This window comes from Drosophila montana, unplaced genomic scaffold, assembly GCF_035044405.1.
Source record: "Drosophila montana isolate Dmon_TW-CO22-7 unplaced genomic scaffold, ASM3504440v1 contig_1505_1, whole genome shotgun sequence".
NCBI classification, from domain to species: domain Eukaryota; kingdom Metazoa; phylum Arthropoda; class Insecta; order Diptera; family Drosophilidae; genus Drosophila; species Drosophila montana.
Genome location: NW_026996452.1, coordinates 2,823,880 through 2,895,034, shown reverse-complemented (window position 1 = coordinate 2,895,034; position 71,155 = coordinate 2,823,880). Strand labels below are relative to the sequence as shown.

The 71,155-nt window shown below is 39.2% G+C and overlaps 6 protein-coding genes across 7 annotated transcripts in view; 2 read left to right on the top strand and 4 right to left on the bottom strand.

The window, feature by feature from the left end:
- neur (E3 ubiquitin-protein ligase neur) overlaps nt 1-20,389 on the bottom strand; it is a 21,459-nt gene extending 1,070 nt beyond the window's left edge. The window contains exons 1-2 of one of the 2 annotated variants that reach the window (XM_064696776.1): nt 20,101-20,389; nt 734-2,466 (exon numbers count right to left, since the gene is read on the bottom strand). In XM_064696776.1, coding sequence (XP_064552846.1) covers nt 734-2,466; nt 20,101-20,125 — 1,758 coding nt within the window. In that variant the 5' untranslated portion in view covers nt 20,126-20,389. Of the gene's footprint in view, nt 1-733; nt 2,467-12,123; nt 12,610-20,100 lie in introns of those variants that run through there. The other variant, XM_064696768.1, reaches the window with a different exon arrangement.
- Nucleotides 20,390-20,412: 23 nt separating this feature from the next.
- Nucleotides 20,413-23,212, top strand: hyx (cell division cycle 73 hyrax). The gene is made up of 6 exons (XM_064696795.1): nt 20,413-20,553; nt 20,654-20,843; nt 20,915-22,064; nt 22,126-22,288; nt 22,671-22,812; nt 22,883-23,212. Exons 2-6 carry the CDS (start codon nt 20,713-20,715, stop codon nt 22,917-22,919), a joined length of 1,623 nt encoding a protein of 540 aa, XP_064552865.1. The 5' UTR covers nt 20,413-20,553; nt 20,654-20,712; the 3' UTR covers nt 22,920-23,212.
- Nucleotides 23,213-24,212: 1,000 nt separating this feature from the next.
- LOC135438428 (protein FAM114A2) lies at nt 24,213-25,999 on the bottom strand. The gene is made up of 3 exons (XM_064696755.1): nt 25,093-25,999; nt 24,873-25,021; nt 24,213-24,762 (listed from the first exon to the last, which is right to left on the bottom strand). The coding sequence occupies exons 1-3, from the start codon at nt 25,951-25,953 to the stop codon at nt 24,357-24,359; spliced, it is 1,416 nt and encodes a 471-aa protein (XP_064552825.1). The 5' UTR covers nt 25,954-25,999; the 3' UTR covers nt 24,213-24,356.
- Nucleotides 26,000-37,267: 11,268 nt separating this feature from the next.
- On the bottom strand, nt 37,268-38,771 carry LOC135435518 (trans-Golgi network integral membrane protein 2). The gene has a single exon (XM_064692612.1). It carries the CDS (start codon nt 38,660-38,662, stop codon nt 37,397-37,399), a length of 1,266 nt encoding a protein of 421 aa, XP_064548682.1. The 5' UTR covers nt 38,663-38,771; the 3' UTR covers nt 37,268-37,396.
- A 4,607-nt stretch (nt 38,772-43,378) lies between these two features.
- On the bottom strand, nt 43,379-45,546 carry Ttc26 (tetratricopeptide repeat domain 26). Its single transcript, XM_064689110.1, has 4 exons — nt 45,367-45,546; nt 44,429-45,304; nt 43,671-44,131; nt 43,379-43,612 (listed from the first exon to the last, which is right to left on the bottom strand). The coding sequence occupies exons 1-4, from the start codon at nt 45,544-45,546 to the stop codon at nt 43,414-43,416; spliced, it is 1,716 nt and encodes a 571-aa protein (XP_064545180.1). The 3' UTR covers nt 43,379-43,413.
- Nucleotides 45,547-55,313: 9,767 nt separating this feature from the next.
- On the top strand, nt 55,314-56,604 carry LOC135434774 (uncharacterized). The gene is made up of 2 exons (XM_064691466.1): nt 55,314-55,497; nt 55,563-56,604. Exons 1-2 carry the CDS (start codon nt 55,420-55,422, stop codon nt 56,301-56,303), a joined length of 819 nt encoding a protein of 272 aa, XP_064547536.1. The 5' UTR covers nt 55,314-55,419; the 3' UTR covers nt 56,304-56,604.
- Nucleotides 56,605-71,155: the final 14,551 nt, after the last annotated feature.

Sequence of the window (71,155 nt, the reverse complement as noted above, 5' to 3'; positions counted from 1 at the left end):
TAAATAAGGAAATAATCTTAAAATCTCACAAGCACAGGCAATATGTTAGTGACAATTAGAAAATCTCTAAAAGCTGGCTCTCAAAATTTAACATTTATTTTTTTATATATTCTATTTCAATTAACCTCTTGAGTGTTTGACTAATTAGAGCTCAATTTGCTTTTGGAAAAGTAACACACTAATGGAATCCATTTTTGTGATTAACATTCTACGAATGTAACTAGATGTAGAGTTGGCGCAGCCAACTTAACAAGAGGACACATATATGTAGTCCTGCCAAATAGTTGGAGTTTGAAGTATTTCCATTCAAAATTAAAATGAGAAAATTGGAGATTTAGATTCTTTCCTTATTAAATAAGGAAATAATCTTAAAATCGCACAAGTACAATGAAATTTTATAGGCCATGTCTGCACATTTTATGGACGAATAGAAAAAAAGGCCGTCAAACAATTTTTTAATCGCATCATATTTTGGATAGACTCTTGTTTGATTGACTAGAAATCAAGTTGTTTTCGAAAAACACTAATTGAATAAATTTTGTATTAATATTCTACGAATGTTGTTAAATGTAGAGCTGGCGCAGCCAACTTAACAATAAGGTTGCAATTTTTAGTGCTGCCAGATTGTTAAAAAGTAACAAGCAGGAGCTCTTTGGGGCTCGCCTAAGAAATGTCAGCTATATTGATGGACATTGAATCTCTTTGCTTTTATTTCTTTATTCATTCAACTCACCTCAATATATTGCTGACTGCTGGTGGTGCTGATCAATGTGCCGCTGGAGCAGGCGCCGGCCAAGATGCCGCTGCTGGTCACGGTGGCCGCAGCGCTTGCCGCCTGCCGTCCGGCCAGCTGTCCGTTGAGATCATGCGAGCTGCTGGCAGGCGGCAGATTAACGACGAGCACTGTGCCGCCGCCATTTGGCTGTATCTGCAGGATGTCCCCGTTGGAGGGCATGCTGATCATGCGGCTGCCATTGCCGGCATTGGAGGCCAATGTGCCGCTCGACTGGGTAACGTTCAGTTGCATTTTGGATGCGGCCAGCATCTGGCCGGCATTCAGGCTGTTCAGCGACTCGGCCATCGGCAGTATCCGTGAGCTGGCGGCAGTTGTGGCAGCAGCTGCAGCAGCAGCAGCGGCGCTTATCTGCGGCTGGGATGGGTAGGCGACCATATTGGGCAGCTGCTGGCGGAACATGCGCAGCGATTGCGTCGAGCCGTAGACATCGAGGAATGCCCACAGCTGCAGCGATTGATCCACATGCATGACGACGACGGCCGGGCCATTGTTCTTGCTGATGCTCACCTCGCCGTTGGGCGCCACAAAGAAGGCGATCTCATCGCCGCGCTGCGGCGCCGCAGCGATATCCTTGCTAACGACCCAATATTCGGGACGATCGAGCAAGAAATCCGAATCGTTGGGCAAATCATTTGGCTGCAGCAAGGCCGGATTGCACGAGGTCAGCCCCAGGGCCAAGGCGCCCACATACATCTGCTCCGTCTTGAGCACCTGGACAATCAGCTTCTCGCCAATGCGTATCGGCCGTGCCGTGAACACATAGCCCTGGCAGAAGTCCGACTCGGTGCGTGAGGCGACAAACCGATCGTGCGACAGCCGCACATTCCGTCCCTTGGTGATGTGAAAGGGCACCGGTATCAGCCGTCCGTTGGCATTGTAGCGCAACGGCGGCAGGCCATTCGCCAGATCGTGCTCAATAATGCCGGCCGCAGCCGTGCCGGCCAAATGCAGCGACTGTAGCGACGGCATCACATGACGCTCCAGCTCGTGATCTACAACGACTCCGGTGCCGCCGGGCAGCGAGCGACGCGATTGCTGGAGAGGATGATGCGCGGCGAGCTGTTGCTGGGGCAACTGTTGCTGCTGTTGCTGCTGCTGGGGCAACTGTTGCTGCTGCAGCTGCAACTGTTGCTGCTGCTGCTGTTGGTACATGTAAATGCGCGCGTCGAGAAACTCAATGCCCGTGCAATTGCCGTAGATGTCGATCACAGTCCAGAGCAGGCCGCGCGTATCGATGCCGGATAATATGACGCCCTTCTCCTCGTTGTTGATGCCATAGATGACATCGCCGGCATTGTTCACATAATAGTACAAAATGTTGTCCTTCTCGCAGTATTGCTCGTGCAGCGCCTTCGCCCAGAAACCGGGCCGATTGGTCAGATCGGGGCAGGCATATTTGGGCAGGGCGCCCTCCAGTGTGGCCGGGTCGTTGCTGGTGAAACCGAAGCGTATGCCGCCGTTCCAGTTGTTCGAGATTTCGGCAAACTTGACGCAAATCCGTTCATTGATGCGCACCGGACGTGCCGAGAATGTGATCGCACGGCAGAAGCTCTCGAAGCGACGCGCCAGCGTTCCATCCCTGGAGATGCGTATATTGTCGCCGTGCACCGTATGGAATTGCAGGGGCGGCAAATTGTTGGGGCCCGGACAGGAGGAGGGAGAACGGCGAACTGCAAGTGCAAAAGAAAGAGAAAGAATGAGTAAAAGTGAGTCAGCGACTTGACAAAGAGCGCAGCAAATTGCAAAGCTTAAAGCTTTTTAAAGCACATTAAACAGAAGCTTTCAGCTTTAAAGCTTTTGATTGCGTTTTTAAGCTTACAACTTGTTTTAATTGTTTGCGATACAATTCTTGTAGCTCAAGCCAAAAGAGCCAGATGAGAATACAGTAAATTAGTTAAGCTTTAAGCTAAGGTAAGCTTCAATTGTATTCAGTCTCTAGTTGAGATTTAAGCTGTGTTTTGCCAATTTCAGTGTGAGTAAACGATTTAAAATGCTTTAAATGATGTCTTAGAGTTAAATATAACACTATCATAGCTTTCCTTCTCTTTCTCGGCCAGGAAACGCTTGACAACACTGCAACACTGAGCATTTCGTCACATACATATACTCCACATACCTTTCTATGGAACTCCATGCACATAACACTTGAACTCTTCCGAGAAGCTCGTATGGCAACAGCTGCCACACATTGTCGCAGGCATATCGAACGTTGATCGAAATGAAATTTTAAAAGAATTGTCAATTTGAAAAAAGAAAAGAGTTCAATAATCTGCCGAGCACATCAAAGTCACGTGCTGAGCCATCTAACTTTTAGGGGTACTTGCCGAAGGGGTTAATGCCTTATGCCAGGGGCTACTGTTAAGAGTTTGTAATATGAGAACTAGCACATGGCTTAGGAATCCGTACGGTTCGTTGGATTTCTCCAGAGTGTGTGTGTGTGTGTGGAGTCTACCTGCGTGAAAAACTATTTCCTTTGACTGAATGTAACTCGAGACGATGCTGCTATTTGCTATAAAATGTAGCTGGTAATTGTAACTGATGGTAAGGAGGTTGGGCAACAAGAGTTGCCAGATCGCATTTAAATGCCTGCTCAAATAACTGAAAGACTAAGAATACGAATTTAACTTTACGTAATTCAAAACTAAGACGTAGCTGGAAAATTGTAAGCAATAATCTTAGAACCAAAAGACTTATTACATGGTTGGGTAAGAAGATGCCAGATCGTAGAAATGTTCATGTTAAATAGTTTGGCTTGAAGATAAATCTTTCATATCTTAAGTCGAAACGATATCTTGCAGATAGCCGCTGCTCACCAGATCCTAATTAAATATTTATTCGAATAGCTTTTCGACAGATTATTGCAATTATTGCACCTTGCGAGCCCTTGAGAGTAACAGCAGCTGCCTGACAATTACCAGACGCATGGCAAAGAGCAAGCTCCAGTTAGCTGCGATATTAATAATGATCGAGGTATCGGGGCATTGGCGACAGGTTTCTGGCATTGGGGCATGGCATATGGAATGCGGCGGCATGCCAGCAACAGTTGCAAAAGAGGCCCAAAGAAAATGGGACGAGAGATCAAACAGACGGCGGCGGGCTGATTACCATGTTGATATGCGGCGCGTGGCAGCGTCTCAGGAATGGGTCACACACACACACACACACACACGCACACAGTCACAGCAGGCGTCTTGAAGGATCCTTTTGTGGATTATTTGATCAGGCGGCATGTGGCAGCTGGCCGTACGCCAAGGCGTTGCCTTGCCATGCCTTGCGGCAGCTGCAGCGAGACAGGTAAAACAACCCTCTGTATGCAACTAAGGGTAGCAAGGCGATCAACAGGGGTTGCTGGCGAAACAAATACAAAAGCGAGAGACTGAGAAAAATAATACAAAAAAAAAACAAAAAAACGACAGATGTTCAAATTACGAAAAAGCGCTTAAAAGAACAAAATTTCGAAACTAAGCTAGAGACAAGGCAAAGTATCTGCATCGAGGGTTGAAATTCAATGCGTTCGTTGCCCCGACCATCATATAGGGGTGCAGAGTGAAAGAGAGAGAGCGAGAAAGAGAGGGGGGAGCTGCATTTGAGCTGAAAAATCTGTGTGGCTGGAGTTCAAGTAGAACGCAGCAGAAGCAGAACTCATGCTCATATGCTAAGCGCGCTTCCGGCACAGCCCGGAAGTCTGGGCCAAAGGAAGCAGCAGCAGTGGCAGCAGCTCGACTTCCGCTTGGCCGAGAGCACAGCCCAAACCAGTTAAAATAATAGCAAAGATCTGCAGCACAGCTACATTGGCGCAGAATGCATTGCATCAATATTTATGATATAAATGGCCGCAACGAGGAAGTCGGAAATCACGTTTTGGCCGGCTCCACTTTTGCTGCTGCTTCTTCTTTGTTGTCGTCTACGTGTATTGGGGCTTATTAGCTGCAGGATGTCGCCTGGCGGCAACGGCGACGCCTACTTTTTGCCACAGACACAGACAGAGACAGAGAACACAGACGCAGACCTCAATAGTCCAGACGTTGTCGACATGAATGAATGAAATACTCGTAATATCATGTTTTCTTCATTTTATTCTTTGATCGAACCAACGCTTAAATCAAACGGTTAACGCGCTACGCGACGATCATATCAATTAGCTGGTCACAACTTGGTCAATTAATTAGCTGGGCCCGCAGCTAGCTGCGCTCAATTGGACAATGGGATTGCGATCATGATGAGCACAGCCGGATGGATAATGATTACTGAAGATCTCATTAATGATCGTGGGGACAAGGATAAAATGAGTTTAGAGATCGATAGTAGAGGGAGCGAGAGGAATAAAGAAAGAGAGAGAGAGAGAGAGAGAGAGAGAGAGAGAGAGAGTAAATGATCTACAGAAATGATCACATAATTGCAAATTCGTAAAAACTGAGTCGGATCTTTCATAGTTATACATAATTACCTATAGATCAGTTCTACATAGATTCGATTTTAAGAAAATTTCCTTCTTTCATTAGATCAACATGTGTTAATGATCAGCTGAAACGATCATAGTATAGATATCGACAAATATGGGGAAGATAGAACTTGTAGAACTCAGCAGTCAACAATTGCGATCATATACAATATATGTAGATCCCTAAAGCCACACGATCGCGGCTAGACATATATAAATTATCTATTGATCAGTTGAAGTGAAGTAGAAGTAGAAATATCTAATGACCTTTGCAAGCGGTGATCAATTAAATATAGATCTGTGGAGTAGAGACTCACGATGTGATCCACATGATAAAATGGAATCCTTTTTGAATATATCATGGAAGAATTGATTGTTGATCAAATGAAGTGATCATATTGTGTTTGCGTATCTCTAATAGTCGCGATAATATATTTATCGATCGTTAATGAACCATTAAAGAGACAACTTGATCTCTGTAGAGAGCAGCAGCAGAATGGATTTGATCTCAGCGAAACGATCTGTGATGTGGATATCTGTAGATCTGATAGACATCAATGCAATTTGAATATTTCTTTTCGGTGCAATTAGGTTGTTACTCTAAGGATCAGCTTATACACAAATTGGCCAATCTGTGGCACACATTACGATCATTCAGGGACTGCACAAGTTCAGCTGCCGAGTTCAGAGCTTTTTGGAGTTTTGCCGACAACCGACAACCGACATTCGACATCATCGAAATTGGCAAACGTGTCCGAGCCGAGCTGAGCCGAGCTGAAAACGATGCGAACGATCTGCCAAACGATCGCAGGCAAATTTTCGTACTTCTTTTTTTTTGGTTAAAGGAAAAACCTGATTTACCGTTGAGTGCAGACGCGTCTCAAACATTTCCCACGCTGGCCGTGAGCAAAAAATAAAAAAATTCCCACGACTCCAAATTTGTATATATAGGAGCATAGATAGATATATATATATATATATTGTGGATGCTTGACTATTTTCGGCTGAAAAACCTGTAACAAGCTACAATAATTGCAACTGCAGCGATGAGTAAACTCTTAAAAGGGGCAGCCGCAGCTGCCTTTGCAGCTAGCGGGTGGAAAACTGAAAAGCGAAAAGCGAAAAAAAATAGAATAACAAAAATGTGAAAATCATGCAGGTGTCATAAAAATGGCTGAGGTAGCACTCAAATTGCCCAGTCGGGCCATTGTTAGCCGCTTCATCTAACAGATCAATGATGAAGATCACAAAGCACAAAACAGCGACTGGCTGTAAATTGATCGTTAGAAATCATTTGGGGCCGACTAATCATTAGGTTGAAATTTGAAGAAACTCGAAGAGCACTGCAAGATATTTACAAGCTTTAAGTCTAGAGATTTTTGAGGATTGTTTATCTTTAAATTGAGCTTGGGCCAAGGCAAATATTAAATGAAGTCATGTGATTTTTAAGCGTGCCTAAAAAGTGTTGTGTTAAGAAACAATAGCTTTAAGATTAACCATGGTAACGGCAAAGCTTTAAGTTCAAAGTCTTTGCAGAGTAAGAAGGAAATGAGCTTTAAAAGAGCTTTAAGCGTTGATGCTGCAATATGGAAGGGATCAAATAATTAAGAAAAACCATTCTTCAAGGCATTTAATCAGTCGATAATTCTAAAACTTTGCTTTAAGAGGAGCACAGATTGGAGACGGTTTCCAACTAATTTTTCGATAGTTATTAATTAAAGCACCGAGCTCAGTTTATTAAGAAAAGCTTATTAGTTAGCGTAGCTTTATATAGAGCTCAGATATACTATAGAACGAATTGAAGGATTTGTAAAGTAATTTAAATAAAGCTTTTCATATCAACAGCATGAATCAAGCCTTGAAGCAAATAACTATTCGAGTGGTTTCTTTATCAACAATTTCTTTTTTTTTTTTCTAACTAATTTTCCCTGTGATCGTGTGTATGTATTGGTATGTGTGGGCTGGGGCGTCTTAAATGAGAGTTAATATGTGGGCTTTTAGTTGGACAAGCCTACAAGTTGAAGCTTAAGCGAAAGCACACGCCATCGAAGAGAGCGCCCACTCAAAGTCGTGCTCATTTGTCAACTGACCAAACGCAAACGCAGTGGCAACGTGGGCCGCATCAATTGATACACTTTGTAATCGATCTACACCGCCACCGCCACCGCCGCCTGCACGCCTTTACTTTAATTGTCAAGCATTTCCGGCAATAATTAAAGAGGCCTTCGCGTTAATTGTTGCCACACGTTCCAAATTGCCTACGCACGTGGGCAACAATGACAATGTTGGGCGACACGTGACCTATAACCTATGACAGAACAACAAAAAACCGGTGCGTAGGCCAGAAGCGCTGACGTCAATTTCAAATACAAATTTGTGCTTTCTAAGAGAGTGTGTGAGCGAGATAGAACGCACTTGACACGGCTGCCCGCTCTGCAACTTGTTGCTGTTTTCTTCTGGTGCATGCAAAACCGCTTCCGCTCTGCCGCAGCGGAAACCGCAAAAGCATCAGGCCAATTACACATACTCACACTCCGCCTCGCACTGTCTGCCGCCCGCTCTAACACAATGCAACTTTAGAAGCCGTAAAAGCACAAATGAGCAAATTGTCCATAGAGCGTGCAAAAAAAAAAAAAAAACAAAACATACACACATATAATAAAAGAACAAGAAATAATTGCACAATAAACGGCCGACGATAGCCGAGGGCCGGCAAGAGGTCAAAACTATGGAGTGATGTTTTTGTTGTTGTTGCTGCTGCTGCTGCTGCTGCAGTCGTACAATGCACTTTTTATGCGATTAAGCGAAATCTGATGACACTGCCATGGGATGCATGACAATTTGATGTGCGTGTGTTTGTGTGTGTGTTTGTTAAAGAGTAAAAGTAATGGCAACAATTGTGATATTGTTTAAATGTGAGAGCAACAACTGTTAAATTTCCCTGCAGCTGAATTTCCCATGTCATAGTGAGTCACAATTCATTGACAGTGGGCACTACAGTTTGAGTTGCACTCGCTGCAAGTTCCTGTAGCGCTTTAGCTGAAAATATATTGATCACACCTCAAGGGTTCAATGACTGCCAGCGTCACAATATTGTCTCAATCTATCAAACACACACACACACGCACACAAACAAATTTTTGTACATGTGTATAATTAGCTGCCGCGAGGGTGGCCAAATCAAATTTTACATGGTTTATTTTTACAAGTTGCGCTGTTTATGAGTCTTGTCTGTCTATATGGGTGTCTGAAGAGGGTGGGGCGGGACTTTTGGTTGTTTTCCATATGCGCACCGAAGCATGCGACCCCTGGCAAGAAGCTAGCGCAGCGCTCAAAATAGGAATTGGAGCCCGTTTCAGTTGAAGAAATGTACATACATACATACATACATACATATGTAGATATTCATAAAGTATGAAAATAACATAAGCTATGTATACTTTATAAAGATAAGATGGCGGACTTGACGCTCTTCCGTTTCGTTGTGTTGTTGTTTATCGAAGCGTTGCAATTGTTTCTACGTTTGATGAGAAAGGGCTTGTGAAGAGTTACATACATACATATGCACACATACATCTACACAGTGCATTTCCTCACACATATGTGAGAGGCCGGCGCACTTGACTGCACAGCAGCGTCGCAGCCCCTCTGCTCTGCTCTTAGACCACTTCAGCTTCTGCCTCTTCGTAATTAAATCACTCAGGCATAGCGAGGGAGAGAGAGCGAGTGAGCGAGACACAAGCACGCGCTTAATAGACCTAGACAGCTGAAGAGCTTACACATCATTATAACATTATAACAATGCATTTGAGTAGATAATAATGCAAGTGGATTTTTATTGTTTTATCACGTATTTATTACTTGGAAAAGCGTAATAACTGTACGTGCCAGCGGTTACTCTCTTATATGCGCTTTTTTAGCGCTGCTTAAGTCTGGCTCAAGCCCGTCCAAATTTGCATGACTTTGTGCTCTTAATTGTCATTTTCCTTTCAGATGTTCCATCGAGCTAAAATTAGCTCAGCTAATAGGCGCATCATGTAAATTTTGATATTCTCTTCATAATTATGCATAACAGCTGCGCACAGCTGCGAAAAAGTAGCGTAACTTATGCGCAACATAGGCGAAAAATCTAGTTGCCGACACATTAACGAACAGCCAACCTTTAATATAATGCAAACGCAGCGCCACAAAAAAATATATAAATAAAAAAAATAAAACACGACAGCGAAACAAGAACACAAGCCCGAAATAAAAAGCCAATCGATGAACAGCTGGATTTTTTTGGACTTGGCTGATACGGCCCGTAGGTATATCTCTATGTATCTAGCGTTTGATTTATCTGGCCAGTCGACTGTCGACCAGGGCGTGCATAATTGGTGCGAGTTGCCTCTTGGGCCACCTTTTGAGTGAGTTAATTGCCGAGAGCCTAGTGGAAGGCAGCTGTTTGTCCAGACCCGCATCTTGGCCTTACCTGTTGCTACCTGCCCGTTGTTGCGACACCCAAGACGGTTTTATCGTGTATCTATAGGGTGTACGACAACTATTATCTATTCGCCTGGCAAACTGTTAACAATATTTCTCAGTAGATAGATATGTATGCCCGAGCATTGCATGTGCTCAGCTGGCAGGCTGGTTCATTAACTGATAAACACAGGAGAAGAAAAATGAAAACTATGTGGGTCACTGTGATAAAAATGTTTTATTTGAGTGCAAAAGCGCAGCTATTTTGTTCTAAGAACTGTAAAATGTACTTTATAATATATAAAGAACAGTTTCCTTATAGCTCTAAAGCCTTAAAGCTCTTGAGCTGCACGAAAATAACCCAATACATGCAATTTTAAATGAGCGCCTAAGAGGCGTTAGGGGTTAGGCAGACTCTCTTCAAATGATAATTAGTTGCGCTCTTCCTGGAAAGTGTGTATGTATACTCTACACAAATTGCGATCGCCAATACGCACGCTGTTATCTAAATAAATATCAGCTTGACCAAAATTAGAAATAAGTTTCAAATATTTTGTGTGTGTGTGTGTGTGTGTGTGTGTATTTGCAGTGTTCAAAGAATGACGCATCAGAAGCGGCACTCATGAGCTCATAGGCAAAGCAAACCAAAATTAAGAGAGAAGCAATTGAAAGTTGTGCGATTTTGTTTTATCGCTTATACATAAATATTTACATATGTATGTGTGTGTGCTTCGGGGGAGTGTGAGATGCGCTGCTGAGCAAATATTTGTCGGCGCGTAACAAATGAAGCCCGCAGAATGCATTTGAAATTTGAGTGAAGTTGGCAGCGCCAGCAACAACAGCAGCAAAAGTAAACCGTGAGAAGCTCAAGTAAAAGCAGATAAACCAAAGCCAAAGTCAAAAGCGACGGCTGTGTCTATGGCATGCCAACGGGCAAGAAGCAGAAGACATGACAACAACAATAGCTGCTAACAAAGTGTAATAGAGAAAAAACAAAGACAACAAATACAGCAACAAGCAGCTGATTCCAGGCAGCAACAACAAAAACAAAGTAATTTCATTGATTACCGATACGCAGCGCAAATGCCGCACGTTCAAAACGAACTGGAATGAAATTGGAAGGGGCAACGGGTAAGCCTAAAAACGCAGCTACAACTCGCCTTAAGCCGCCGCCGCCGCCCCCCTCTCCAACCGCACTTTAAAGCTTGTCTTCTGCCTGCTTTTTTGTTGCTTTGCTTTGGCTGCTGCTTTGCCCAGTTGCCGACGGCGGCAACGGCGCTTCGCGTACAAATCCAACTACTACAACAACGAGCGACTGCTGAATGGGGCATTTGGCCAGACTTGGAGGGCCTGTCCACGGGGAAAAGGGGGTGTGGTGGCAAGTCGTAATGTATGCGTCATTGGCTTGGGGCTTGGTAAGACTTTTTTTATTCTCCCGTAGTTTACCTTCTGCTGCTCCGCCTGCAGAACAAGAGCGAAGAGCGAGAGCGTGCCAAGAGAGGCTTTTCCAGCTGCATTAAATCAAAACAAAATGTCAAAAACTGAGCGCAGTAATCGCTATGATAAACATAATCGCCCCTGTTGTGGTATGTGTGCTATATATGTTTATGTATGTTTCGATTTTTTGGTTCATTTAACGTATGGAGACTTTGCAAATTGTTTCTGTTTTCTTTTCGTTGATGAGAGATCGAGAGGAGTTCAAGAGGCACTTCCGGTGAATGTGTTAGTGTTGGAAATTGTTCAGAAATTCTTGGAAATATTAACTTTTAAAATGTTTTAGCTGCTTTTATGCTCTTAAATTAGGTCTAAACTAAAACACAAAGAATATGTGTTATTATTCATCTAAAATGTTTTCTTAAAAACTAAAGTCTATACGAATATCTTCAGTTTTAATTAAGCTTAATTTCATATAAGACATGGAAAGGGGAGTTTTAAGATCTGTGAAGACGCAGATTTTGAACCATAAAATCTCAAGCTTAGTTTGCAAAACCTCACACAACATTTTATGCCCTTTAGAAAAGCTAACTTTGGAGACTCAATCTTGGATACACGCGAATCGCGTTTGTTTAAACAATCTCAAGTGGTTTTTGCTGAGAGTTTTATGAATGATTTAAAGGGAAAAAACGCTAATGTATTCAAAAACTGTTTGTTGTTGTTTTTGCGTTTAAATGTATTTATTTATCTTTGCCGCATTCATTAACAGCACGCACACACACACACACACATACACACATATGATAAACGCGCGTCTGGGTTAATATTATGTGGGAATTATTTTCAAGATATGCAAAATTTAATTCAAGTAGCTTTGCCATGAATTATTTATATAGTTCAAGACGAATTTTCGCACGCTGTAATTACGGTTAAATAATGGAATGGAATGGAATTGAATTGTTTATTTATTTGCATTTTGTATTGTACTAACCGAGTCCAAAGCGTTTCTTGATTTTCTTCAGCAAATGCATTTTCTTTTTGCTGGACATTTTGTCCTTGGGACTCATCAAGAGCTCGCTGTTCTCCATGGCCAAAACGTGAGCGGCGGCCGCTGCAGCCGCTGCTGCATTATGATTATGATTGTGATGATGATGATGATGAAGTTGTTGTTGCTGCAGGTTGTGGCTGGTTTGTTGCATATAGTTGGCTGGTATATCCGATAGACCCATGTTAACGGTTAAATTAATTTAAAATAACTAACTGACAAAAAGCGCTTGGCAAAAACTAAAATCTTTGCTGGTTGGCAAATATTTTTTGGCATAAATAGAGTTTGTTATACATTTAAAACATTTTGGTATTTTTATATATTTATTGTTGTTTGCAACGGTACAAACAAACGCGAACAAGAACCAAACACGGACAAAACGAAACGAAACGAAACGAACGAGCGTCAGTGCCAGCTGCGTACCAAACACTTCGACGTTTATTTTATAACTGAAACTTCTTTGCAGCGCCAGCAACGGGCAAACTAAAAAGGCTGCGCCGCTAGCGACGGCGTCAGCGCCAGCGTCAGCTGAGCAGCGGTGAGCGCGTGAGCGCAAAACAGGCACGAGTGTGTTTCGTGTCGTTTGCCTGCATCTGCCGAGCGGCTAACAGAGTGTAAGCTTGCATCCTTTGACTCAAAGTCTTTGAGTTTAAGCTCTATTTAAATGATGGTTATGCTGTCTTCTATCTACTTACGTTTGCAGTTGCCAAATTTGAGTGAGGAGCTATTATTTCCTTGTATATTTTTTTATATTTCTCAAGCTCTTAGTGCATGCGCAGCGCGCTCTTAAGCAGGCCGTAATTGATTGCACCATACTGTGTGTAAAAGCTAAGAGATCAGAATGTATTTTCTTTCTTTTTTTTTTTTTTAATAGCGCAGAAGCACCGCGTGACTCGAACCCCAAACTCAGGTGCACATCTCTAGCTTTGAGGATGTTCAAAAAAAAAATGTGAGAGAGCGCAAGAGAGAGAGCAGCAGGCAAGACACCGACGCAGCGCGGCTTGCAGCTGTTTCTTATTTACTATGGTTTCGCTTTTGTGCCTGCCTTTCGCGTGTATTGAACCTCCCTTATAATTTCCTCAACGCAGTTGTTGTTGCTGCTGCCTGATCGTTGTGCACCTTGATCACAGCTCGTTGTTGCTGCTGCTGCTGGCGGCGGCTGTTCTAGGCCAGGTTTGTTAGCCGCCTGCATTTTGACCAGGCTGCTGTTGCTCTTTTGCGCTGCGAAGACGCCGCTAACTGTTTTGCGGCACTTCTGGCCAAAGTTCAGTAAAGTTCAAGACGCTTTTTTATTAGGCACCATGGGGCGATATAAGGTCTGTTGGCTGCCCAGAGTTGAGTGTTAATACGCGAAATTAAACTGGAATAGTATGTAAATTGTTTTTTTTACTTTTTGTGAACTTGGCAGAGTTCATTTGGGAAAAGTTGGGTTTGCAACGTGTTTTTTTAATATAAAAAAAAAACACCGTATCGAGAAAACAAAAGAGTTTCCATTTAGATTTTGCCAATTTCTAAGCTCACGCACGAAAATAAGCATTTCCCAAGAAATTCGATTCAAGGAAAAACGAGAATATCATGCGAATTCCTAACCTCAAAAGAGAATTACTTTTTATTCAAGATTAATTCTAATATGGAATTATCAATCTTATTAAGTTTAAGATTTAAGATTAAGTTTTACTAATCCTGGTAATATTTTTTAATTTTAGAGGTTTAATATCTTATCAGCAAAGACAGCTGAGAGAATATATGTACATATGTACATTTATTTCACCAGATTTGTTAATTGCAAAAACTTGAGGGGTTTTGGGGTTTTTGCACCTAGGAGTACCTAAATTTGTGAAGTCCCCTGAAACTTGGAGTGTTGTAAAAACGATTATTGTGGAAAATTCGTGTCGTAAAGCAGTCGATTGCAATAAATCAGGTTGATAATGATTTTGATAAAATTAGTTAATAATGATTCACGGGAATACTCAATGAAATTACAAACCAAATAACATACATATCTTTATTATATTTGTCTATATAAGACTGAATGTAGGTGTATGTACATGAGATCATCATCGACGTTGGGCATTTTATTTTATAGAAAGGAATAACAATTTTCGTTTGGCATTTACATTAAATGCTGGCTTAAGACAATTTTCTACAGATATTGATTTAAATAGCCATGGCATGGTACGGTTAGAATAACTATAGAGCTACGTAAAACCATGTGACATCGGAGAACAATAGAGCCTTGAACCCAAAGGCCATAGAACGGAACGTCGACAATTGTCAAGGCAAAGACAAATGGCAAGTACATAGAAGAAGTTGCAGCAGAGGGAGAAGAAGGAGAAGAAGGTAGGCAACCTTAAACCAGCCAGCAGATGTTTCCAAATGTTTGTGGGAGAGATCGAACGAGCGAGCGACTCTATAGAGCGCGACTCTAGAGTATATTTCTGCAAATGGGGACACTCACATGTGCAATAAAAATTCTAAAGTTAAAAATAATTTGAATACTGCACGAAAAAAGGCAGAATTATCTCCCCCAGGCAGACAGACAGAGAGACGTGGCTGCTAGCCATGGGGGCCTACACTTAGCGAAAAAACGCTTCAAAGCTGAAGAAGTTTCAAATTTCTTGAGATGAGAATTGATTTTAAGTTAGAGATTTTTTTTGACTAAAAAGAAGACTCCAAATACGTATAATAATACATTTTGCGGCTCCATTTCAAATAAGCAAATTCTTTAAATAAGTAAACTTTTACTTTATTCCATGTTTGTGCTTAGAATGTTTAGTTTCTTAGAAGTATAATTTTTAGATACTTTAAAATTGTTAAAAAAAAAAAAATTGAGACTTACTTAATTGAACTAAAACAAATTTTTGTTTTGCTACATTTCCGACAGGACTAAAAACAAGACTGCAAATACTTAAAATAAGACATTTTGCGGCTACATTTTAAATATTCAAATTCTTAGAATGTTTTAAGGTAAATGAGGCCAACTTCAGCTTAGTTCAATTCGGAACTTCAAGCAGCTGCATTTCGCTTTGTGTATTGGAGTATAAAAATAATACTTTTCGCATATGATTTAATATATAAATATAAAGCAGGGAGGAGCCTTATCAAAGACAGACAACTGGCGCACGTCCGCCACGTGTTTGCCAAGCCCAACAAACGATTCGGAAACCCAATTCTTCGCTATGCATACGTTGGATAAACGAGAAGACGAGGTAAAATTTACACCTGGTTGTGGCTGCCAGCGAAACAAACAAAACAAACGACTGTAAAAACCCTTTCAAAATGCGAAATGCAGCCACAGATGCGACCGATCTACACGTATTTGTTTGGGGGTAGGTTTTTGCAAAATTTTGCATTGGTCTCCTTGTGGTTCCTGTTTCGCCAGCGTGTCCTTTTTATTTCATATTATTTTTTTTTTGGTGTATTTGTACTTTGGCCAGGCTCAGCGAGAGCAGCTGTATTTCCTTGCGCCTGCTGCCACAGCCAGGATGCTGAATATGCATTTCCACTTTACTATCAAAAATTTAAATGCTTTTCTGTCAGGCCGTCTGTCCGTCCGTTTTGGCCGCCGCCGCCTCTGTTGATCCTTGCCGATCCGGCAAATTGCATCTGCTGTCAACGTATGTAAAAGCATCCACCAGACATCGGTCTGGCCATCAAAGCAATTATTATCCTTCATCAAGAGTGCTCGCATCTCCGACAACAGTTGTCCACATACTTAATACAAAAAGTAAAAAAAAAAAAAAAATTAAAAGAAAAAGAAAGAAAACCACAAGATCACGCGTCCTGCGGTCAGCGTTTGTTAACGCAAATGTCCTCTATTTTTATATGAGGTCCGGGTAAAACTTGAGCGCGAGCTGCAGCTAGACAGAGCTTAAAAGCTTTTAATGGGTGGGCCGTGTTCTCTTAATACTTGTAAGCTTGTTGAACCAAGTTAAATCTTGATCGAACCGCTCGATTAGCGCTTTTTAAAATGGTTCGGTTCACACATCGAGCTTTTCCAGAATAAACAAGCTGTGTGGCCTAGTCGGAGCTTTAAAGCTTTAAGCTTTTCTTTGCTTAAGTTCTCCCTTTAATGTAGTCCGTATAAAAAATCCCGAGTTCAACTCGAATCGGGACATTAAATCTTTGTAAAATCACAAAAGCTTTTTGAAAAGGTTCTTCCAATATTTGCTGAAATTGAAGTGTTTCGTTTGAAACTAGGATTTAATCATTAATAAATTGAGCTAGAATTTCGGCTCGGCTCAAAAACTTTAAGACGAAACAATTTGAATATCATAGTAAACTTTTACTCTACACATGAAAAAGCTATATCTTGACGATAGATTCAAGTCTTCGGCCTGATCAAGGCAGAATTTAAGAATTCAAAGTCAAATAAATCCTATAACAATTATTGATAAACCAAAAATATCTTCTGAAATATTCTCTTTTAAAAAATAGTTAAATAAATAGATTTATTAAATCACTTTTTCCATAGATTTAGCTTTCAATTTTTACTTATAAATTTATAATATTAGATATCCAATTGAATGATATCTTCAAAATGAAGTGTGTAAAATATATCATAAAATAGTTTACATCAATAACTCGATATAATTTCTTATCACAATTCCGCTATTATTATTCAATTTCAGCATAATCAGGTAAATGTAAAACCTTGACAGACAAGTTTAAGCTCGAACGTGAAATAGATAAAAAAAAAAAGTGAACTAAGTTCTTGATTAAATTGTCGCCAATCTAAATTGAAACCTATAACAATATAAGCACAGAAAAGTAGTTATTTTTTAATTGAATATATTACGAAAAGGGCTTCAAGTGGTTTATAGATAAGTTAGCGCCAGCAATAGATATGATATGGGGTATTTTTTTTTTTTTTACATAAACCTAAATACTAAGCTAAGAATTGAAAATATATGAATATTATCACAAGCTAAACGAGTTTTGATTTTGATTTCCAACAAAAACTTTTCGCATATGGGAAAAGGGCAAGAGAGAAGCGTGCGGAGAAGTCAAAATTCGATTCAAGCAATTTAAATATTTGATATTCCTTATCGCAAACACCTGGATAACGTTACGGCAGAGCAGAGCAGCTGAAGAAAAACTCATTCGATTATCTTTGGACTCGGATCAATAAAATGAACAGAGCCCGGAGACGAAAAGTGTAACAAATATCCAAAGAAAAATGTTGCCCAAGGCATGTTTAATTAGAAAACGACATATGCAAAGGATCCCGAGGATCACATATGAGCCAGAGACAGAGACAGAGAGAGAGAGAGAGAGAGAGAGAGAGAGAGAGAGAGAGAGAGAGTCCAATAACAGTTGTGTATATATTGTATATAAATATAGAAAACTAATCCTGGTTGAAGACAAGGAAATGAAAAAGAAAGAAAATTATGCAAGCACTTGAGAGCGACAGCAGCAGGCATTATTCCATGCACAGTAAAAAATTTTGGTTACTTTCAAAATCATTTTGTTGCTTACACAAAATGAACCTTAACCAAAATTTAGCTTAAGCAGAAATTGAAGAGATTTAAGTGAATAATCGAGTCTTTAACTAAATAATAAAGGAATATGTATGAAATTTAATGCTGGTTAGTGTTAAAGTACAACAAATTAAATAATAATATTACTAATACAATTGATATTGATATATATATAGAATGCCTTTCCTCTGAAATATTCAAGCTCTAAGCGGGACGGTAAGTAAACTTTTTAATTTAAAAATTTAAATTTAATTTAAGTAAAGCTAACAGATAATATCTCTGTTAATTTTATTATTCATTAAGCCAAAAAAAAAAAACAAATATAGAAAGTGAAGAAATTGCAGGAACAATTTGGCTTCTAACATTTAAATCAAAATATAGGAAATTTCTTTTCTAATTTTGATAAAATAAATAAAGATCGTAAAGTACAAATTTAAACCAAAATTTTATTGTATGTTAGCCGAAAATGTTTGCCGTGTACACATGTGTATATTTTATGTATAGGAAACAGTCTATATATAGAGACGAACCTCTTGGGTGCCGCATACCTGCGGCTGCGACTACGGCAGTTGTGCAGCACGGCAGGACGGGACGTAGGTGAGGGTGAGGTTGAGGGTGAAACCGATCAAAATCTAGCGTTTTTTTGGGTTTGCACTTCCTTTTGCAGTCGCATCCGCATACGCTAATCAAATATCAGGGACGCGTCCTGCACGTCCTGCCACGAAAAATACCCGCCAAAAACATATGTGGAGAGCGGGAATCAACGGGAAATGTATCTTATGGATGCAGCCTTGTGGCCCGTTAGGAGCTGTTTGCGGAAAGTTTGAATATTGGGAAAACTCGCGCATTTAGCAAGTCACATGGGTTGATACGTAGCCGGTCCTTGTTAGGTCCTTGCTTGGCCTTTGTTTCGTTCATGGTCAAAAATGTTGTGCGGTTTTCCTACCTGGCCCATATGCTGGCAAATGTGTGCGCTGCATTTTCACTTATTGGGTTTTCCATTATCCTTCGTTGTCCTTTCCTTGCAGACAAGCTGCTTTGTGAGAAATCATTGCCATAAACTCTATAATTTATTGTCTACCAGCTGCATAGAAATCATCATAGAAATCAGGAATATATACACTGATTTGCTGTTGGGGTAGAACGGGGCACTGTAATCAGGTAACAGGACAGGTAACTGGCCAGGCACCTGTAGCCCGCAGTCCTTGCATTACGTCAAAGTTCGCGCCCATCTATTGATTGAAATCCCGGTGCCTAAACTGTTTTTATAGCCGCGTGAGAGTTCTTCTCACTCCTTTGCGTCGAGCACTTCAGAATTTTTGACTTTCTGTAGCTCTAAGCTGCTTAAGGATTTGATGTCCTTATTGCATAGAGACAGGTTACCTTTGGCCAATGGATAAAAAGGGTACTCACTCGCATTGTACAGGTGTTTTATGAGCGCTTTGTTAGGTAAAACGGTGTCTATGTCGATATACAAAATAAGTACCTAATTTAATTCAGATCATTTCTAAGCGTTGTAATTAATATTAAGCATAAGTCCTATTTAAAGGATATTCCATGGTTTGCTGATGCATTTCTAGTTTCTTTAAAAGGTAACATATACATAAGTACATTTGAAATCGTCATTAATATAGGTTTAGGTATTAACCAAACCATTTTCAGGGAGTATTTGATGAAGCCAAGCTCCTTTGTCAAGTGCCTTTAAGGAAGTATTACATTCATATTTATACTTTATTTCATGTTTTATAATAAGTTTTGATACTACCTCAATAAATCTCAAAGTTGTTAACTATTAATCCAGTGCAGACATACAAGTAGGAAAGAAGGCATAGGGAAAAAATAATTTCGAATGAGGAAACGTATCGATTCGAAGATTTAATTTAAGATAATATTTCATAGAAGGGGAACGAACGAATAAAGGGTATTCTTGTATAGCACAGAAAATTCCTTGGCGGATTTAATTTCTATCTGTGTATTAACGTGTAATTGCAATTACTTAAATAAGTACATAGCCTTTCAGCAGAATATTATAGATCTTTAGGATCATATCGAGCTCGAGAGTCAGCAGTTTGTTTTCAGCGCTGCCACATTTTTGAATTTACTTTCAAGTTGTAACGCCTTTTAAATGAGTAGTTTTCAAAACTATCGAGAGCTCGCGCAGTGTCATCACTAAGGCAAACAGCTGTTTCTGCACGCGTGCATGGGGCGAGGGAAGGTCACAAACCCCATTGGAATGCGGCAGGCAACTTTTAACTATTGCCAATAGTGCCATAGCGAATCTAGCGAATACATTATAGAAATTTTACCATTATACTTAAAGCTTTATACTAAGCAGCCTACATGCAGCTTACATGTCGAATAACAGGCATAACACAAACCTCACTTTGTGGGCCCAATATTAATAATGCACTATGCAAACACATTACAAATTTATTTGACTTACCGATTTTACCTGCCGACTGACCCATGCTTACTGCATTTAATGCAGCTTACTCATTAGTAGCTAATGATTAGAATATTTTGGTATAAATTTCCTTGAAGCTTTCACCAACATTTCATAATTTGCACACACTTAGATTGCCGTATGCTCATTTAGAAAGGAACCGTATACTGAGGCGTTCTGTAACATATTTTATGCACGAAATTTAAAACAATTAATTGATTCGATTTTTATTTCTTGTGGCCACATTTTCTTTTATTTTGGTTGGCTGCCGGCAGGCCAATTCGATAAAACTCATATGGCCATTTCACAATAGTTGAATTGCTTATCGATTACATCGACATCATGCTTACCGCTTGCAGTCTGGCAACGCTGAATCGTTTGGGTATCGAGTAGTTGTGTCGTCTGACAGCTTGATGGTTGAAGAAGAAGCAGCAGCAAACCATAATACGCGATGTGAGAAATGAAAAATATGCTATAATAAAAGCAAATTGCAATTGTGTTACCATAGTATTTAAGTGTTTGCCAGTTGCCTAATAAATTGTTACAATAACAGAGAGCGGCAACACGACAAGGACGACAACTCGTGGAGCGTAAACCGAAGGCAACGCAAAAATGGCGGATCCACTGAGTCTCTTGCGGCAATACAACATAAACAAAAAGGAAATAATCGAGCGTGATAATCAAATTATATTTGGTGAATTCTCCTGGCCTAAAAGTGTCAAGACCAACTATCTCAAATATGGGTAAGTAGCTTGCCAAGCCACGTCTTAAAAATGGCTTCTGATTTATTTTGACAACGCAATTTTTTTTGCAGCTCTGGCAAAAAGGGCGCTCCACGTGAATATTATACACTGGAGTGTCTGCTGTACTTGCTCAGGAATGTTATGCTCCAGCATTCGGTGTATGTGCGTCAGTGTGCCGCCGAGGACATACCCGCCGTAAATCGACCCGATCGTAAGGAGCTGCTCGCCTACCTCAATGGGGAGACGCCGACATGTGCCAGCATCGACAAGAGTGCGCCGCTGGAGATACCCACACAAGTGAAGCGCACAGCGGATGGGGATGCGGCCACAAGCGGCGAAACGGCCGCCAAGAAGTCGCGCTTCGAGGAGACGCAAGTGCAAAAGGTGCGCGAACAGCTGGCGGCGCGCTGGGATGTCAATCAAAAGGAAACTGCCGTCAATATGGACAACATTAAGTCTTTGTCGGAGACGATGTCAGTGGAAAAGATTGCAGCCATCAAGGCGAAACGTTTGGCCAACAAACGTACCACAATTAAGCGCACGGATAATGAGGAGGCGATGGGCACAGACCTGCGCGCCATACTCGACTACGATGTGGACTCCACCAAGGATATCATAAGTCGCGAACGACAATGGCGCACACGCACCTCAGTGCTTCAGAGCACGGGCAAACTTTTTGCCAAGAACATTTTCGCCATGCTGCAGGGCATTAAGGCGCGCGAGGAGGGACGTAATCGTCCCCAGGTGCCAAATCCCATTAAGATGCCCGAGCCGGCGCGCATTACGAAGCCACAGCCACAGCTCTCTCAATACAATCGTTACGATCAGGAGCGTTTCAATCGCCAAAAGGAGGAGACCGAAGGCTTCAAAATTGACACGTTGGGCACATATCACGGCATGTCGCTTAAATCCGTGACGGAGGGCTCTCTGGCGCAGCGCAAGGCGCAGGCAAACATGCCACATGGTGCAGCGGCTGCGACGCCCACAGCTGTCACACGTGCGGCGCCCAAGGAGCTGCTGCCCACGGCACAGGCGCGACAGCTGCCCGCCAATGGGCCTCAGAAGAGGCCATCACGTACGCCTATAATCATAATACCGTCTGCCAACACGAGCCTTATAACTATGCTAAATGTTAAGGATATACTGCAGGATTTACGCTTCATGTCCACGTCGGACAAGAAGCTACAGGGCTGTCAGCGCGAAAGCGAAGTGCTGCTGCAGGTGAGCTGCCACTTAACACACGTCTGAGATAATTTTAATCCCGATTTGCTTTACCTTCTAGCGCAAACGCAATAATCAGACCGTCTCGTATCGCGTTGTTGACAATCCCATCAAGCTCAGCCAACAAGATTGGCAGCGCGTTGTCGCTGTATTCGTCATGGGACCACAATGGCAATTCAAAGGCTGGCCCTGGGATGGCAATCCTGTTGAAATTTTCTCAAAGAGTACGTTCACAAAAAAGGCTCTAGCTGTAACAGCCTCGTCGAGCGTATTGTAATCTGGTTGAAGGAGACAGCTCCGAACTCATATAATATATATATTCCTTATCAAGATCAGTCAAATCAATATTGACATGAAACGTGGCATTAAACCCGGTTTTCAGCGCAACACAGAAAATATTTTCGAAGTCGGATCATTATATTTAAATCGGATCGTTATATTATATAGTTTCCATAGAAACAATCAATTTATCTTTACGAAACCCACAAATCGCTAGCTTTATTATGTTCCTCACACAAATTCAAATCACAATTAACATCGATCTACTATACATAGCTATATAACTGTTGTTTCCTATTTACTTATTTTGTTGCTCTTCTCTTTCAGTTTGCGCCTTTCATTTATGCTTCAGCGAGCTGAAATTGGATGCGAATGTGGAGCGTTGGTCTGTGACGCTGTTGCGTCTATCCCAAAACAAAAGGCATTTGGATCGCGCCGTGCTCAGCAAATTTTGGGAGACACTGGACAAGTAAATACCCTTTTATGTTCAAGGAATTATCGTTAGTTATTTAAATAACGAATGTTCTCCTTTCTTGCAGATATATGCTTAAGTACAAGCCAGATTTACGATTTTAGAAACTCTGACGTATACGTTGAGCGCGCAATCGTTAGCACTACACTAAACAACAAAACAAAGAAAAGAAGAAAAATAGGAAAAACAAACCAATGTTTATAACCGAGAAGTTAACTGTTTTAGCCCGCTGATAAATTGTCGAGCACTACACTTTTTCTACCTACTTGTAGGCAACGGGTGGTTCTAATTATGCTAAAAGTTTGTTGAACTTGTACAATGTAAACTATGAAAGTGAGCTAAGAAACAATATATAATTTGTATAATTAGTTTTAATAAAAATATATAAGACGAATAATTAATTTTTTTAAGAAATATAAATATTAATTAATTACAGCGAGGTTTCAAGGCCTAATGTTAATTATCTGTTAACTGTGTCGACATGAAAGCTTTTGACAGAACGATAATAACAGTAGGCATTACTGTACAAAAAATACTAATAAATATAACAGGGCAAATTTTAAGCTGTTCAAGATAACCGAACTGAAAATGTTAACTAAAATGCTCTTAGCTGCTAATCACAACCGAGTGGCATATTTATGGCTGCTAATAGGAGACATATTCATAGTTGTTAACGAAACACAAGCGTCTTCACAGCTGGAAATAAATACGACATTGAGTAAAAATAATAAATCAAAGGAGAGTGTCAGAAGAGAGGGCGGGCTATTGTGTCAGGAAGAAGGGCCTAATTATAGCTGTTGAACGAAAAATGACATTCTTGAAGCTGCCTTTACAGTCTTGCATAGCTGTTAAGCATAACAGAATAACATCTTTTTAGATGTTAAATGTAATATAAGAGAATAATTTGTACCTGTTTAGCCCAATAGATAAACACCACAGTTGCTTACACAGTAGCTTTTAGCACTATAATCATAGTTGGATGTAACAAATGTCAATCACATTGAGATTTAACGTGACATCAGATCATCTTTACAGCTGTTAAGCATTTGTACTTCTCAGAACCAAATAATCTGTTAAATGTAACAGACATTCATTATCGCTGTTAAAATTAACAGTAGGCCATACTGTGGCTTCGCGTAAATTTTAACTTTCAGAAGCTTGTATCGGCATATGTAGCCCAAGAGTTGATAAATGAATCTAAAGCTATTATTATTTTCAAAGCTTGAGTAGAGGATTTATAAAATAAAACACCATTTGATTGACATCTTAAAGGAAATTGTAAGTAACAGCGCATACAAATATTAAGAGCGCGCCATTGTCGCTTAAAATTTTAACATGCGATTAAATTCAATTTCAAGCACACAATTGAATATTATTAGAATTTAAAACAATATCAATTTGAATAATGTATCACATATCGAAGAGAATTTATTATATATTTATAAAAAAAACCATTAACTCGTATAAAACCAGCTCAAAAGGAAAACTGAAGCTTTTAATATAGTATTACAACAAAGATAAAGCTAGCGTAAGGTGCGAGACTAAACCGCGCCCATTTGCAGTATGGGTGTAAAGAGTTTATAGGCCTTTTTGATGTACTCGACAGCGGAAAACATTTCGCCAAAATACGTGTTGACTCTCGCTTTGCACTCTTCCTGGTCCACAGCGCCTGATCCGTCGCTTTTGCTGCTCAGCACAGCCGCATAGCGTTGGCTTAGACCCTGAAGATGTCCATTGAATTGCTTGCACAGATGCACAATGCCGTCCACCTCGTTGGCGGTGCTGTGGTGCGACTTTACCAGCATCAGCTCAGCGATTTTGTGCAGCTTGCACATTTCCAGGGCGCAGGCTTCACTGAGCGCGTTGATGCCCTTCGCATAGGCCTGTTCCAGATCTGCTGCGGTGGCCTCCTCGGAGCTCAGCCAGCTAAGAGACTGCGTCCAATGACTGCAATGTGAGAGTGTGATATATAAATTATATGTGATGATGAGTGAATAATTTAGATTTGGGAGAGTCCGACTAATAAAGCAGCCTTAATTGCGATTGATCCTGCTCACCTGGCCACATCATCAAATTTAATGCCCAACTCCGCATCGGTAATGGTGGCCAGCAAACGCTCGTTGAGCTCTGAAGCTGTGTAGTCGCCCTCGCTGTTGGATTCCACATCCTCCAGCTCCAGCAGCTCCTGAACCTCGCCAATGGTTTCCTGCATTCGCAAATATCATATGAATATGAATATTATTATTATTATTATAAAAATTAGTTATGTTCATTTGCCTGCAGTTCACTTAGAGCATGTCCGCTGACCGCATCCAGCAGCGTGTCCAGCTTGAGGCGCGACTCTTTGGACAGTATTTCCAGCGCTTCGAAGTGCACCAGGCCGCAGTAGTTCTCGAAGAGCACGTCGAAGCGCAGTTGCGCCTTTTGTTTCTCGAGCTGCAGCTGTTGCAGCGATTCCTCCATTTGATCCGCATCCTTTTTGGCTTCGAGCAGCACAGCGCTCAAGTTGGGCTTGTTCGCATCGAGTCCCAGTAATTTGCGTTTGTTCATTAATTTGGGATCGTTTTCCTGCAGTATGTTCATGGTCTTCTTGCCAATTCCCTCTAGCGTATCCAGACCCGTGTTGAGCACCTTGGAGCCCAGCGTTGTGACAATGCCCAGATTAAATGCGGGAACGCCGCCAGCTTCGGGCTTTTCTATAGCTGCTGCAGCTTCTGTTGTCGTCTGTTGATCTGTGGCTGTGGGCCTGGCCGCCCCCTCGGCTGCATTGATTCGTGCCAGCTCCTCGGGATCGGGCACGCCTATTATCTGATTTAGTCCTTGATTCACCTGGGTTGTTATGTTGCCCAGACCCTCCGTGGCGGTGCTCAGCACAGAGCTCAACTTGCCGCCCCATAAGCCCCAGCCAGAGGAGGAGGCTGACGCAGGCGGAGCTGCTGGTGACCCTGCTGAAGCTTTGCCCAAAGTGTTTGATTGCTCTTCTGCAGCTTTGTTGATTTCTGGCTGCAGCTCCTTTTCTACGTGCACGAACTTGTCATCATCTTCGTCGCCATCGCCCCAATCGTCCCAGTTGTCGTCCTCATCGCTCTGATTCCAATCATTGGAGTTCTCATCTTCTTTATTTGGTTTATTTGCCATTATTCCGTGCGCTTACCACGTAGTTTCACGAATCTGACAATTATCGATAGCTGGCAATCTGTCGATAATTTAATACCAGTTTTACATGTGCCTAAAAAATGAACCTGTTAGTTAGCAGAGGTATTTTTAATGTAACTTTGGCGCGGATTTTTTGTAATTTAAAATATGCGTATTATATTTTCTAAAATTAAAAGAAAAGAAACTAAGTCTAACTTTAAAAATTAAATCGAGAATTGTGTTGTGTATGTCTTGCAATAGGGTTGGACAGCTCGTGCTACCTCTATATGTGATCTAAACCATTAAATACATGTTTAAAATACATGTACGCCGCGTAAAATTGTGCTTGGATTAGTTCGTGCTATTGCACGAAATAATCGATATGCGGGGATCTCTAATTGGCAGATTTAAATACCACTGTTAATTAACAGTGAAGCTATAACTTTAACATTGGCGGGAATAACTCATGTGATTAAAATTGTGTTTTATTAAAAATGTGTTAAAAATTGTGTTAAATCTAAATTTATGCATATAAATGCTAAGATATAAATAAATAACTGCATAAACCAACTGCTGCTTATCACAGACTAGCATTTTAATTGTTTTTGAGAACATAAAATCAACAAAATAATAAAAACACCTACTAATACATGCGCATTTTTTTCAAGTTCATTTTGTGCAGTGCTCAGCTAACAGTTAAATTAAGTGCGTATTCAGCACATGGTGGTTTCATTGCCAAAATGTCGAAAGGAGTATAAAGAAAGGTAAGTGTAAAAAGGAAAACTGACCGAACACGCAGTGCCCACAGACATAAAACCTCAAATTGTGTAGTCAGCCAACAGCAACAACAACTATAACAACAGGTGACTGTTGCTCTTATTAGAAATACATAAATTATTGGAGCACCTTGTGTCACATGTGTGCGTTGGAATGCCCCAGTGGAGGTGCCACATCCATTTCTTGCCATTCACGCACACGCACATACACGCACGCAAACAATTTTCTGCTCAATGCATACAAATTGAATTGATATTAGTTTGTAAAATATTTAGGCATTAAAATAGCACACAGATGCGTGTGTTTGTGCGTGTGTGTGCGTGTCCCAGTTACCTTTGGTGACTCCTTCTCTATAACTGTTTTCATGCAAATCTTCATTTTTGGCTGTGTGCTGGTGCGAAAGAGGTGTCCGATGTATTCTTACTTATTTGTACTGACAAAGAGTGCAAACATTTTTTTTGCAGTTTTGTTTTGTTGTGTGGTTTTTCATCCGATTTACAGAGTTGCTTTGGCAATATTATATACACACTAGTGCAAATTTTGAGAGAAATTGTAAACTACTTTAAACGCTCACAGAAAAGTTAGATTACACGAAAACATAAACAAAAGACTAACAAATATACATTACCTAATTTTTACATATTGCCACGTATAATACTGGGAAAAATAAATGAATGAAACTTTTTATTGTGGTTAAATAAAATTTTAAATTGTTAGTTGTTAGTTTAGAGTTTAGTGATCGTCAACTTTTTCTGTTGGAAAATTTTCCGGGAAAAGTTTTTTTTTGAAAAATATGATTTACATCAAATCAAAAACTTTCCATTTAAGGGAGACTACTAAATTGAAAAGTAATGTAATGTAAGCTCAAGGCTTGCCTGTATTCATGTTTGTTAACAGAAACTGTTAATCACTGCAGATGCATATGTTAACAGAATTTAAAATTCTCTGCGATCTGTAAGTTCTCTTAAGCTTAACAGTTTTTGCTCTTGATTGTGCACTTGCATCTGATCTAAATGTTTATTGTATGTGAGTTGATAAAGTTTTAAAATGACGAGTAAATACTCGAATACTAAATAACAAAGAAATTGCACACAAAAACGTGCTCTTCGTTTTTTATAACCACTTCAAAGCGAATCCCTTTTGATTGCTCTAAAGTCCACACAAAAACAATGCTCGTTCAAGTTTTAACTGTGTCTGCACAGTGTGCCACATATCTAATTGTGCTCATAAATTAGAAACGAACACAAACAAAATTCGGTTGTCAGCTGAAAGTTTGCTCGGTGCTAACCAGCATATAAATTTGACAGGAACGCAAAATTAACAAACAAAGACAATTTACCTAGCACACACAAACGCACGCACACCTTGCCATAAGCAAAGAATTTTCATAAACTTGCTGCATACTTTTGGGCAACACACACACACACACACACACACTCACATAGATAGGAGGGGAAAGCGAGACAACCACACGCTATATTTCGTCACGGAGGCTGCCATAAAATGCGCACAACCAAAATTTATCTTCGAGACTGGAAAATAAAAGCAACAAAGCGCAACTAGTCGCATATTTGTTGTTGCCAGCTTTTCACATCCGTCTCATTTCTCCCTCTTGCCGTTTCCTGTTGCCGTGTGATTAATTTTTTAATTAAAAATTGTGAGCATAGCATCGAGTGACAGCCTCAATGTTGCAAAAACCTTCGCATTTTTGCGTTTACCTCAACCGCTAATATGTTGGCGACCAAAAAAAATATGTTGAAGACAAGAAATCACTTGTATTTTTATTAAGTATATACCCTGTATAATATTATCCTGGGTGGGTATGCGATGGCATGTTGTTACTCTGGCATTTAATGCCTGCGTTTCTGGCAAAGTCAATTTCAGGCGTTTGACGCAATTTCCTTATATGCAAATTTACCTTCAAGTGGCAATTGCTGGAGCGATACAGAGAGAGACAGAGAGAGAGAGAGAGAGAGTGAGAGGTCCACATTGAGGGGGAGAGTGAGATAGAACGAATTCGAAAATAATTGCATGTAATTTTGCCAGCATTCAGACAATATTATCACTTCCATTACCAAAGTGCATTTCTGGCTAAGTTTAGTCGCCTGAAATTTTAACCACACACACACACACACATACTTGTATCATAGGGCATAGCTCCATGAAAAGCTCACTTAACAGAGGTAAATTACGAAAATCTATTGCAGATATTTATTAAATTTAGTAAGTAAAGAGGCAGCTCATTTAGATTACTGAGCTGCTTAATTGATAATCGAATTAGCGGTCTGCTATGGGCTGTTATCGATTTATCTTTCCTTTAATCATCTTATTTAATACTACATATTATCGTAGTAATATACATATGTATTTGTATATAATATATGACCTGTTATTGTCACGATTGCACTAATAAACGTTGTGATTTACAAATCGTTATCGATAACTTTTTCTATAGATAGAAAGGTTAATAATTGTCTTGTGGGGATACCTATTACAGCCTATAAAACTTCTCTTGATTTTATCGATATTCAATTAAATTATCGAAACTATCTGGGGAAATATTCGTCTCATTGAAGTATACAGTAAATATTGTAAGGACGTTGGAATCTTAAGAGCGCATTTTATTGTAGCCATTCAACAATTCAATGTGGGTGTATCTTGAATTGATTCACAGCATGTGTCCCATGCACGCCTCGCCCAGTTATTCACAATCAAAATTGTTTTAACTGTGCACACAAATAGACGACGAGACCACAGCAGACAGTTAGGGGGTCAAGGGCGGCTATAAGTAGCACACACAACACACAGAATCCTTCACACACACACACACACACACACACACACACACACGGGACCCATGCTCACTTTTAGACAAAGATCCTAGCGAGGGTCTAAATATGCGTGTGTGTTTCTTACATGCAAAGGACATCTTTGTCATTTTTACCCACAAGCAACTAATAAAGGAGCTCATCATTGTTGTTGCATATTGCCTGCCTGTTTGTTGTACATTGTTATTGATACCTCAGACTTTCTTTAAACACACATACGCACACATACACACACACTGTGTCAGACAAGGGAACCCTTTTTTGGGGCGATTCCCGAAAGCCTTCAGACTGGCATTTACTTCCTTTTGGCGTAGCGCCCTGCTTGTTGTTGAGCTGATGGCAATAAAGCATACTTCCAGCTGTTTATTAACATGTTTCTTTGTGAATATATGTACACACACATATATCTTATATAAATATATACACACACAGACACAACCCTAACTGACGTTGATAGGCAAGTGACGGCATTTCTGTGTGTCTGTGTTTACAAGTTTCGTCTTACAAGTGAAAAATTCCTTTAGGCCAAAGTGTGCATTAAGAAGATTGTTTTACTATTGTTGTGATATACACACACGCACAGCACAGGCATCCCACACACACACACTCAGCAGTCAAAAATACCTTAACTACATGACATCACATTGGCAGACAAGAAGACAGCTTCGTCGCCTGCAGCTCTGTTTGTTTCCTTCTCTTATGCCACTCTCTCACTCTGTCTTTACTTTCCTTCTCTCACACACTCGCTCTCTCTCTCTTTCTCTCTCGCACGCTGTCATTCCACTCAACAAAAGGATTCAAATTTCATTAAATCTCATACAAAAGTATCAAAATGCCATTGTTGTCATGACGCCCACACACATACTCGTACACATCCTCACACACATCGCACAGACCTTGCACTTGCCCCCCAACCTTCCCCCTCGCTCCACCCCATTACCCACCCAGTGGGGCACTCTTAGCGCGCCTTGTCGACACTAAAGTAGCAGCATCTGCAGGCTTTATACATATGGGTAACTGCTTTTACTTTGGGCCTTTTATTCGATTTACGTTTCAACTTGCTCAAATTTGTTTAGTGTGTGTGCATGTGTGTGTGTGTGTGTGTGTGTGGAGTTTTCTTGAGCTTAGCACCAAGGCATTGATCGCTATCATCTATAATGGAAAACTTAATAGACTAGACAACACTTTGTCCCAGCAAGCATCCAATATCAAATTTTCTACAAATGTTTCGTAATAATCGAGCTGCTTTAGATAACGTACTTTTTTAGCCTCTTTAAGCATTAGTTGGCGCATAAAGTTGGCTAAAATCCTTCACAAATAAATTGCATATACGTAGGCTGTTCTATAATTCTATGTTTTAATCCTATGACAGTGAAATCGATCCACAAAACAAGGTGAAATTCGCTGTGTTTTTAGTTGTTATTCGAACGTATATTAACACCGCTTCGCATGAATTCGATATACTTCAACGAGAAACTATTTTGACTATTTAATTTTTAATATTATACGGAATTTGAAATAGCTCTGATTATCGTATTGTTGTGGAAAGAGGCTCAGTTCGGCTACAGCTGTTAATTATTGACTTTCTGTTTATAACATAATGTTAATAAACTGTTAGTGATGGGCACTCTGCTACCACTTAACATTTATAGGTTATCTGAGTAGTCTCTTTAAGAAAACTTCATTATCTAGTGTGACGCAGAAATCGTTTTCAACTAAATTTCCACCCAATTTCAAACATCATTTAATAATTAGTTTATTTAACTTCTAGCAGCTGATAGTATGTATTTGACAGCTTTTAATTATAAAGAGATAACTCTGTTATTAACATGACTTTAAAAGTCGCTTTCTCGCTAAGTGGTAAAAGGGTTGCTAAGCTGATTTTCAGGTCTGTTAATAATATTTTTGATGTACTTAGTTGGCTTAGCTGTAGCTTATTTTTGTCATTCTCTTATCAGCAGGATTTTGTTGAGTAGCAGCCCTGAGTCAAGCTTGGATTTTAGAAGAAAACATCAACGGCACAAGCTCAATTAAAATTAACATTTAACAGCTTTTGCGTTATTTACCATCAACACTAACAGCACGTGATAAATAAACATGAGCAGCATTGCTTTAACATGTGCTTTGCCAGTTACACGCACTGCTTGCTCCCTTGTTCATTTTATTTTATTTTTTTTTGTGTGTCATTGTCACTGCCGCAGTTCCTCCAATTAGCTGTTGTTGCTGTCATTATTTCTATTACCTGTCAGCGACTTGTGTGCACCCATTACTTTCTCTACTAATTTACACATTTGGTAATTTACAAGTCTACTTTAAGGCTGCCAGCATGCACATACGCGCGCACACACACACACACAAACAAACACGCAAAAATCCAGGTAAGCACCCGCAATTATTTCAATCAACTGTGTGTCGCGAGTGTCGCACACAGCCTCAAAAATGTGTGTACAGTGGCTGCCTAATCTGCCACCCACAGCTTCCAGCTGCCAGTCGGCACGGGCCACCCGAAACCATGCCAAGCACCACCCTCTACATGTCTCTATCTTTTCAACTTTTGGCAAACAAACTTTTCAAATTGCTTTCGCATTAAAAATCACTAAAATACGTTTTGCGCATCGCTGCTTACAAAATGGCGTTGTTGTGTGTGCGGGCGTGTTTGTATGTGTGTGTGTTAGTGTGTGTGTGTATCTGTGAGTGCGTACGTGTGTGTGTGTGTATGTTGCCTGTTTGCTTACGTTAAGTGTCATTAAGCTTTTGTCAACTCATCAGCGTCGTTTGTTGTTGCGAAAAGTTAAGCATATCAAAAACATAAATTAAACAACTAAGATGGCAATTAATACTCTTAAATGCTCGACATCAGAATACCCTGTATATAATACTGACTTAACTAAAAGTTTGAAGTTCCTGCATAAAATATTAATATTAAAAAAAAACTAGTCAACTGTGATCGATCTTACGATACCCTTTAGACAATTCAAAATGTCCAATGCCGGGCCTCGAGACCTTATCTCGATTCAAGTATCTTATTTAAAAAAAAAATTATTTTATTTAAAACATAAAACTCAAACTATCAAGGCAATAACTAGGAGGCTGTGATCGGTTTGTCAATACTCTACACTTTTCAAATTGAACTTAGAATTATTAATAATTTTTTTTGCTAATTTCTAAGCCAACCAAGCATTTTGTTGGATTGGAGTGCATGTCATATTTATGAATTTCAATTATTTATAGATTAATCATTTTGCCTAGCCTGTCGATAAATCAAATAATGAGTCGAAGCGTTAAGCAGCAGGTTTCTTCAGTATATTCTTCTTGCACTGCTGTGCATCTACTTGTCGTATACATATATCTATATGTATGTTATAACCCACCGCTTTGGCTTCACATCGTAGGAATTATGTTAAAACCTTTTGCTAAGCAGCTGATTGGATAAAAGTCCATTCTTCTCTTAACCGAGTAAAGCCGCAAATGAGCATCGAACATATCAAACAAAGTTGACCACAGTAAAATTGCTGTAAACAATATGAAAACTCAGCAAAACAATTCTAAAAGCTGACTGTAAGCTTCAGAAAAAACCGCAAATCATTGGCTCAACCCATTCTGTGTTTCGGTCAAGAGGGGCTACATACAAATTATTATCACACATACGCCATGTGGGATTTGTGTGGGTCAAGCAAAAAGTTGTTGCTTGTTTGCATTTTATTAAAAGTTGAAATTCGACATGTGGCATAATTGCTTCATGGGAAGTTGTTGAAATAAAAGAATTGTAAACTTTTTCTAGTCGAAATGTAAAAAATGTGTGAATATTAAAATACTTGCAATCTAATTTAATTTAAGAACATTTAAATGTAGAATTAAATTTAAAGTTTTTTTGGATGAATGGAAACCATTTTTACTCCATTTACATTCTGAATTTCTTTTTATTACATTTATATAATAATACATATAAAATAATTAAAAATAAAAGGGCTTAACCCGCAATTTAAATGAACGCCTCTCTTTGCGATTCTCATGATAAACAATTAACTGTATTACGTTTAATTAAAAAAAAATCCCCCAGCTTTGTACTCATAATTTATCCACTTACTGATCATAATTGGCCACAAATTGTGACCAGAAACCATCGAGTTTGGCAACCCGTTCGGCACGTATGATATCATATGGTACATCGGCTATATCAATAACCGAGGGTAGCAAAAATGCAATTTTAATTAGCCGAACGTGCGACAAACGCACGTAGAACGCATAACCGCAAGATGGTGCTGCAATTAGGCAGCTGGCGATGGGCGACTGGACCAAGCTCCACCAATTTCCACTGCTGTCAAGCCAGACAGTCAGTCAGTCAGTCTGCCAGTCAGTCAGTCAGTCAGTCAGTCAGTCTGCCAGTCAGTCAGTTCGCCAGTCAATGCAATGTGCGGCTGGTACGTGCTGCTTCAGCCAAACAAAATTATGTGGCCAACATTTGCTGGTGGCACATTTCGCGGGCAGCTGCTGCTTGGAAGGGAGTTCGGGGTAGTTTGGGGCAACAACAACTGCTGCCAACTTCGGGTTTATCCGCTGCCAGTCGTTTGTTTTGCAATGCCCAAATGACTTTATCGATTTGCCCAGTACGTTTGTACAATTTGGCGTATTGCATACATTACAAGGCGGCAGGAGCAGATCCGCAGCGTCCGCGCTGGACAAACCGACCACGCTAACGAGCCTCATTAGTGGCATGCGTGGCAATGTGGCACTGGGAAATGGGAAATGGTGAAATGGGAAATGGTGAAAAGTACAGAAATGACATTGGATGGTCATCGTTCTGTTGACATGTGAGCACAGCGAACGTGATTTCTTATTCGGATACGCCAAATGATGATTACGAAGCGTTCACACACCGAAGGGTTATTGTGCATCAGTTTTTCTCAGGCTTTTCCCCATGAGTTTCCCAGGCTATCGTAAGATGAAGCAACACGCTTGGGCCGAAGGTCCCCATAGATTATCAGTTAACTTCTTTTTTTTGTCAGCTGTGTGAATGTCACATTGTTATGGCAAAATTAACAGTTGATTAAAATCGACGATTTCTCATTTTTCATGCTGTTTCGTGTACGTAATATAACATTTTTCTGCAGAGAAAATATAGTCAAGTATGCCTCATTGTCTGTTTTTAAAAGCGTCGATCGAAGAGCTAGGGTCTTAAAACTTGGAATATATTTTCTTTACGCTTCCATACGCTTACTCCAGTTTGTTGCAAATTTAGTCGATAACTCTCACTGCTTACCTGAAATCGATAAATGATGTTTCGCCAAGCCTGTTTGAGTCCTCAGGCTTTATCGTGGACAAACGTCAAAAGCGGATTTTTTGAATAAGGCTACATCGTCACGTGGATAGTCGGGAGACTCTGGGTCGTCTCCTATGTCGTAGTTGTCCTCCCCGGATCCATGTGATCCAAAAGCCTTGCAAGTCGGGCGACAATCAGTCTTTCCCAGACCTTCGACAAGGAAGGCAGGAGACTGATCGGCCGATATGACTCAGGGAATAAATACTGAAATTAACCATAAGATCTTTCTACAGATCTCCCAGATATGAGATAGAGACCTAAGACTTGGTATGGGGAGATTAGGAATAATTTTGTATTTTCGACTACTTTCCTCCATTTTTCGCAAAACCAATCGAGAATATTTGCTACTTCTACCATCTTCTTATGCATTCTTCGCACTATCATCTCATTATAGGCAATTATATGCGTTCTGAGTCTTTTGTGCCTCGCATCTGCATAAAATTAATCAAATTGCCAAATAGGCCTGAAAGGCTCTGCCACCAAAAGCTGACCCAAGCAATGCGCCTAATTAATTGATTGAGGATGTTGTTCGCATTGTTGTTCTTGTGGCTGCGGCTTTTGGCAACGTCGTCGTCGTCGTCGTCGTCGTCATCGTCATTGCCATTGTTGTCGTCGATGGTCTCAGTTGCAAACTGTCATAATATTGACTCATTGGTCATGTAATTAATGGTGTTAAGACTCGCACGACATATTAATGCAATTCAATTGATACACAGCATCCGTTCGCTCAGACAGTTGTGTGCACTCGAATATTGATTTCAATTATAATGGAACCCAAACCAACCCAAAATCTCACCCCTTTCGCCAACTGGTACCTAGCCACGAGGCATTCACTAATTGCTGTCACTTTGGTCCGGCTTGTGCTGCGCATATTAAATAGCTCTGGTCGGGCAAAAGAAAAGCAAAGAGCGCAGCATCTGCGTGGCGCCATAGACTGGGGCTCTTTACGCTCATATATCAGTTGTACCAATCATTTCCATATCCAGATACATGCTCAAGTAGTAGTATATATCCAGATCCATGCTCAAGTAGTAGAAATATATGCTCAAGTATTTATTTTTTTTAATTTTTGCCTTAAAGTGTGCTGTGTCGTTAAGCTGTGCGAAATGAGAAGATTTTAGGTCTGCATTACGCATTTTTATCAACGATGCGAATTTAAAACAAATTGTCGCTAGTTCAATTCACAGGTTGAACCAATGCCTTCTTTTACAGTAGTCGGCATAAGTGTTTTGACGTAAAGAACTCTTCTTTATTTTTTCATTTTTATATATAAAGAAACCAAACTTAAAAATAACCAAACCAATACATTTTCATAGAAACGTAAAAAGATATAAATTTATTATTAGTTTTATGTGTAGGGCATACGCAGGTTTAGTTCGAAAATCAGATTTTCAAATATATGCACTCAGGCTTTGGCTACACATTTTCGCAATTTCAAACTATGCAATTCTATTTATAATTGTTTATGAAATGTTTTTATTTTACCCTGAAAATATATGTAATTTATTTAATAGCCATAGAGTATATTTATTCTTCCTCAGCATCAGCATCTGTCTGTCTGTCCGCCCGTATGTATGAACGCGTCCATCCTAGAGCCTATAAGAGCTAGAGTCTTAAACATAGCATCTTTTGCCCACGTAGTGTAAGTTTTTTTTTAAAATCGATAACTAACTTTCTTGCCGTGGAATCGATAAAATTCAATACCGAAATATCTCGGTTTTAAGAGCTAAGGTTGCCGTGGCTTGCATGTAGATTCTCGTATAGTATATAAATATTGAGTATATTATTCAATTATTTTGATACAACCTCCCCAACCTCCCAACCTCCCGTAAAATTACTTAACTAAAAATTCCAATTGGAACTGCAGACACAATGTTGAGGATGTTGCCTTTCTCAGTACATATAAATATGCTATAGCACAATAAGATCTACTGCAGAACTTTCATTAATGATCGAGCCACGTGGTAGACAGCACCAAGCGTTATTTAAATTCAGGTGTTTTCCCGTGAATATGTAAATGTAGCCATATGCAAGTAAAAAGTGAGTTTGTTTATTATGTTTATGTTTTTTCAAATTAAATTAAATAAATGCTTATTTACAATAGTTAATGTAATAAGTCATTTAATTTTTATTTTATTTATTTTTTTTTTATTTTATTCCATGGCGCAGAATAAGTTTGATTCGATAGATTGCCTCGTGTTGGAAAGTTCTGTGATATCTTCTAGACGGGCACTCTATTTTTAATTTAACTATTAATTTAAGTACAAGAAGTATCTTATATCTTTAAATCTCTATGGATGGCACTGGCTAAACCGCATGACCTTCATCTAAAAGACTTTTACAAACAAAATTTCAAGATTTGAACTCAGATCAATTATAAGAACTAGAGTCATTTTAGAGGGAACAACTTTGAGCTTTTATTACTTGTCATTCTGTATAAACATTAATTTTGTCTTTCTGGGAAGATCTAGAGAAACCGCTAGTAACTTGTTAAAAATGTATAATCAAAAAGTAAATTTAGTTATAGGTACTCATCGCTATCCTCATTGCTATCCTCGTCGCTGTCCTCGGTGCTCTCCTGCATCCTGCCAACCATGGTTTCGGGGCATTTCGGCTTGCTAACTGGCATATGCAGGTCATTGTCGGATGAAATAATATGTTTTTGCGATTGAAACAAACATTTGTTACGCTTTGGTGTATTTTGATCCGAAGACTTGGGCTTGGACTTTGGATTATCCCTGTTGCTGCAGTGTGGCTTCTCTTTGTCAATGTCATTTTGCATTTCATAGATCCTTAAGGGCTTTCGTTTCACAATGCTGCGTGAATTCAGCTGATTGCGCACTCTCGACTGACTGGGATTCTCGTAAGGACCCTCCTCGCCAAAGCCATCTGGATATAGTTTCTCGGGTGGTTCTTGCTCGCGATAGTAATACCTATTCGGTATTTCGGCAAATGCATCGCTATCGTACGATGTATCACCATCATCCGAGCCAGACTCGTGTGCGGATGCCTGAGAACTTGATTCAGAATCGGAGCTATGTTGATTTTTCCTCGAGATCGCTGCCGTTGCATTTATCTTGCTTTTCGCATATTTAGGACTTTGTTTTTGCTTCACAGACTCGACCATACTTTGCCGCACATTCACCTTGGCAAGTGGAGTTCTTATGTCCTTTTTTTTAAGTGGACTTGTCGGGTGGAGTTTTATTGGTTTACTTGGATTATTCTTGGGTTGAATGTCTCTTGGCGTCAGATTTTGTCGAGGCATTTTCGGTATTATGCTTGGGTTACCCTCGGGTGGAATATCCTTTATGACAGGTCTGGCTCCGGCTAATTTCTTAGTCGGGCTAGACTGTCGCTTAGTTTCGATACGCTCCGACTTATCCTTCTGCAATTTATTGTCATTCATTTTGTTGGTCTGCTTCATCAGCATTTGCAAGAGAATGGGCAGCTCCTTGTGGACAAAGTCGTCACCAAATTCGCGCTGCAGCTTCTCACGCGGCTTCTCTTGGCACTTGTCGCCCGTTTCCAGTGCGAATGTCTCCAGGGTATGCTTGTAGCCATACCAGGCGAAATAGTCGACCACCAGGTAGTTGAGCAGCTGCAGCAAGCCCCGCTGCTGCATATCGCCACCACAGAGCGGTTCGTCCCTTTTCAGATCCATTTCTCCACGCATCATTTTCAGGACCTTAACATGCAGTCCACTGCGCATCTCGTCCAGTATTCCATTTCGCTCGAAATGCAATCTAATGCTATCCTCAATAATCTGTGAATATGAGCCTTTTTCCATTTTGGAAATAAAAAATACACCAATGAAAATTTATATGGCGACCACGAATTTGATTTATTTGTATTTTACGAGCTAACAGTCTGAACTCAAATTGGTATCTGACCGTTTGGAAACCAGTTAGAGCCCATTATGTTATGAATCTTGACAAAAGGTTTACTCAGTTACTTAGATTTTCACCCCTTTATTTTTATTTTTTGGTTCTTTTAGTCTACAAAGTTTAACGGCTGAAGGCTGTAGCTCGTTAATCATGCAGATAACCTTGAGCTGGGGGCTGCATACATTAGCCATTAGCTAAACTTTTGCACATCGCCGCCAAGTTTTCGGATCTGTCTTTGAAGTCGTGTCAAAGTGCACCAAACGACTGGCTGAAGTAGTTTATTGGCCGCTTTAAGGGTTAACCCGATATTGTGAGAATTGCATGGCGAGGCCGTTTTTGAAAAAAGAGTAATGGTTTTGTGAGAATTCATGTAACAGGCAAAATAAGGCTTCTCCGATATTCTATAGCATATATATTCTTCATCAGTTGCTACGTACGAACCTAACTTTAATAACATGCGGAAAGGTTATCTATAGATGAGCAATAATTCCCACTTCGATTTAGACCTGCCAGGATATTAAAATAAAAGCTTTTTAATATGACAACATTAGATTAATATAAGTTTTATTGTTTTACTCCATAAAATGAACACAATAGTTTCCAAAAATGTTTCACAACGTTTTCTCCATACTTCTGCCCAGTTAGACTTTGTATAGACAATGTTAAAAGGTGCTTAGTCAAAAATTATTATTAATACGCTTTTAGTGGGCCTTAAAGCATGGCCGTTGGACCTCGGGCTCAATCATTCTTTTCCGTACATTAAACTTTTTTTTTGGCTTTTTGATATCGTTAAACGAAGCATTCACGTTTTTCACATTCACATTTGTTACATTCTTTGCCGCATTTTTAACTGGATTGGGTTTCACAACGGGTTCATAATTGGAATTGCAATTTTGCAATTTCTCCACATTTATTGGGATCTCCTTGTCAGGAATTTTTGTTATCAATTGGCCAATTCCAGATGAGCTCTTCACTTTAGTTGGGATTTCCTTAGATTGACGCAAGTTTTTTGCTTCCTTTTCGATTTCCTTAGCCGGCGTAATATTTATCATGGTTTTTGTTCCGAGTAACGGTTTTAATTGACTCGGACTTTTCCTGGCTGCAATATCTTTTACCACATGGTTGGGATCCTTGCTTGAAGAATCCTTAGCTGGGGTTTCCTTAGATGGAGTATCTTTTCCCTCAGGCATATTTAGGTTCGCCACTTTGCTTGGACTTTCCATATCCGAACTTTTGCTTTTCACGGCGCTTGGGATATTTTGTATTCCCTTGTTGCTAGAGTTTTCCTCAGGTGGCATATTATTTTTCTCCTCTTTGCGTGGCTGTTCTCCTTGAGCTGAAACATCTTTTACAGTACGTCGGCGTGCCTGTGAATTTTTTAATTTCTTTGGGATATTAGACGCCTTCTTTGGAATATGCTCCCATTTACTCTCGTCCAGCAACGTGTTATCATCTTTATTTATTTCCTTCAGCAGCATTTGTAGCAAGATGGGTAGATTCAAGTGGACGAATTTGCCGTTTAGTTCCCGCTGAAGTTTTTCGCGTGGTTTTGGCCGTGATTTCTCGCCCGTTTCCAGCGCAAATGTTTCGAGAGTATTCCGAAAGCCATGCCAATTAAAATAGTCGACAATCAGATAATTGAGTAGCTGCAGCATTCCACGCTGTTCCAAGTTGCTGGCACACGGCGGTTCATCCTTTTCCATTCTTGTCAGCTCCTGCAGCATCTTCATTGCCTGCACATGCAGGCCGCTGCGCATTCTATTCAGATCTTCATTTTGCTCAAAATGTAACCTTATGCTATCCTTAATTAGTTCAGAATATGAGATTTCTTCCATTAGGCTAGAAATTTGTAAAATAACTTCGAATTTTATTCTATTTAAGACTGTACGATCTGATAGTGAATGCGTTCCACACAGTTCTGAAAAATCAAAATAACCTTGTGAATGTTTTGTGATATTTGGTAAAAGGCATGCTCGGTTACAAAACTAGAGAGAGGTCGCTGGTTCAAACTCCGCAGCAATTGTCAATTTTTGTATTTGTAGATTCAATTTGGAAAATGAATGACAGTTAGGGTAAATGCGTGAGTATATCATATACATAAACTCATATTCCAAATCGGCTCGGCTTAAAGCCGACTAGAGTTGAACTTGTAAAGTTCAGTGCCTCAGCTAAAATTTAAATATTTAAAAAACTTATAATAATCAAGAGCAATATTTGGAAACGCAGCGCCCGCTTTTCAGTGCTGGAAAATGCACGTTTAGCAGTAACCTAATGAGATGCTGCGCCTAATTAAACTTTGTGCACACAACGGTTAAAGGTGCTCAACGATGGTGACTGGCACCAACGAAGTTGCCGATAATGGCCGATAGAGTGCGCTGTGCGAGCTGGATTTTGCCAGTGTTGGCATTGCCTTTACCTTTACCGTTGCCTTGTGCCTTGTATTAGTTGCAAAATTTATTGCACTTAATGGAATTTAAAAGTTTGTTTACTTGGAGCAAGTTGAAAGCCGAGGCAAATCCCGCCATTTTGCCGCCTCAATACAGAGAGAGTGTCTCTGTGTGTGTGTGACTGCTAACGACAATGCCGTTTAAATGAATTTATGCTTTAGCGATAATCATGCAAATTAATAGTTTCACAAGGACTTGAAAAAATAAAAAACAGTATTTGATATATATATATACAAAACTTTTGGACACAAGTAGAAAAAAATTAAGAAAATTAAGCAAACGAGTGAAAGAGCATTGGAAAAACTTTGTGTCTGCGTTGGCATACGGTTTTGTAGGTGCGGCTATACGAGTTTTCTCAACAATCGAGCCAAGGAAATATTTAATAACTATTTTCGTTTTTTGTGTGGAAAGTTCCCTTTGCTTTTAATTCCCTAATGGAATTGTTAAGAGCTGCAGCTGCTTGATTTATGGCTAGCTCAAAGTTTTTTAAGCAAGGATTAAAAAAGAACAAAACAATGAAAAAATGGCAGCCACATCTGCCTTTAAGTTTAATGCAACTGCTCTTTAAATATTTGTTCAACTAATTAGCAAAAGTGTTGCCAAAAAAAAGTCGAGCAATGCTCAGAAAATGCTGCGCCATTTCCGGTTTATCTCTACTTTGTAGCAAAGCCAATTAGACAAAATGGCTGCGACACATTTCCGCTGGTTGGCCCTCCACAGTGAGTCTCATGCGTTTGCTTTAAGTGCGTCCTTTATAGGAGCATATCAACAATGCTGTGAAGGTTGTAACGCACATACTTTCTACGATTGTTCCAATATATTCAATATTATATTCTAACTAGGCAGACAATATTCGATTATATTTTTTTCTAAGAAATTTTCCAAAAAGTCCTGGCAACACGCGCTCTTGTGCTCACCTATTTATTCATTTAGTTTCCTTCTGTTTTATTGATTCTTCTCGTGCCGCATTCGTTAACGTTTATGCACAAGCCCCGGAAGAGATAGATTATTTTGTACCTGATGATTCTTGTAATTTCATTCTTGGAAGTTCATTTTTTCGTTCATTTGAGGCTTTGAACTGAGATATAGCATTCTTTTTGATAACAATTTATCATCTATCGTCGAAGGAAAGTGTATTTAAGTAGTCATGCATTGCCAATAGTTTACCATTTAAGTTGCCTTTGTTGTCGCTTATTGAGCATTGTTCTTGTTGTTATTACCGACATACTTTCGTATTTGCTAATCGCATTAATTATGCGGTGCCTTCAGTTGCTGCTGGCCCTTTCGTCCTGCAGGCAAATGGCCAACAAATTAGACAAAGGCAAACTGCAGGCGTAGATGAGCAAGAGAGCAGGATATAGATAGTACAGAGGGAGACAGAGCCTATATTTCAGGCATAATTACCTCACTGGGGAATTGAATTGAACGAAGCAACAGCAATGAACAGAAGATGGCATTCTATTTCATTAATAATCAATTAGTTTTTGAAAATAATTATGAGGGATTTATTAACTAACTTTTGACAAATTTCTATTGAATTAATTACCAGCTGCACTTAATCAAATTGTGTGGCATCACGCTTGATAAGGTTTGTGTGAAATTATGTACGACATATTGCTTTGGAAACTTAGAAAATATTTATTAAGTAAATAAATACATTTTAAATGGCTGGGATTTAAAAAGGTTTTTTCTTTAAAGTCAAATTTAATAGCTCAATGCTTATAATATTTGCCTGTTAAGTTGTAAATACATTTACGACGAGATGTTAATAACAGTTGCATGTTTGTCGTGGGGCCATAACGTCAAAACACGCTGTTAATAACATTTGCATGTTTTCTTAATAGTTGTAAGTGTTTGTGCGATATTCACGAGCAATTATTGACATTTTTATGTTAATCTCAACGGCACTTTTTATATGATGAGCTGTTACTAACATAGTCTTGCTAACCGATACAAGAGAACATAGCAATGATTATAACAATTCTATGCTTTATCAAACAGCAGAGTGTATGAAGGAGGGAATTAACAGCTGTAAGAGAATGATGTGCTGCTCTTAACATTTGTAGGTTTTGTCTTGCGAGAACAACAGTTAAGTGGGATACGCTGCATTCGTAAGTGGACAGCTCTGTTAACATTTTTATTAACATTTGACATTGTTTATTTGTAGTAATTTATGCTCCTCTCTACAATAGCTAGTTTTGTTGCATTTATTTAAAGTTACCTATGTGCTTTCGAATCGTCTTAATCATGGAGTCTGCTTGCGAATTAGATGATTCTCGCAGCAGCCCAATCACCTCAGAAATGCCACCTGGTGGTCGTCCACGAAGTGACTTCGTTGCCATTGCATAGAGGACACCCGCGCAAGCGCCACGTTTTCCCTCCCAGTTCTCTGGACTGGGATCTAGTCTGTTCGAGAAACATTTTGTTAGATATATACAGAAATACAGATTCTTTTAATACTCACTTCTCAAGCATATCGAATGCTTTGGCAGCCACCCAAAATTCCTCGCATCTGTAGCACTCATTCGCGATTAGCTGAAGCAAAAGAAAAGCCTCCGCATTTGTGTCCCGTGTAATGAATACATTCCAGGCCAGCTCTGGCTGCGCGCAGTGTATGTGACACTTGGACAGGATCATGCAATAGGTGTGCTGATTCTTAATATCCATATCGCTGATCTGTATCAGCAGCTCCTCTGCCTCCTTGAAGTAGCCCGTTGCGCATTTGGCCTGGGCAAAGTTATAGTTGAACACATCATCGTTCACAAAGTAGCTGCGTATGGAGTTCATATAGACAAGCACTTCCTCAAACTGTTCGTATAGAAAAAATGCCGAGGCCATGCTCTGGCGTCCTGGTATCGTATCGCATTCCGTGGCTGAGCTGCCCACAAGATGTAGATTTTGCTGCGCCGTCTTGATGTGCTCCTTCTGCAAAAAAGAGTTTGGGGCTAAGTGGACTTTACTTTGGCTTTTAATAAACTAATATCAAGGAAAAGAATCGAAAACTAAAAGTAAGGAAGTGGTAAATACTATTTGGGAGGTCTTTCTGTAACTCTTTAGTATGGAATAGAGTGTAGAAAATGAAGTATTGAAAAGTCTGAAGATACGGAGATTCTGTATCTATACTAGATAGGAGCAAGAGCCTTACATTTTGATAAAAGAATGGTACAATATCATTTTTTGGCAAAGAGTTCCTTCATGGATACGAGTTTTCTATACACTCACCGAACCCAATTGCTGTCCCAGTGCCGCATGCACCACACCCTTGAGGATGTACTCATGCGGCGATGTCGGCTGCAGTTGCTTCATTAGGGCATGCGCCTCCTGCACATCGCCCTGCTTCAGATAGTAAATGGCCAGATTGAGTCGCGCCTCGGGCACAATATTGAGGAGACCAGGCAGCACCCTAAGAGCACCCTCACCATTGCGAAAAACCACCAAATTGTGGCGTATTAAATCCGCACCGAATGTTCCATTATCGGCGATATTTTTGATCTCTTGCTCGGCGACGCGTCCGCTGAAAAGGCGAAAACGATTGCAGGCCTTCAGATTGATGGCAATTGTGCTATCGCTATGCTGGCTGAGGTACACATCGAGCACCTCCTGGGACATGTCATAGTAGTCCAGCTTATAGAAGCACAAGGCCAGGTATACGTTGATGGCCAAATAGTCCTTGTTGTCGACCAGCACCCGCTTATACACATCGATGGCCTCCTGGTAATGGGCGCGCATGTAATGCATCGATGCCAGGCTCAGCTGCTGCTCCACGCTGGGTGTGCTGAGCAGCACATCCAATAGTTCCGCCCACTGCTGATCATCGCCCAGCTTGTGGGCGAGATGAAACAGAAGACGCTGCTTCAGTGGCGTATTCGCCGTGCCCTCCATTAACTGTTGGGCCTCCTCATAGAGGCCCAAATAAAACATGCAGACGGCCACATTGAGCGACAGTTGTGGGTCCTTGAGTGCCTGGTATTGGTTTAGAGCCTGTTGATAGTCACCCAAATGAAAATTGCAATAGGCAATCCATTGATCGATTTGCTGCTGCTGTTGCTCGTTTTTCTTAGCCGCCTCCTCGCCCTCCTCGTGCTCATCATTGGCGTACTGGCAGTGGGCAGAAATATAACCAATTGAGATACTTAGAGAAAAACTGTATTCCCATTTACCTCCAGAAAGGCTCGAGCGCCGGTATAGTCACGCCTGATGATGAAATCCTCCAATGTTGCCGGCGCTGGCGCTTTGCGCTGCTGCTGTGGCATGCCACCTCCACTGGCCACATGCCGCGAGCTGGCCGAATCCGTTTTGCCACGCGAAAGTATCTGAAGTATGTAACTCAAGTATCTCATGCATTTCTAGTATCTTTTACTATTTGCAGCTGCATTTCTTACCATTTTTTCGTGGACCGAACTTTATTGTCCTTTGCCTTCTCGAGTTTTTATTTTTCTGTTCTGTTGTCCTCGCTTGGGCGCTTGGTTACCGTTACGATTACGTTTATGGTTACTTGGCAACCAACATAGCGTCAATAAAGCAGATCCCATGCTCGACTGCACCCGGAGCCAACTGTTGCTGCCCTAACACCCCATGCAAATGCTATACTCAATTCTTGGTCTTATTTTCATTTCTTACTTGTGTGCTGTTTCTTGTTTCTTTTTTGCTTTTTTAGTTATTTTCTTGCTGAAGCGTCAAATGCGTTATGCGTGTACACTATGCGATATACTTACTTAACTCACTTAACTATGTTAGACAGTTTGCGACACAGCCAAATTGTGAACAAAATTGTTCAAATTTGAGTCTTATTTTTATAATATTATTATATTTTATATCAATTATAAATGTTCGGCATGCCCTGCATCTTTTAATGTTTTAGCAAACTTTACAGGGACAGCTGTTAATCTTAACAGATGTGCATTTATTAACATAATTTTAACATAGCTAACTACTTGAAACTATTTTTCACATGCTAATGTTAATTTCATAGCATGTAAATCTTCCAGTTTTCAACAGAACAGATACTTGTTGTCAACAGGAAAATATTTTTCTACAGCTGTTATGCTTAGTCTCAATTTCAGCTAAAAGCATTAATGCTTTGGCTGTTTGAAAGTGTATGCAATTACATAGGTACTTGGAAAATAGATTCCATTCCTCCTATTCCATTACGAGATTTCACTTGCATTCCACTTAAGGTGAGTTCAGCCATCTAGAGTAAGACTTCAGCTATGTCAGTGGAATGCATTGTTGACACATTTGCCTTATTTATAAGGCATACAAACTCATAAATATGCAGTCAGCCTGAAGAAAAATGCGTGCGTCATTCACATCTTCGCCCTGCCGCATGCAATGCTTTTAAAATTTTCACATTTTCCTTCATTCTTGGTATATATTTTTTTTCTGCTGTGTTTTATCTGCTGACATTGCAGAATGCTAAATGTATTTCACATCTGACGATAGACACCTTTGTGGCAGCTTTTTTCCATATTATTGCAAACATGTGCAAAATCGAATAAACTTCGAAGAACTTCTTTACAACTATCTGCTTTGAGGGGCTTAAACATAAAGTCCTACTAGAAATAAAGTACATTCAAGCAATAAAAGCTTGAAAAAATAAGTGAATTAGTGAATAAGTGAAGCGTGCTTGAAGGAGGATAAAATGACTCTTGGAAAAAAAGGAGCCGAAATATTTATATTATAAATGAGTTGTATTCAACTGACTAATCAACCTAGAGGATAAGCCATGCCAAAAAATTATCCCTCAATTAATTTCCTTTTGTCCAAGGTATGCGGGCTTGAAAATTGGATAATAACTGCCATCGAACAAGTAAAATTTGAATACCCTGAATCCATTAAAAATGTGTAAAAGGGTATAATGTTTTTGTGCAAATGTATGTAACAGGCAGAAGGAAGCTTCTCCGACTCCATAAGGTATATACATATATTTTGTATCAGCATCAACAGCCGAGTCGATCTAGCCATGTCCGTCCGGCCGACCGACGAGGATTTCTGAACTTATAAGAGCTAGAGACTTCAAATTTTTAACATAGGTCCTCCCAGTGCCCGGGAAGTACGAGTTTGTTTCCGATTATCGATAACTCGTCCCGTTTTCAAAAATCGATATCGAAATCCTAATATTTGAACAAATCTAGTAATTTTAAGAGCTAGATTCACCAAACTTGATATGTTGCTTCTAGAATAGTATATATATATAAAGTATCTTTCATTTGATAGCTATTACCACCTCCCCACTTCCTCTACATAACTATATATAAATCAAGTTAATAAACCAACTTGTATTGCCCACCAATGTAAGGCATAGTTTTAATGCAATTGACTTTATGAGAATATACAAATATTATATAGCACAATAAAATTTACTGTTGAAAATTTCAGCAAGATCGGTTAAGAAACATACATTTTTTTAAATTTATTTTTATTGCTGCTAAAGCAAATGAGCGCGTGAAGTGTGCTGCATTTAGTTTTGGTAGAAGAGGCTTCAGGGTATCCCCTAGTCGGGAGCTCCCGACTAGCTACTTGATTCATATACAATCTAAAATAGATTCTCATATTTACTCTCGACCGCGACATGTCAACGAGAATTGAATATAAAACTCCAGATAAAAATGAAAACAATCTGTTTGCTGCTGCCTACAACACAATAATATGATGAGCAGCAGCAACAACAACAGCCATGTTTGATATACAAATGCGGGATATTGTGGAAACAAATTTATTTTCAAGTGCTGTGCAACGGTAACGAGAACTTGAATCATTTTAGTTGCCTGCCCCACAGTGCTGGGTTTTTGTTGTTCGTATGTGTGTGTGTGTGTGTGTGTGCGTTTTGTGTATTCAGAGCGCGCCTTTGTTTATGCTACACTTTATTGCGCTTTTGCAATTTCGCGTTTCCGTTTCCTGTCAAATCAGCCATAAAAAGCAAGTCGGTGCCCCGTGACACCGCGCGCCTATTACATTTCGCAGTCGAATAAACAATGCCAACATCATTTGCACCTCCTTCATTATGGCGCTCGTTATTTGTCAAACAAATAAACAGCAGCACCAAGGGGGGCGTGTCGCACTGAAGGAGAGTAGTTTAACAGGGGGATGCTGCTGAAGATTTCTCACTGCGAAGGCATGACAGCCGACGCGCTACTCTACGTGCAATTGTCTCGCTCGGCCATGATTTTCCATCATTATCATTGTGTTCGTGTTTACATTTTTAGAGCAGCTTCCATATACCAAATCCCCAATACATGGACGTGGACGTTGATGCCGGGGGTTCGGGGGCCGGTCTTCAAGCAGGCACCTAGTGACAATTTATTGTCATCTCTTCTTTGCCCTCGCTTGATTCACGCTTGTTTTATTTCTGTTTTGTTTTGTTTTGTTTTTGTATTCGAGTATTTGCATTGCCTCTTTCCGTTCTCATCTAGCACTTGGGCAAACTTGTTTTCCTCCTGCTTAAGTTTTTCTCTTTTTTCTTCTTCTTTTTCGTTTTATTTATTTTTATTTTTTTGTAGAAGAAAAAATCACATGAAAATTGCGAACTTGCGAAATGAAGTGCAAAATTCAAACGGAAATTGAAATGGCAAGGACAGTGCTCAGTTCTTTCTAGCGCAGTCCCTCTCACGCTCCGTCTCTGTAGCCGCTTTTCGCTCACTTTGTATTTCTCCTTTTACTTAGTGCCTTTCCTGCCTCAATTCGTATCTTGGGCACATGTTCGATGCCCGCTTGCATAGTGATTTTCGCTCTGACATAAAGTTGAGGAAAATGGCGATTTTCTCAAGCGAAAACTAAACACTCGAAATGCGAAAATAAATAAGAATGGACATCTTGGCGATTTATTGTTGATCATGATGATGTTCTAACTGTTGTTGTTATTGCTTTGCCTTAACTGAAGCTCAAATGTTGCATGCCACTGAAGCATGCATAATAACTGCACAGTAAACTGCTCTACAAAAACAACTACAAGATATACAAAAACAGAAATGTTGAACATTTCTTCTAACTATTCAATAGTACTGAAACCACAATAAAGTTTTACTTTAAGTTTTGCAAATAATGTACATTACAAATAAGAAATTAGACTTTTATATATTTATTTAGATAGAAATTATAAATATTGACAGCCATTTAAATCCACACGTGTTTTTAAGCTTTAATATATACAAAGTCTGGAAATAAAAGCTTTAATATATTTATTTATTTTTTGTAGAGAATAATCGTATTTAAATTGTATAAAGCTTGGTTAACCAGATCAGATATAGTATATTGATTTTCATGCCGATTACTTTTCACAATTAGTTGGTTACTTAACTAGCTGTGAAATCACATTAAAGCTTTGCAACGAGCTTAAAGCTGAGTTATAAAGCTACAAGCCTAGAGTATTCTATTTGAAATACTTTCTATTCGTAAAACAACGTCATAAATCTTCAGAGCAGATGAGCTTTTTTCATAGTTGGTTTTTTAACTAGCTGTCAAAACATATTAAAGCTTTGCAACGAGCTTATAGCTGAGTTATAAAGCTTGAGCATTGAGTATTATATTCGCAATACTTTCCATTTGTAAAATGACGTCCAATTATTTCATAAGTACGTCTTATCAAACATTTAAAAATAAATAAATACACATAAAACTTCAAAGCAGCGCATATTCGATTCAGCACTTTCACTATTGAAAAGGCCCTTCAAAAATCAACTGATAACTGGGCACAGTAATCGGAGACCCTGTAGAGGGGGCTGGGGGCCCTAAATTTCGAACAGGCAACTGTTGTTTGCAATTAGGCGCAAATAAACTAAATTGTTTCGTGGTTTGGGTATTTTCGACTAATGCGAGCCATTTTCCAAAATTTGTTTAACAAACATACACACACACGCAGCTGTGAGAACCAATCACACACGCACACACAGAAACGCAGACACGGACACACACACACACACACACACACACACACACACACACACACACATACAAGTGCGTGGCGTGCCCTCTGTGGATGTGGCAATTGCATTATTGGCAAAATGCTTTTGGTAAATGTGTGAAATATTTTTGTTGGTTTTTGGATGCTGCGCTCTGCCCTCTAATTTGTGTATTTTGTACGATTTGGCGCATTTACATATTTTAATTAAAACACAAATTTTGCCCTTTAAGCCAGAACGAGAGCCAGAGTTCGAAATCCAAATCAAATTCAAGTGCAATTTTATCCACAGATGTCAGTTCTGACTGTGGCTTTTTCTGATTTGTGCGGTATCTGTATACCCTGCACTAATGCAAAACGAGTGTAACAAAGTTGTCAAATGTGTGTAAAAGGTATTCAAAGAGATTTGTATGCTCACAAGGCACGTGTATTCTGAGTTATTATACTAAAGATTCGAATCAATCGAACCCTAAAAATTTGGCATATATGTAGATTGTCGTATACCCTATCAATCAAGCCTGAAAACAAAAGCTATTTAACAGCCCTCTTTTTTACTGGATATTCAATTGTCCAGCACGAAGAGTTATTACGAGTTTTTATTTAGTAACTGTCTTACTTTTAAGAGATAGGTACTATATAACTGCTCCAATTAAATAATGATCTGTGCATGTCAAAAACAGACTTGAAGCCTATATTTAAAATAAATTCAGATAATAACACATTCGACTCTCGACTTTTGACTTTTTCGACATGCTGGCGGGCCTTTGGTTATTTTAATAAATATTTCAACAGCAACACACACACACACGCACACACTGACAGACAGACATAGTTTACTATCTTCTAAATATTTAAACGCAGCATCAGATCGTAAAAGCAAAATGTATGCAAAGTGCATGTCGAGCAGCAATCGAGACGAGCTGTAAAGAAGAAAAACGTAGAGCACGAGCTGGAAAATTAAAATAAATAAAAGTAGACATCGAGCAGAGGCAGCAGCAAACAGGCGTTAGAAGAAAACCAGGCACAAGCCAAAATGCGAGTGACTGATCGACTAGAAAATATCCTGCGAAATGTAATTCTCACTTCTCTATCTATATAATTAACTACTGTGTTTATAATTCGAACAATAATAATAATTATTGGATTAAATGAATACCACACAGAAATTATTAGCTACAGAATATCTAGATAATATTTTTAAAATTCTGTATAAAAATTCGATTTAATTCGATTTGTATAAGGTTCAAGAGAAGCCATTTCAAAATTTATAATTCTTAATATATTTAAATTTATTAACAACTCTCCCAACAATTTTCGGTTACATGCTTCTTTCAACATTTCAACATACCCCATTTATCAATTTTATGGTTACAGGGTATTATAAGGGCAGGAAAAAATGCAACAATATTGAATAAAGTTAGTACCTGTCGAGCTGTTGTGTTCCATCGTATGCTGCATGTTATATATACTCGTACTTGTATTTTTACTCACATTTTTACGGCGAGCATTTTGCCAGGGCCAGCGGTGCAAAGCAGTCAACGGGATTCACACCCAAAGCACCCATAGAATCATGCATGAAATAGTGTGCAGGTATGTGCGTGTGTGTGTGCGTGTGCGTGTGTGTGCTTGTGTGTCTGATTTATAATATAAACGCAAATATGCAAACATTGTGCTGGGAACATTTCACCACGTCTTTTCACGGCTTGGCACTAAAGCAAAAGAAAAAATAAGAGGACTTGGAAATATATTTGCATAGATCTCGGTGGGTTGGCAGAAATGTGACTGAATGTTGCATTAGCAGCAAAGTCTATCGATAAGGAAGGCTTTTAAAATATTTGAAATACTTGAATAATTGTCAATAATAATCAGTAAATTAATTTTTTGAGCCATAATTTCTCAGTTAATTGCATAGAGCTTGTCGAATTATTGATGCAATTGCAAATTTCCGAATTTTTAACTAAAGTCGTTGGAAAATAATTTCTAGCACTTAAATGACGAGCAACTGTTATTAACAAGGGATTCTGAAATAAAGTACGCATCGTGTCCAAATGGTTTTGTAGCCGAATATTGCACAATCTCATACGCACACACACACACACACACACACACACACACAAAACGCACAAAATTGCTTAATTTCATGCACATCCCAGTTGTTGCAAGTCCTCTAACAACCCCCTGTCGTCCCGCTGCCGTTCAACTCATATGCCTCGCTGCATGTGCGTTGCCTGCAAGCGAAAACAAATAAAAGCAAAATGCGCCAAAGCCGCAGTAAGTGTGTGAGTGCGAGTGTGTGTGAGTGTGAGTGTGAGTGTGAGTGTGAGTGTGTTTGGGTAGCATGTCTTGTACACGCCCACACAATCAAGCGCCCATTTATGCACTAATTAAAATTTTATCGTTAAATCTTGTTTGCATGCATTGCAACATGCGGCGTGTTGAACCAAGCGACGCCAGATCTCGAGTTCTGCAGCAGCCAGGAGGAGCACACAACTATGTAGGCACCCCTGCCCGTAACCCCTTGGCCCTCTCTTACAATTTCAGTTGCCCCCATAACTAACGCTCCCTCACCCGCGCCTTGCCACTACATTGACTCCCTGCTGAAACGTATGCAATGTGCACATTTTTCGTCGAAAATGTTTGGAAACAGTTATTTGCACTTCCGGCGCTTGCCACGCCCAACTATCCAATGCTATTGCCTCCCGCTGCGCCTGCACACACACAAACACACACACACACACACACACACACACACTTGGATGGTAGCATTTGCATGTATTTAACGCTTGCCACCAAGCATTTTCATATTTTATTTGCTTTTCGCCAGTCAAATACGCGCACAATTCGCTTCCGATAAGTGCTATTGCATATCTTTCAAGTGCTTTATGGCTGCCGGAGTGCTGTGTGTGTGTGTGTGTGTGAGTGTGTGCGTGTGTGGCAGATGGAGGGGAGAGATGCATGTTGCTCAGTTACTGCTTACACGCTGTTATTATAGTCGACCCATGGCCAACAATTAAATATGAATTGCATTTGGCGCGCCAACTGGCAATGTGATAAAAATCACAGAGTTTTGTCATTTTTTACTAGAGATCTGTTTCCCCCAACATTAATTTGCACACTCACACATACAACCACACGCACACACACTTGGTTGACATTAGCACACTCAAAAATTGAGTTTTCTAAAAATAAAAAAAACCCATATAAATAAAAACTCTGTGCATATATGCGCCAAACTAACTGACCGAAAAAGAGCTGAGGCAAACTTTTCGCGCCGTCAACTTTTTTAATTTAATATCAAATACGCAGCGTATACGTAATTTTTGCGGCTTTATTGTGTGTGTGTGTGTGTGTGTGCTTGTGTGTGTTTTGAATGTGGTCAAAAATTTAATTAAAATGTTTCATGAGCGAAATTTCAAATTCAAATTTCAAATTGCATGCAAAATGAATAATTGAATGCAATACGACTAGTTGAAACCAGTTTGAATGCTGTTTTTCTTAATTTTTGTCAGCTTCTGTTAACAAAATTGAAATGTTTGTTGTTTTGTTGTCGCTCAATTTGAACTGACAGTTAAAATAATCCAAATACAACAAATGTATATTTAACAAAATTGTGCATTTCAGTTTATATATGCAAATTCATTATTTAAATGAAATTACAAATAATTGAATTATTGAATTGAATAATATATAAAATAAAATATGTAAAGTCATTGCTGTTAATAACTTTGCATGTTATTTAAAGATTTCTATATAGATTTCAGTTACAATTTATTTCATATATGTTAATTTAAGTTGGAAATAAGTTAGGGCTAAATTATCATGTAAATGACATGATGTCAATTGTACGCTGTAAATGCTCATGATATGTTACATGAACACCAATGCTGTTAATACTGTTAACATGTCCGCAATTACAAAAAAATAGTTTTTTGGTTTGCGGTTTCCGTGTGCAAACCAACGCCTCGCCTTTAGTGGCCATAATGCATATAAATTAAAAAATATTTGCGGTTAGAGTTTAGGCCATTCAATGGGCCAAGTTTTAAGACTGAAAAATACACTAAAACCTTAACATTACCAGCGTCACTTTAACATTTTGAAAAATGTAAATTGCTCAATATTTTAATTATGCCAAAATATAACCGCTTATTATTTGTAATAATTTTTAATTATTTTGATTATTTTTCCAGTCTGCCTGTCACGCAACCACACACAAAACAGCCGCAAAGAATTTACAAATTGAATTTGAATTGGAAACAATTTTAAACAGGTAAAAATATGTTAATAGCTTTCATCAAGATTTAATTTTTTTATGCATGTACATTTTTTTCTGTTAAGTTCTTAAAATTTGTATTTAAAATCTTTATTTTACATCTGTTTGGCGGCAAATGCCACAGTCTCAGTTCGGCAACGCCTGAGGTCATCAAGTCTCGCCGCTTTATCAGCTTAAGAGCTAAGCAGGGCCACGCCCATTTTGAAGCAGCATCACTTGGGCGCCCTAAAAAAAACTTATTTATTACCTTTGTTTAGACTTTATATAACACTCGAGTTGATGGCACTTGAGCAAATGGCATTAGCATTGTCTTCTCTCTCCGTGCCTGGTTGGTTGTCATTATTGTTGTTGTCGTTCTTGTTGTTGTTCTTGTTGCTGCCGCCGTCTTGTAAGCTTGAGATACTTCCTTATCATGGCCACAGGCCCCGAAGTAGATGAAATGTTTTCTTTGGTTTGCCACTTGGCGGGCCGCTGCGCTTGATTTGTGCGCCTCGAGTGTGCGGCGGGGAGTTTGTCTTGCGCCTTGTTTATGCGCCTCGGAGTATGCTGTGCAAATTACATATCTCTCGCATGTAGTTATTTGCTTGTTTTGGCTCTTGTACTTGTGGTTGTCTAAGAAAACACTGATGATGCTTTGGTGTCAGCTGAGCACCATGTTAGATAGCTGGCAAAGAGTCAATAGTATTAGCCTTATCTAGTAGCGATTGTCGTCACGGCTTATGGTTGTTGATTTTAAAGAGGTTCAATGATTTAGTAAGACGCATGCTTAATAATTAATACTCTTGCCTACCGTTTGGTGTGTAGCTTAAAGGAACAGCTATCGATAACTTGTTCTATAGTAAGAAAAATCGATAGTTTTAGTGCTTCCCGATTAAGACACTCAGCTATCGAGAGTGTTTTAATTATTTTCGAAATGAAACTCTACTTTTATACTCAAAGCAAACAACACATTTTTATATTGAAGCTTATTTATTAAAAAATACTTTTGTTTATTAAATCAATTATCGCTCTAAATTATTGCTATTATCGATAGTAATCGATAACAAAATGTGCGAAAAACCTGTGAACTTTTTAACCTCCGATCGTGTGCATCATCTGCGAGGCGACAAGCCCAAATTTGAGTGGGTAAGTAACCAGCACTACCGAAGCCAAGTAAAAACAAGGTCTCTCATTTCTCGATTCTTGCGCAGAAACCGCAGCCACAGATCAAGAAAACCTGGACGCGTCCACGCTTCATGTTCGTGTTCGAGAATGGGGATCTGAATACGGCAGCGCATTGCCTTGCGGAGCGCATGCACGAACCCTTCGAGCCCTTTCCCATTGCCAGTGTGGCCGTACAGCAATCGGTGCGCGATGATTTTATTGAGAACGTACGGAATCGGTTCCATCAGGTGAAGCCACACGTGGCCAAGCATCCGAACTTTGAGCGTACCCTAAAGGAACTGGAGTTGGGCGGCGTGAAATATATAGTTGCAGCCAAGGAAAATGCGCCGCCCATTGCCAGTCCGATTATTGTCACGGACAATGTGACGCATCTGTTCTTTAGCAGCTGTCCCACGGGTGTTGTCACATTGAAGAGTTTCGATACGATACGAAAGGCAGCCGACATCTTTGGCAGCGAACAGCCGCAATTTGATGCAGTGCACGTATTCGATGAGAGCATCTCGAGCGTTTATGCACTGGCGACGCGTATCAGTTGCGTTCAGTTCTATGTGAACTGTATCGAGGTCTGCATGATGCCCATTCTGCCATTTTATGGCTTGAGGCAGGCGCGCGCTCTGCTGGAGAATGGCTATCACTATGAGACCCTGGAGCTGGACGGTATTTGGCGTATGATCGTCTTTCCCTTTACCACCACCTTTGTGCCACGCTGCTGCTGTCCGCAGGGTCAATGCACTTGCAACATCACTCACCACACTTGCTGTGAATAAATGTTATCGCGCTGTGGTTGGGTTTACCGAACACTTGCGCACATCCTTCAACCCAGCCGGCAGTCAGCAAAACTAAACTAAAATAAAAATCCGACATTACAGAAACTCAACTGTGAACTTAAGAAATTTCCAGCTCCTAGCTGGCAATTGGACTGACAACACATGTGCCACATAATTTTCGCGGTTGTTGGATTCCAATTGGCATTACAGTAGAGACCAAATAAGTTGAGCAAATATTTTGTTAATTTAAGTTTCTTGGTTGTAGGTTACATCAAGTGATCAGTAAATTTTAAGTATATTATGTGGGTTTATTCTTATGGGATGGGCTTTTAAAAATTATAAGGGCTGTTAAGTTAACGCTGTTAACTGAAATGTTTAATAACATAATTTTCTTTTTAACATGATGCGTATAATATCGGACTATATAATTTAACAAAATTGCAAAACAAAACATAATATAAATTCGAACATACTTTATATAATATATCTGCTATCAGATATATTGAGAATATAGTAAAATCGCGTATTTACATATAATTTATCTTCAACTTAGAACTGTTGATAATTTTATAAGCTGTATGTTTTTATGAATTAAGTTATTTAAGTTTATTTGATAGTAAAAGTGTTTTTTGACTTATTTATATGGGTAGCCAAAAATGCATTACAAAGTTTAGTTCTTTGTTTTGTTTATATTAAATGCTCGTAATTTGGCCTTCACTGATGGACATGGCTGTACTTGTCCTTATTTATCGGCACGTGTCAGCTTTTTCCGCCTTGACAGTCGTTGTCCTAGCTTTGACTCTTTTAAATCCTGTTAGTTTGGCCTTCACTGATGGACATCACTGTACTTGGCCTCTACGACTGTAATTTGTCTGTATTCATCAGCCCGTGTCTGCGCCTTCCGTCTTGATAGTCTCAGCTGCCTGGTACACATACATATGTCGCAGACTGTTTGGCTTTTAATAAAAACTCCACACAGTGCTCGCTGCCGCGAAGTGCGAGCATTCGCTGCAGGAGCTGGGTAGCTCCTCCTGCCAAAAGGCAACGATTAAACTGGCAGCCAGCCATTAGTTGCGGCTGCTGTTGCTGTTGCTGATGCGGCAGCTTGTCGCCAGTCATCGACAGTTTGGGCCGCCGTTGAGTTTTTGGCATTTTGTGCGCCAACTTGTTAATGAGTTTGCCTTCAAGAACGGAAGAGAGCCCAATCTTCGAGATGCTGCTCCATGTCAGGCCTAACGGCAACTGCAATCTTCCAACCTTCAACAGTTTTTGGCAGTGAAAAGCAAATGTTGTTGCGCTGTCTGACAACTAGCTGTCCGTCTGTCTGTCTGTCACTCAGTTTGTCGTATGACTGTCTGCTCATTCGCATTTGTCAGTTTTGTCTGCATTTGTGATTTGAGTTTGACAGATTTTGGCTGTGCTTCAGCAGCGTCTGCTGTCATTTTATAGTTTTCCCGGTTATAAATGCAAAAAAAAAAATAGCAGAAAGCAAAAAGTAAAAACCAAGTTGCATGTGTTTCTAAAAACGCTTTCACCAGCTAAAGATTAAAGTGGAAAACGGATTATGCTTTAGTAAAAAAACGTTTACTTTAAATACATTTATATACTATTTAGTCTATTTCATCAGATATAACAAAAGATTAATAACTAGCATAGGATTTAACCTTTCACTCACTTGAATCAGAAAACAATTGAATGGCGTCTGATATTAATATACTATAATCTTAAAGTAAGATAAACTACGATTTACCATTGGTATATAATAATATCATATGACCGAAATATCAGATATCAGAGACTTAAATCAGAAAACAATTGAATGGCATCTGATATTAATGTACTATAATCTTTATAGAGTATTAATATCATATGGCCGAAATATCATATTTAGTTTCTTATATTATTAATATTATTCTTTGATCTTTTATTTTGCATATTTGATGAGAGCTTTAGCTTAATTGCTTGATTATTAAAACAAAACTCTTGAGCTGAATGGGAGTAATAAATTATATGGGCAGGAAGTTTAAACCGTTTTAATTTCAGTATTACTTTTAAGGTTCATAGCAGGACTATAGTATTTAATAGAAATACCAATTTATAATTAGTTAAAATGTTTTTAAGACATTTTACACTAAAAAGGCTGATAATATTCTATCCATTTATCTCCGATTTTAAATCCGAAAATATCTCGTATAAAGTAGAATTTTTATAATATAACTCTCGTAATATTCTATCTCCTTGTCTCAGATTTGATATCTTAACATATCTTATTCCATATAGTTTAAGTATTCTTTCTTTAATATAAGACTCTCCTAATCTAGACAAATCCTGGGCGAATTCGTAGCGAAAACGTTTGATAGAACGCTTGCAATTAAATATTTTATGAGTAGACTGTGAAAAAGCTTAACGCAGCTGTTTATTTGTTTGCCTGGCCGTCTGGCATTCGGCTATAAATTGTTATTTATGTCTGGCGTTGTCGGCGCTGCCACGCCCACTTGCCAAACACGATGACCGCCTGCGGCTGTTATTCTATTAAGCTGTCGAACTTGAAAATTTTCGACCATGTCGCGGCTCAGTCAAAGCCGCAGATTTCCGTTCGATTTGTTGTTTCCATTTCAATTTTTATGTTTTATTTTGTTTATGTTTTTGGCCGAATGCTTTGAAAATGTGACGTCAGTTAACATCAGGCTGCCGTGGGGCACAACTGGAGCAAATGGTGGCCTATGCCGCAGTTTTTGGTAGCCGTATTGCGGCGGCAACTGCCGGACACCGTGCGGCCTCTCTGGGCCAACAAATGCAACAGCAACACAACATGAACAACCGCAACGGACACTTGTCAACCGTTGACGTTCTTGTTGTAAGCAGTTGATGCATGTGATGTTTGTTGTTGTTGTTATTGTTATTGATGCTGTGGTTGTTGAAATGCGGTTCTAATGGAATTGGAGTGTGCCTGTCCTGAGGCCTTTTGTTAGCTTAACATAAGCCAACTTAAAGTAAAGGCTTTGAAGACAAACAAGAACGAGAAGGAAGGGCTATCTTCGGCACGCCGAAGATTTAATACCCTTGCAGACCCAACCTTTTTATAATGCTCATAGTGTTTTGCCCGTATCTAAGAAGCACAGGGAAAATAGTTAAATTGTCCGGAAAAACAAAATAGTTTCCCATAAAACAACTGAATTTTCGACCAATCTTTCCTATATCATCTATATGATATAGTGGTCCGATCTTAATAGGATTTTGCATATATATAAGGAGCATAGTAAAACAAATAAATGCTGAGTTTAAACAAGATATCTTGGTCAAGATATCGTGAAAAACAAAAAAGTTTTCCATACAACAACTTAATTTCGACCGATCGTTCCTATGGCAGCTATATGATATAAGGGTCCGATCATAATAGGATTTTGCATATATATGAGGAGCATAGTAAAACTAATAAATGCTGAGTTTAAACAAGATATCTTTATAAACAAAAATGTTTTTCATACAAGAACCTGCTTTTCGACCGATCGCTCCTATGACAGCTATATGGTATAGTTGTCCGACCCAGCTGGTTTTGACATATGAACTGCGTGCAACAGAAAGAGGGACTTCTGCAAAGTTTGATAAAGATAGCTTTAAAACTGAGAGACTAGTTCGCATAGAAACAGACAGACGGACATGGCTATATCGACTCGGCTTTTGATACTAATCAAGAATATATATACTTTATGGGGTCGGAGATGTCTCCTTCTATGCGTTACACATTTCACGACAAAATTATAATAGGGTATAAAAATAAACTTAACCATTTGATGCCGACCCCATAAAGTATATATATTCAGTTTGAGTTCTGTTCATAAAAGCTTTTTCTTGAAAAGGTTTTGCAAGGTCCATCAACATTCTTCATTAATAGTTTATTCTGTCGAGACAGCATAGGCTAACTAACTAACTAGAAAATAAAACTGCCAGCTATTCGACTTTCGAGTTGACCTTTACAAAACGCTCGACTGATCAGAGTAAAGAAAGCGTGCTGTCGCGAAGAGCTCAGGTATCTTAATCTCAATTGATGCGCAATTTATAGTGTTGAAAGCTTTCGTGTGCTTTTAAAGCACATTTTTTATTTTGTTGCAAGATTAGTATTAAATGAACAGACGGACATGCCACAGCTCGTCATCCTGAACAAGAGGAGAGTATAAATACTTCACTAGGGTTTCAGATGCCTCCTTCTATGCGTATAGGGTATTAAAATAAGTTATAATATCAATAATCAGTGTGTGGTATAACGTCTGAGGGGAAGAAAATAAATTTGAAGCCTATCTCTTTTGTTACTTAATTGGATTCGTCCCAGTTCTATGTGAAACCCAGATCGCAGCTGACAAAATTTGGCCCAGGAAAACACGCAACATGCACAACAAATGGAAATAGAGCAGCAAAGAGCAACAGCAACAACATCTGGCAATCAATTCAAAGCCACTGTCCAAATACAAGAACAATACGAGCCAAATACACAGGCGACCGCAACAATTTGAAAAACATTACCCATACGCCATGTGCAACACACAAAACATTGCAGCAAGACACCAGAAAAACCAAAAACACACAGAGACAGAGAGAGAGGGAGAGTGAAGAATCGGAAACAGAGGCGCTCGCGGTACAGTAAAACCCCCTGTGGAAGCGCAGTGTATTTTCAACACCTGCTGGTCAAACAAATCGTGTTCATTTTGGTACAAACACTAATTTCGACAAGGTGCAAACAAGCTGACGTTTCCCCGAGTCTCGGGTTGTGAATTGCGAATGGGTAACAGGAAAACACACACACAAACACACACACGCTCACACAAAATAGACACAACATACTCACACAGTGGCATGTCACGTGCTACTGTTCTGGTTTGGTCTGGTCGGAATTGTGTCTGTGTCTGCGTTCGGGCCTGTCGTCGACAGATAAAATGCTTTTTTGAAAAATGTAAAATTGCATTAGTAACCGCATTTCATTAGAGAAAGAAAGTCAAGCGTCAGGTAGCAGCAACAGCAGCAGCAGTAGACAGCAGCAGACAGCGGCACGTAGCCCAAAAATGCCATTGGGCTAACACAAACAACAACTTGCAGCCGGCAGCCGGCAACGTGCAACATTCAACCTGCAACAAGGTTCGTATTCGCGACAGCAAAGCGAAGCGTCACGGTCAGCGGCCAAGCAACAGCATTGCTTGTGGTAGGATAGGGTGGGATGTGGGGGGCGGGCCAAGGGGGGGGGCGTGCAGGTTACAGTTGCCATTTTTGTTGTTGTCAGAACATAAATATGGCCGTCCGCTGTGCGAATGAGTGCGAGTGTGTGTGTGTCTGGCTGCTCGTTTAGGCCTTAAATAGCTACCCGAAATGTTGATGCGGGTATTTGAGCCTTGTGTGTGCGTGTGTGTGCTATGCGGGCGCCACGTGTGTCAACGTATGATTTGATAATCATTCTAAATCATGCGATAGAATGCAGTTTACAGCAGATTCATAAACAGTTGTGCGAGATTTGTGATTTCCTGTTGCGCGTCGATTGGAGATGGCAAAGTCAACAATTTGTTTCAAAACAAAAATTACAAACGTTAAATTACATGTGAAGATAGTCGGGACGTGGTCAATGTTTGTCAAATTGAGCAGGTTTTCTGTATGGCTCTTTAAAGAACCTTCCCGTTCTATTGTCAGCTGAGTTTGCTAACAGCTCCAGATTTGCAAGGCCTTGTCCTGAATATGAAACTATAACCACTTGAGAATTATTAGCAACGAAAAGGTGAAAAGGTTTTAAACTAAAGTTTTAAGCTAATTGGCTTGAGACTAAAAAAAAATCATTTGTTACGAATTTTAATTCGTAAAACAGCAAAACTCACTTTGTTTCTTTAGTGACTACAAAAGTATACAACACGGGGATTTGTTGTTGTTTGATAGAAAAAAGTTTTCGGAAATAATTATTAAGCAAAGATTTCAGAGCTGACGGGCTTAATACTCTTATTACACTCTTGCTGAGAAGAGTATCTGTATCTGCGTTAAAAAAAACGAGAAAGTAAGGATATATTCGGAATGCTGAAGAGCTAATAATAGTAAAGCTCGTAAATGCTGAGTTTGATGCAAATATGTTTCGAACTCAACATTTTGCAATGCAAGAACCCACTTTTCGACCGATTGTTCCTATGGCGGCTATATAATATAGTTGTTCGATCCGGCTAGTTCCGACATAACATATATCCTGCCTGCAACAGAAAGCCGGCTAGCTTTAAAACTGAGAGAGTAGGATCGCCTAGAAGCAGACAGACAGATGGACGGACTGACGGACATGGCTATATCAACTTGGCTGTTGATGCTGATCTAGAATATATATACCTTATGGGACCAGAGACGTCTCCTTCTGTGCGTTACACAAGGGTTCAAAGATAAAGCTAGACTGCTCTGATGCCCGACTTACGCTCTTGACTTAGTTTATTAACTATTTACGTTATAATTAAAAAATATCGCCCAGCAAAGTAGCATTGCACATTTTTGGCATCGTTCTTGCCTAAAGCTGTCTCTTGGCATCGTACTGTTCGATGGACGCTGTTATGTTGGCCAAAATCTCCTCAAGCAAGCAGGAGGTCACATCGCCGACATCCCAGCTAAATAATCGGATAAGCAACAACACCAGCAGAACTATCAGCAAAGGCCAAACAATGGCCAGCACAATGCGTCCCAAAAAAACGATTAAATAGCAGATAATTGCAATGCTCAGCGTAAAGGCTAAGATGCGGTCTAAGCCATCGGGCTTTTTGACATCCTTTTGTAGCCAAACTCTTAAATATTCCGAAAATGTTCGATTTTCCGAGTGATTGCCATCGTTTGAGCTCATGCTTAGATTAAAATCAAATACGAAAAAATAATTAAAAAAATACCGGTTTAAAATGAAAATTTAGTTAGGGCTGAAATGCTTAACAAGGCCAGCTTGAAATCCGAGCGAGGAACTATTCAAATCCTGCTGCACTGACGCCTTGACAAATGAATGATCGGAGCCCAACTGTATGCCGCAAGGCGACCAGGCCCAGACAGCCGGCAGCCGACGACAGACAGCATGATGGCCAGGACTCGTCGACAAGCCGCAAAATGGGTCCCAACAACAGGCGGGCCAAAATGATGCTCAAAAACTGAAAAGTACCGTTTACCAATACAGCTAAGAGGGCTTGTTACGTGGTTGTTGGTGTCTGTGCATAAATTCCATCATATGATATCAATTAGTGATAGTGCAGTGCGACTCAAATGTCATTTGCAGAAATGCGCATATTTTAAACGTGACACACAACAGTCTGAACCGAGCCAAACCAAGCCCAAACCCACCCGTCAATTCCAACAGACAAACCGAAACCAGCGGACAGGCCATGATATCTCGAAAATGAAGGGCACTTTTTTATGGCCCATAGACCCATAGCTGCTGCGAATAGCAAAGGTATGTTGAACATGTGACAGCTTAGGTAATCCACAAAATATGTTTGTTGGATTGTAAACTGTTCAAAGGAATGAAGAGTATTTCTCGATACAGCCTTTACATGTCTATGTTAAATCAAAAAATCGTAAAAAAAATTTAAAAAGTGTTGAAGGGCCATGAAAAAAGTGAAAAATAAATCTAATTGTAGCTGCTAGAAGCTCTGAATTCCTCGGTAAAATTATATATAATCGTTTTTGTAAATTGATTTAAAGAGCTGTAGACTTCAATTTAACTTAACTGTTAGCGAGTTAGTTACAGTTTCTTGTCTATTAACTTGCCCTTAACATTTTAAATTGAAAATGAGCTTGCATTTACGCAAATATTTAAATGTTATCAATATTCATTTGGTTTTTTTTTTACACACTTCATTGGGAGCTACGTGTTAAATGTTTAATTCTGTTATCAATGTCTGTTAAGAAAACTGTTGTTGTTTCTGTTAATAAAACTGTTAATAATACATTACCAATCACAGCTATGAAATGTTCGCTTTGGATTTTAAGCTTTATCAATCAATTACTTATTTGTTTTGAAAATGTTTATTAAATTAGCATTAACAATTAATTTTTCTTTAAAAAAACATAACATAAACAAAAGTTAACATTGCGTTTTATTAGCGTCACTTTAACAGAATTATTTCCAAGCAATGTGCTTTGTAAGTTAAATAACTAAAAATGGCATAAAATTGATTAATTTTCCAATTAGGTAAATTCGAAAGAGCATTCGATATTCTACGAACACTGTTTGCTTAGTTACTGCTCGTTCTTTTTTTTGCTTGAACTACATCTATAAAAACCAAACACAGTAAATGGCCAAACGACCCGTTCTGACATGGTCAGCCACATAAAATCAGCTCGCCCGCATTGGCGGCAACAATGGGACGCGTTCAACGTGCTGCATGCGGCAGCGTGGCATATGAATATGCAACGATGCCACCGATGATGACCACGACGAGGAGATGCTGCAACGGAAATGCATGCAGGTGGAATCTGTACCAGACACAGCGACAGCAATGGCTGCATGTCAACGTTAGCCAGGCCTTGTGGCTAGGCCATGGCCAGGACATGCCATCCACCGGGGTCAGGCCAATAAAATTGCAGCCAACTGCAGCTGGGAACGATTTGGTGACCATCGCAACGCACACAAATTGCATTTGCAGTTTTTATCGCTCCCTCTGTCCTGTGTGGCGGTGTATTTAATTTGCTTTTTCAGCTGCGACACAAGAAAAAAAATGTTAAATAAAAAAAACACGGTACTGGAACTGTTGTGTTTGGGATAGCAATGATTTAACACTCTTTCAGTCTTGTAGTATATTCCAAAATTAAATTTATTTTCCAACAGATCTATTTCAATTTGAAACTGTTTCGATTTACAGCCTTAAAAGCATCTAGAAGTGTTCTTAGTGTTTATAAAACTACAAATGATTTTATTGATTCTCTCTTGATTAGCTATATGATATGTATATTGATATCAAAGTTGCAAGATCTTTTACTTTTAATAACATTAATACATAACATTAAGGTCAGGCTTAAATGAGTTCAGATTAACGTTAATCGTTTCGTTTTGAATAGCATAGTTATGACACCCGCTGAAAGAGTATGCAGTTAAAATTTTGGCATCGAGTGCAATATGGCTTATTGACACATGCAATGGGAAATTAAAGCGCGAACAAATGTGAAAAGTTGCCAAAATTGTTTGTTGGCCTTTTGTAATTGTTGTGGTTTTGGTTTTTGGTGTTTTTGGCTAGCGCAAAAGCCAAAGCGATTTTTTGCGGCCAAGCAAATTAAATATATTCATTGAAAAGCTTTAATAAGTATTTGTGGTCTTAATTGAAATTTGATTGAAAAATATTGGTAATGGACCGGAAATAACTCGAAATGTTATCTAACTAAGTCTCACTAATATAAAACCATAAAATAGGAGTAAGTTGTAAAAGTAAAGAGGAAATTGCTTAAGATAAATAGCAGTGTATAAAGAGCTTTAAGAGTTAATATCTGGGAGCTTTAAATGAAAGCTCTGAACTTGTGGGCTTTATAACTCAGAAAAGTGTCAGCTAATTGTAGTCCTCTGCTCGATCGAATAGCTTAAAGAGCTTTTAAAGATCCTCAAAGCTAAAAGCTCGAATCACGACCTGACATTTTGAGCAATTAAAAAACTGTATATAGAGCTTTAAGAGCTTATATCTGGAAGCTTTAAATGAAAGCTCTCAACTTGTGGGCTTCATAAATCAGAAAAATGTCGGCTAGCTGTTCGATCGAATAGCTTAATGAGCTTTTAAAGATCTTTAAAGCATTTTAATTGCTCTGTTAGTCTGCACTTAAGTACACTTTAAGCCAAGAGCTCAACTCACAACTTAAAATTTAAGGCATCGGGCGGCCCTCACTTTCGGCTAGTCTCATTCTAAATGAAACACCTATTAACAATGTATGTCAGAAAACACTTTTGTGTTGTCTGGAAATTGGAGCGTGATAAAAAGCGCCACTCAATTGGCCTCCTGTTGACCTTCGACAGTGGAAACATATTTTGCTGCTGCTCAGGTGAGACGCCCCCGCGCCATGACCTTTCAGCTCGCCCGCCCTCGGGCATACACTTTTGCAATTGTACAGGTGACCCCCAAAACGAGAGGGCCATAAAAGATATTTTGCCTTGCTGAATGGTTTTTTAGTAATTCTATTTTTATTTGCAAGCTATATCGCTGATGTTGGGTAATGGGTGGTGGTAGGGAGGGAGGGGGAGGATCTGACGCTGAGGGGTAGTTGGCCTTTGGCCGTTTCGGCTCGCTGACATTTGATTGTGTGTGGGGCTTTTGCTGCTGTTCTTGTTGTTGTTGTTGTTGCTGTTGTTGCTGTGGCTGTGTCGTCTATTTTCAATTGTGTCCTATGTGTATTTTTTATAGAGTCGATTTGTATGTTAGAGATGTGAGCGTGACATAGAACGTATGCCTTTCTTATAAAAATAATAAAGTTGTATTCATAAAAATAATTGTGAAATAAAGTTTTCTATTATTTGGGGAGACTTATTATGTGAAACATTATAAATGATTCAAATTTTTATAAGAAAATAACATTATATAGGTTTAAAATTTAAAACTTATATGTAAAAATACAACGTATTGTATAAAATAATACATTTATTTACTTCTGCTCCCCTCACGGGATTAAGGATTTTAGACTCTTCATTTGCATTCCTTCTTTGTGGCACATTCTTAAACGTTTCACAAGCAGCACGCGCTTAGAAAATTAATAAGTAATGCCAATTTTAAAATATGCCATAATGAAATATTTATTAACAAAATTAAAAACCGCCCTCTTGCACTTCGTGACAGGACTGTCTGTCACACCTAAGGTCTTTTACTTAATTTGTACTTTTTGCTATTGCAAAACAGAAAATATAAAATATATGCTGTCATTTGTATTTGTAAGAATGGCTATTCAGTTGCAAAAGAGAAAAACGGAGAAAATAATAAGCTACAGCTTATGTCAATGCCAGTGGCTTATTACCGACACTTGCCGCACAATTTTTATATTAAATTATTTTTTCTTTCAGTTCGATTTTGTGTGCGAATTAATTTGAAGTGTGGCTGGCAACGCGGGGAACTCCATTCAAATCTCAATCGCATGGCAATAAAATCGAAATTAACTTTGCACAAAGGCGTCATAAAAAGCATAAACGTTGCTTTTTTTCCGCTCTCCCTCTGACACAAACTTAATTTGAAGCAAAATACCAACACAAAAACGCTTTGTGTGGCGGGGAAAGAGAAAAAATTGTTGGCTGATTGCGCAGGTGGTTAGCAAAGGCAGCAGCGGGAGCCGAGCGGGCTGCGGACTTTAAGCCGCAGGTAGAGTGGCAAACAGTTGATGAAAAAAAAAAAATCCACACAAAACGAAATAAATTGAAAATCGAGTGAGCAGCAACAAGAAACAGTAGACTGGGTTGTCAACTGCACCAAAAAAAAAAAAAAAAAACAAAACAAAACCCAGTCGAACTAAAAGTGTGGTTTCTGGAAAAAAATCTAAGCTTTGGCATTCCTCTTGCTTAACAGCAAAAGTTTTTCCATTATTTGAAGATTATAGACTCTAAACATTCGCCCACGCCACTGGAAAACCGAAACAACAACAACAAAAAGAAGGAACCGACAAGATATGAGGGCTGTGTGTGGGTTGCCAGGGTTGTTGCTGCTGATGATGACGTTGCCTGAACATTTTCCACACTTTTATGACAGCGTTCGTTGCTGATAAAGGCAGCACAAAAAAAAAAGAAATGTAAAACTTTTCAGCAATGCATTCGCATTGTTTCAGTCTTCAAGCTTTTCCTGCCCCACCGTTCCGCTCCTCAAAATATTTTCCGCCCCGCACCATTTGTTAAACGTCAATAGCTTGCCGTTCGTGTGACCCTCTGGCAACCCCGACAGCCCATACACATGCCAGTGTTGCATATGTTTTGTTGTTCTTTTTATCGTTATAGTTGTTGTTGTTGTTGCTGTTGCTGAATTTTGCTGTGAGATTATTCAATGAGCTTTTCATTTGACTGTTAAAAACTTTATCATTGGCATGTGAATCTGGGCAAACAATTGGAATGTGTATGGCAGCAAAGGCTAGTTGTGGTTGTGGATTATATACACGTTAAAAAGGCAAATATAACAAATTGAATTAATGCAAAATATTAAAACACCAGATGTTAACTTGAAAGGTATGGAAAGAGCCGTTTTAAAAGCTTGTAAGAAATAACTGAAGTTAAGCTTTTTGTGTAATTTTGAGTTTGACTTAAACTTTCTGACGATAGTTCGATTAAGATATTTATGGTAAACTACTTTTATTCTGAATTATATTCGTGTATATATACTTATATATATTAGTTAATTATGGAAGAAACAAGCTTCAGAAAGAGGTAAAAAATCATTAAAGAAAGAAAGTAGTGCTTAACCTTAAGATTAGTGGCAAATATAGTTACAATACCCAACACTCATTACAATTAAGATTTTAAAATCAACTGCTTTTGAGATTTTGTGAGTGCCTAATGGAACCAACCTTAACAAGTCATCATAAATGTGAACTATTCTAAAACATACGATGAATTTTGTAGCAGTGTTTAATAAAAGCATATTTTGCATGAACTGTGATGTCTTTCAAATGCATGTGAAATTTTATTGTTATAAGGAAATCAATAAATTCATAGAAAAGCAGAAAAATAATTTGCACAAAAGACTGAAAAATGCATTTACCTAGCTAAATGCAACATTGTGACACAGCTTTTCCGCTCGAAACCTGCACCTGAGCTGTAAATAATATCAGACGAAGTCAACTTTTATTATCATTTTTATTTTTTTTTATTTTTGTGTCCTTTCTGATTTTGTAACAAGAAATTTTAGACGTCAACTTCGCCCAGCCAAATTATGTAAATTCAATAGCCAGGGCCAAAAACTTTTCATGGCAAATCAGGTGAGGCGGCACGGACAGACAGAGGGGGAACCAACCTGAAGGCGGACAGACAGGTGTCATTTCAGTGTCTGTTGCCATGATTTTTGATTATTGTATTCTCGTCTGCCCATACCTATGTCTCCGCTCGGGCACAATGCTAAGCAATTGGCTTGAAAAGACCAACGAGTTGGACTCTCAATGAAAGCCAAACCCGAATGTTACGCAGGCAACTTTTTCTAACTTAAATTCATTATTATTATTTTTTTTTTCTTTTTTTGTGGTGTTTGTGAAAAGTTTTTATGCATATAACGAGTATAAGAAAAGTTTTGCACTTCAATATAATATTACACAAATTGGTATTTTTTTTTATACATAATTGTGAAATTTATGCGACATATTATAAATAGGGTGAAAAAAAATATATTCTATAAATTAAATTCGATATCATAACGCGTTGATAAGAAACTTTTTTTTTTATTTTGAAAAGTTTGTTGGTCCAGTTAAGTTTGGCTAAAGGGCAATTAATTAGCAGGTGGTTGGATTTGTTTGGCAGAAGTTTTTATGATGCTACAAAATTACATGCTAAAAATTTGTATGTACAGTTTGCAACTTTTCTTCTGCGTCAGTTGAGTTTTTCAGAATGAAGCGTTCGGAAATGTTGGTAACATTTTGTTATAATTTGCAGAGTGTATAGAAGCAAAGAGAGTTTTAATATTTTGGTAAATTTGTAATAATTTAAATCCGTGAGCATATGAATTGCGTTCATCTCAAGTTGAAACTTGCGCCTTCATTAATATTAAATAGTTTTCCATCTATGTATTTTCATTTCTTTTTAGAAATGTGGCACGTTTTATGTATTTTTTGTTGCATACTTTTGTGGGCAGCAGCTGCTGGTGTCGTGGATTTAAGCAGTAAGTGAAATATTTTAACACCCATGTCTATGTATGTACATATACACACACATATACTCACACACACACACAAACACACAGAGACACACATGCATTGGCAATTGCTCGCTCAGTGCGTAAAGGAAAAGTGGGAAAACTTTACGGCTTTTGGGAGCTGCAAAACAAGTGAAGCGCATTAAAATGCAAATTTGTGAGCGTGTTGTTGTTGTTTTTGTTCCTGCTGCTTTTTGATATCATTTTTTTGTTGTGCTCTGATTTGTGTGCGGATCGCTGCCGCGCAGTTTAGTTGTGGGCGTGTCTGTATGTCGGCATACATGGTGGGCGTGGCGTTGAGTGCAGCCTTTTTGGTAAAAAAAAAATCGGAGTTTTCCGCCATGCATAATCAGTTTGCATTTTTATTTATTTATTTTACGCGTTTTTCATTTGCCAGCCGCCGTTTGTTTGTTGATTTTCGTCCCCTTTCATTTTATTTTTTCGCTCTTATTTATTTTATTTGTTGCTTTGTGTCGAATTTTTGCGCAAAGTAATTTATTTCACTTGAACACATTTGCCTATGCCTTTGTTGTTGTTGTTCTTGCAGCGGCTTTACTGTAAAAATAGTGTAAAACAATAAAGAAAAATTTACTAGTTTAACACGACTTTAAAATACCACGTAAATGCTCCATTGCCAATTGTCGAATCTAATACAAACATTTTTTTTTGATTTTAAATATCAATTATAGTAAAGGAATATCTCATTCCTCTATTTTAAGACATCATAAGTCTGTCAGTTCACAAGTGAGGCTGTATACCCTTTTTTAGATATTTCGCTTTTTACAGAGTATACAAATGAAACAATTTCTGCTGCCTGCAACTCTTTGTTGCGCTGAATTCTCTTCGGCCGCAATTCTTTTCTATTTTCTATGTGCATTGAGTTATAAATTTTGAAGCATTCATTTATGCATTTGTCTATGGCAACATTTTTGGGCCTCTAGCTTTGCATTTTTTATGGGGGTACAAGAAAAAAAAAAATCAGCCCAAAATTAAACTGGAATTCTGTGTGATGGTGCGCAC

What these genes read in the sequence shown, in the direction of transcription:
- Ttc26 (XM_064689110.1), bottom strand. Translation starts at nt 45,546, where the DNA reads ATGAGATACTTGAGTTACATACTTCAGATACTTTCGCGTGGCAAAACG. An exon ending in TGGGACAGCAATTGGGTTCG is followed by an intron (nt 44,132 to 44,428) that starts GTGAGTGTATAG and finishes TCTTTTTTGCAG; the next exon opens with AAGGAGCACATCAAGACGGC. An exon ending in GCATTCGATATGCTTGAGAA is followed by an intron (nt 43,613 to 43,670) that starts GTGAGTATTAAA and finishes TTTCTCGAACAG; the next exon opens with ACTAGATCCCAGTCCAGAGA.
- hyx (XM_064696795.1), top strand. Translation starts at nt 20,713, where the DNA reads ATGGCGGATCCACTGAGTCTCTTGCGGCAATACAACATAAACAAAAAG. An exon ending in AAAGCGAAGTGCTGCTGCAG is followed by an intron (nt 22,065 to 22,125) that starts GTGAGCTGCCAC and finishes TTTACCTTCTAG; the next exon opens with CGCAAACGCAATAATCAGAC. An exon ending in TTTTGGGAGACACTGGACAA is followed by an intron (nt 22,813 to 22,882) that starts GTAAATACCCTT and finishes CCTTTCTTGCAG; the next exon opens with ATATATGCTTAAGTACAAGC.
- LOC135435518 (XM_064692612.1), bottom strand. Translation starts at nt 38,662, where the DNA reads ATGGAAAAAGGCTCATATTCACAGATTATTGAGGATAGCATTAGATTG.
- LOC135438428 (XM_064696755.1), bottom strand. Translation starts at nt 25,953, where the DNA reads ATGGCAAATAAACCAAATAAAGAAGATGAGAACTCCAATGATTGGAAT. An exon ending in ATGCTCTAAGTGAACTGCAG is followed by an intron (nt 25,022 to 25,092) that starts GCAAATGAACAT and finishes TTGCGAATGCAG; the next exon opens with GAAACCATTGGCGAGGTTCA. An exon ending in AAATTTGATGATGTGGCCAG is followed by an intron (nt 24,763 to 24,872) that starts GTGAGCAGGATC and finishes CTCACATTGCAG; the next exon opens with TCATTGGACGCAGTCTCTTA.
- LOC135434774 (XM_064691466.1), top strand. Translation starts at nt 55,420, where the DNA reads ATGTGCGAAAAACCTGTGAACTTTTTAACCTCCGATCGTGTGCATCAT. An exon ending in ACAAGCCCAAATTTGAGTGG is followed by an intron (nt 55,498 to 55,562) that starts GTAAGTAACCAG and finishes ATTCTTGCGCAG; the next exon opens with AAACCGCAGCCACAGATCAA.